General features: G+C 25.1%; 2 protein-coding genes and 2 pseudogenes across 2 annotated transcripts in view; 1 reads left to right on the forward strand and 3 right to left on the reverse strand.

The window, feature by feature from the left end:
• The first annotated feature begins 1,693 nt into the window (after positions 1–1,693).
• LOC112591947 (CD151 antigen) lies at positions 1,694–42,496 on the forward strand. Its single transcript, XM_025335911.1, has 7 exons — positions 1,694–1,903; positions 36,943–37,029; positions 37,906–38,097; positions 40,107–40,277; positions 40,355–40,450; positions 41,286–41,420; positions 41,781–42,496. Exons 2-7 carry the CDS (start codon positions 36,952–36,954, stop codon positions 41,826–41,828), a joined length of 720 nt encoding a protein of 239 aa, XP_025191696.1. The 5' UTR covers positions 1,694–1,903; positions 36,943–36,951; the 3' UTR covers positions 41,829–42,496.
• A 5,485-nt stretch (positions 42,497–47,981) lies between these two features.
• Positions 47,982–50,285, reverse strand: LOC112591961 (annotated as a pseudogene).
• Positions 50,286–63,097: 12,812 nt separating this feature from the next.
• Positions 63,098–64,155, reverse strand: LOC112591962 (annotated as a pseudogene).
• A 3,878-nt stretch (positions 64,156–68,033) lies between these two features.
• The window catches only part of LOC112591945 (RNA polymerase-associated protein CTR9 homolog), a 7,403-nt gene continuing 3,347 nt past the window's right edge, over positions 68,034–72,089 (reverse strand). The window contains exons 5-17 of the mRNA XM_025335910.1: positions 71,972–72,089; positions 71,757–71,888; positions 71,513–71,691; positions 71,244–71,452; positions 70,997–71,178; positions 70,697–70,877; positions 69,648–69,796; positions 69,396–69,512; positions 69,180–69,325; positions 68,714–69,112; positions 68,517–68,631; positions 68,333–68,458; positions 68,034–68,193 (exon numbers count right to left, since the gene is read on the reverse strand). The exon at positions 71,972–72,089 is cut by the window's right edge and continues 2 nt beyond it. Of these exons, the coding sequence (XP_025191695.1) occupies positions 68,188–68,193; positions 68,333–68,458; positions 68,517–68,631; positions 68,714–69,112; positions 69,180–69,325; positions 69,396–69,512; positions 69,648–69,796; positions 70,697–70,877; positions 70,997–71,178; positions 71,244–71,452; positions 71,513–71,691; positions 71,757–71,888; positions 71,972–72,089 (2,059 nt within the window). The 3' untranslated portion in view covers positions 68,034–68,187. The remainder of the gene's footprint in view (positions 68,194–68,332; positions 68,459–68,516; positions 68,632–68,713; positions 69,113–69,179; positions 69,326–69,395; positions 69,513–69,647; positions 69,797–70,696; positions 70,878–70,996; positions 71,179–71,243; positions 71,453–71,512; positions 71,692–71,756; positions 71,889–71,971) is intronic.

The following is a 72,089-nucleotide window of genomic DNA, read 5'->3' on the forward strand; positions in this document are numbered from 1 at the left end:
CTTAGATGGAGATACTGCTTTTTCGCTTAGCACGGCAGTATAGTAAACATCTAAAATCCAGTATAACAGTATATACCACTGTTATCACTCATCATTAATCGGGACATATCATACAAGACAATTAATTTAACAACATTTTGGTCTAGAACGCGGCTTTATCATTTTTAATTAAATGATTCTTAGGTTATAAAAGTTCGATGTTAAAACATCTTAATAAACGCATTAATTTCTTGAATAGGTACTTGTTATTTTACTATATTAAATTAAATAACTTGATAAGTTTTGAATTGCTTTAATAGTTTCAAATTACTGTTAAAAACACAAATTCTTAATCTTACCAATGATACTTTACAACATAAATCACTTAGAGTTTCCATAAACCTTTACAATATACAGGTGGAAGCAAAATGTATTTAAACAGAATACAATTATTAAAAAATACGAACAGTTATTCGTTTGCACTTTTAATCAGCTATTAGAAGTTTCTAGTTCGTAGTCAATAAGCCCGAATGAAATTCTAACATCATATTTTTTTAAATGATATTTACCATAAACGTTGTATTTGAAAATATTGTATCTATAAAATATTATAATTAATAATATAAATAAAAATTTTATGTTTCCACGAAAAATTCATAGTTCAAATGTATAATTTCGTCCAAATTTAAACATAAAATGTCTATAAAAATAATACATATATATTTTTTAAATTTTTAGTTCTAATATGAACTACTCATGACCAAATTTTTATTAAATTTTCAAACCATAAATAAAAAAAAATATAAATTTTCGTGATTTTAAGAATTTTTATCATAATTTAAACTTTAAACGCTTATAAAAATAAATTATTCAAATGTATTTTGAACGAATTTACAATCTGTTTACACAACTTATGAAGGATCTAATATGAAATTTTCCAGCACTTTTATCCAATAAATAATTTTTTATCAAAATTAAAAAAAAAAAAAATTGGAAAATTTTAAATGACTATAAGTGACACAAAAAAAGTCGAAATATCTTGAATATTATATCTTGTATAGAAATTGATCAAATATTTGTTTGGAAAAAATTTCGAATATCTAGGTACTATAGTTACATAAAAAAAAATCGAATTTGTCAAAAATTAGATTTGTGTAAAAATTCCAGTTTTCTCCTTAATTTGTTGTTTATTTTTTTCCCACTATTTTGACTTAATTTTGACTTCTTTGAATTACAAACTAAATCCAATTTACTATTCAAAACCACCCTCTAAGTTGAAAATCTAAGCATTTTTTCGACTAATTATCGTCATATTTAGTATGTTTAGACACAAAAAAAAAAATTGAAATCATTTAAAATCAGTACATTTGTCTTTGCTTCTTAGAATCTAAAGAAGGGTCAACCTCATACGGCCCATACGAGTTGCCTATATGGGCTATGTTTGATTACTTGCAGAGCATGACCAATATATTTTTTATTTTTATTTTTTTTTATCAAAACACGATACACCGGTTATTAATATTATATTGTAATGATTTCATACAAAATTCGACAAAATCTAAAAATCGGATGAATTTTAATTTTTCACATTATGGCGGTCAGCTAGCATTTATCCTTGTCGGCGGCGTGACAGCAGTGCGTAACAGAGTGAAGGGGAGAGCGTGTGCGGTGACGGCGGAGACGGCGAACGCCAAGTGTTCGGCTTAATGGACAACGCGCCAGTCGTCCATCCGACATGACCGCATACGCGTTTTATTGCGCTCGTCAAACCTTCGTCGTCGTCGTCGTTCCGCTCACGTTTAGCCGCCGCTGTCAATAATTCGCCACCGGCACGTTTCATGTTTTTGTTTGGTGCACATAGTAGTCATCAAAACTGTGAAGACTTTGCACGCTGTAACGTCACACTCCGTTTTTTCCACACAAGGTATATACACCATTCATACACACACACACACACACACACGTATTATGCACAATTTATACATATATATTTGCGTTAAAGTTAACTTTTTTACTTAACTAGTAGGCCAAATGGTTTTAATGACATACCTATATCTAGTATAAAACTTAACGCAATAACTTAGCTCTTCCCAGTTATAATACGTCAAATCAAAAATCATGTTCACAATAATGTACCTAATATAATTTAAAGATATCTGTAGAAACGTCGTGGTTAAAATTTACCATAAACTTTTAACTTAACGTCCTCGACGATTTCAATTTATTTTTGTGTAGGATGGTTCGTTCATGGTTAGAGTGGCTGGAATGATAGATTTAGGAGGATGCGTATGAACTTTTAAAAAATGTTCAAATAGATTACTCAGCGGTCTCTTTATGATCACGCATAATGTATTTATATAGGTACTACCGAAATTGCAATCAACGATTTTCATAAAAAACTGGCTTACTAACATATAACAAACCAATATTTAAGTTGAACAGTTCTTGTTTTTTATTGTTACTTTAAATAATAAATGAATGAACATATTATCAAACTTAAAGGTAAGAACATTATCTGTGTTCTCTCGTTAGCTTTTTATAATATTTTAACGTTCAAATGAATAACGAGTACGTAAAATATTAAAATTTAATAGTGCACACAACTTACTTAAGAATTAAAATATTGTAAAAAGCAACGAGAGTATATAGATAATATTCTAACCATTAAGTTTAATAATAATTTAATTCAATCTAATATCTAAGGTAACAAGACAAAACTGGAACTTCTGAAACCAAACATTGGTATTTAATATTTAATACATCAGTAAGATATAGACGAAACATACGAGTATGACGTTATCTTAAAGGCTAACTGTATACACACTCATTCTAACCTAAATTTTTAACTTAATTCAATACAAATAGGTATAATTGTGTCTTAAAAACTTGTATCTATGGTTTACTCGCAATAAAAAAGTTTAAATTTTTCTATGATTTTTAGTATTTATTCAATTTATTTGTTTCTAAAGTTAACTTTAACTTAAACCGTTTATTACATTATATTTAAATAAATTATCAAAATATTTTAATAACAATATAATATTAAAATGCAATAGTCAATCAACTAATTTTTTTGATATTTATATTTAAAATTAGTTTTGCAATTATTTTTATATCTATTCATGATATACTTATTTTGTGCAAACTTTGTACTTATAATATGTACCTATTTCAAATGTTGCCTACTTTTTTTAATATTGTATATTATATTAAATACTTATTAACTTATTGATATAGACACTTATTTCACTATCTTTAAAAAAAATATGTAAGTAATAACTTAAATAGAGAAGAAAAAGGATTTTCTTTAAGAGTTTGTCTAAGCTTTGAAAAATCTAATATAGAAACTAGTTGGAAAAATTAAAATATTTAAACAAACTTGGTTTTAACTAGTTATTTTTAAAATCATTTAGTATCATTATTAAAAAAAAATAAATTCATCGAACCTACACTTCTATCAAATCTTTTTTTTAGTAAAAAATAAGATTTATTTAATTTAACTTATGGCTATATAATAAATATTTTTATTTTAAATAAAACTCTTGTAGTTGACACAAATATTAAATGTTAATGTATTTTTATTCTATAATCTACTTCGTGTAATTCAATAACTTCTATCAAATAACATTAAATATTGTTTAACCTTCGTGGTTATCATACCTTGTCAAAAAACCATTTTTTAATATCATAATAATATTATTTCTATATTTATTTATTCCTACATAATTAGGTATTATGAAATACGGTTAGATAAGTATATGATTTTTTTCTTACTAATTTGAAATCATAATAATAATTTTTATTTAGAACATTTCACTTGTTTTTTATCAAATAAATGTTTATTTTAAAAGTTTAAGACATAATATCATGTGTATAGATTGATAAATAGATTATGTTACTAATTAAGTAACTGCCTATTAAATGATAAATTATTACATTGAACACTAAAATTTGTCCATCTGTATCATAAGTTATGAATCATAACATTTGTAACAAGTATTTACCGTTTATTTTAACGATCACTTTTACTTTTCATTACCATCTGATAACATAACATTATAGGTAGAATATAAACTATAGGTACATTTATTACAATGCATGAGAATATAAGACACACCTGCTGTGTTTAAATGTCATATATTGTTATAAAGTTTACAACATTTGCAGTTATTAATACATGTATAATACTTTTTGTTTACTGCTAAATAATTGTAGGTAGATATAAATAATATTTTCATGATTATATCTTACTAGTATTATTTACTTATATTTTTTTTAATATGAAAATTAAATAACAAACTATAATTTTAATACGTAAGTATCATATAAAAACTTAAAACTTAATAATTTACTTGATTTGCAATTTTACAATAATTTCAGAATATTTAATATGTAGTTAGTTTTATAAAATTGAATGTTTTAAAAATAAAATTGACCATAATTTACCCATATACATAATACATAAAATAACTCAAATGATGTGTTTATATCTAATATAATACGATGAATAGAATAATAAAATAGTTTTCTTGTAGGTCATAAGTCATAATTTATAGATTGTATCAATATATTAGGTTTTTTATTCAAGAATTATACACAATACTTTTAATACAATATTATACCTATTAATGTATTAATACTATAGATACTAATATTATAACTTTTTCGTATTCTAAAATAATTAATACCTACATATATATCTTATACTAATAATAAATCCATCAACGTTGAAAATACTATGTTCTGTAAATATAATAACTTACAACAATGGTACAGACGTTTAATGTATTTTTATTAACGTTTAATATTTCTGTACATTTTCTATAATATATTAATAATAAATAAATAATAATTTAATGTCGGTGATGAAGAATTAGTAAACATTTAATGAATCAATCATGAGCTAATCATCCCTTAAACATGATTTAGTCCATTCAAATTTAGCAATTTAGTAAGTTAATTAATTTTTTAGAAATTTTGAATAACTTGGTCCATAAAGCAGAAGAGTCATCTATTCAATTATTTTTTGGGGTGGATGGGACAAAGTGACACGTCATAACAATCGATTTAAGAAGGCACATCACTGCATCAGTAAAAATGTTTCTACGTCAGTCACGCATAGAATATAGTAAAAATCTTTCTCCATCTTTCACTATTGTGATTACTACATTATTGAAATTAGCTATTATAAAATTTATAAAAAAAATAATATTATATATGTATTGTCAGAAGATTTTTTTTTAAATATTTTTTTATTTTTAAGAAAGTTTCGTAATATTTATTTATAAATAACTTTCTCAAAATTTAAATTATTAAAAATTAAAACTTCCGACAGAATACAAAGTTCTTATACTTTTTAATTTATTCACAATCATTTTCTTAAATACCTATGAATTATAAATTATTTATAATTACAGGTTATGCATTTAAGCTTATAAAATATAGAGGAAATTAAAATTTAATTTATGAATAAATAGCATTTATAAAGTGTAATTATTTAGTTTGGATTGAGAAATATTTAATTAACTATGTTTCTTTTAAAAGTGAAATACTAAGTCATAATATGAAACGAGTGTAGGTACTCGTGTGGTATCTTGTATATACAGTTGTACCTAATTATTCTTACGTTATTATAAAATATTCATTGAATTATATTTTTATTCCTATTCGTATTAAATATTTATATCTACTTAATAGGTGGTATCTATGTATATGATAATATGAGGCTCGCCGAACGTTCGAATAATATTTTATGTTTACCTTGTCCTTTGAACCATGAAATATTTCCACTGTATTATATTATATTAGTCATTAGAGTATAAATCAGAATAGACCGCAGATGCCAAAGACCTTCGTCTTACATCAAATTTATACATTTCAAAATAGTTATAGCAGTGTAGTTAACTATACTAATGCACATGCACATTACATTTATGATATAACGACATGACATATTATAACCACTCCTACGAATGAATGTCATATCTAAACCTATAAAAAAAAAAAGAAAAACATGCAGGGATAAAATAATAATTGTATTTCGTTGCATAATTAAGTGCTATGAGTAATTAAATACTTTACATGTAGTCAATCAAAATCATATATTATAAAATGAAAATTAATTTTCTGTGCTACTTATTAAGGCTGGAAAAGTCAACCGATTATTCTTACGTGTTGAAATAAAATAAAAACATGATAAATCAAAAATTAAAAAAAAAAAAACAATAGAACAATTTAAAATTAACAGGATGAAAAATAAAATAAAATAGATTTTCAATGTCAATTTTAAGTTTAACAAGTATAAAATAAATATTATTACTATTATGGTTTACCGTTTATGAAGAATGACGAAGAGATGTATGCAAATAAATTATAATATTTTACCCATGATATAAAAAAGTAAATAGATATGTGTTCAAATAAAATAACTACTTTCCGTTAATATCGTTAAAAATGACTAGTATTATATCTCCAATAACTTTTTATAAATTCAAATTTATTTTTTAAGCCTTTTAACATCTATTTTTGATATTTATATATTATTATCATACATTTATATTTAATTTCTTATTTTATTAATATTTGAAATGAAACTAAGCACATTTTTATTAATACCTGGTGGCTGGTGACATAAATTACACTAAAATTGTTATTATTATTTAATTACTTTTATATTAAATTATAATAGCTGTACATCATACACTCGTTCACTTGTAAATCTAAAATATATTATTGTGTAATTAATAATTATTATAAAACAATTTTATATGCTTTAAAAATAAAACCGTTATCAATTTATTACTTAATTTTACTTAGATAGTAATTATCTAAGTGAATTGTATTTGAGGATACAGCATCAAAATGATCCAATTATTAATATCTGATATTTAAAATGGCAATAGGGTAGAAACTTTCAAGACTTCTTTTTTTCAAAAGTTGATCTAGGTTAATAGATAATTAGCTAGTTTAGCTATACCACTTCACTGCTTAGAAACTGGTAATCAACTTATGGTGAAAATGTTTATTATATTATTATCGATACCACTCACAGTTATCATTAGATTTCTTATATTATGTTTAAAAACAATGCATCTATTAAAAATAAAATAAATAAGCTCTGTGCAAGTTAGAACCCAAAATTAATTATTATCTAAATTCTAAATTATTAACCTAAATTATAAATGCATTCTTTTGCTATGTGGATTTTTATATTTTTTTAAAAAAATTTTTTTTTTTTATACCATAAGTCTATAAGTAATTATTTAATAGTGATTAATATAAATAAAACGATGAAATTAAAAATATAAATATAAGTAAAGAAGTTTAGATATAGTTTTTAGTTAAAACAAATTTTTACTGATATACATCATGTACATCGTACACAAGATCAAAGCATTTTTCAACATAGTCAATGTAAATAATAAAAATTTTTCATGATTTAGAATTTAAGACAACAGTTTTTTTTTAGATTTTAGTTCACTAAACTTTTGAATTAGATCTGAAAAATCAAGTGTGTTATTTATTTCCCTTTCAGCAAATAGAGATAGACGAACGAGTGAGTTTAAATTTTCTTGGTGAAGGGACGTTCTTCTGGCATTTTCAAATAGTTCTAATTTTGAATTTGATTTATACCCGCATTTAGACAAGAGCTGAAAGCTCGCAAAAACGGAAAATCCTTGATATTTCTATAGTTTTGACCAACTTTATCTAAAACTTAATACCTAATTAATTTTATCGATTAGAGAATAATCATAAATTCCATTACGATACTTGACTAACGAAACTATGTAAGCAATAATATCATAAAATTTCACATTGCCACTTTAATAATTAAATATCGACAGAGGCCTGGGACCCCAAATTATATCGGGGCCCGAGGTTGCAACCCCCTACCCCTCTAAGTTGGACTCTGGTGCAAATGCATATAACCAATAATTAAATGCTTCAATAATACACAATAAATACGCGTAATAATATTTATTAGGTACTTATTACATCATTTTTAATACAAACAATACTCAAATTAAATTTTTATAACTGTAATTATTTACTAACTCTTAGTTATTAATTTTTTCTTCTATTTTTACTCTTATGTACTTTTTATGTAATTTTCTAATTATTTTAATTTTTACACATAATATTTGTTATCGGAGGATATTTATTTATTATAAATATGTATCATTTGCAAATGAGTGTTTATATTTAAACAGCTTACTTGTAAATATTTTATAAAATATTGTGTAATTTCAGTATAAAATACTAATTAACAATTAGGTATTATATGTATATACTAACTATAAGTAATAAAATATATAAGGTTAGATGAGGAATTAATAATTTTTATAATAATATTACCTATCTTATAACTACTTTTACAAAAATGTTATTTTGTAGATGGACATTTAATAAAACATTTTTAGATTCTGAGGAGAACGATGAATATATTGATTTTATAATGTGTGCATTTTTTTTTTTTTTTTGTAAAAACAAATAATTATATATAGCTGATTTAAAATATTTTAACTATTTCTGAGCTATTTATAGGTGTAAGAAGTTTTAAATTTTTTAATTTGTTTTACTATAATTATCGATTAAATATTAGTAAATTTATAATTTTTTTTTTTTTTAATATTATATTAACACATTAATGTATTCGCCATATAATCAAAACAATTTACAAATAATATTCTCTAATATTTAGTGACTAAAAGTTGATGTTAACAATAAATTTTATAATAATGTGAAATGTAAATATTATTTCTAATATCGGTTAAACTGTAATATTATAGCATATAAAGTTCGTGCAAACCGTTTAGGCTTAGTTTTAACTTAGGCCTCAAGAACAAATTATTATTTATTACCCAGTTACTTTTGAATTTTAAGGAAATTGTCAACAACTAAATACGAAATACGAATTCATTATTTGTATAAACGATGTAATTTACACAAATTCCTATGCGTAAAAGAGTAAAAGACAAATAATAATAATTAGCGTCTGCATTGTTGACATGCGATTTCATATTTTGTATATCTATGTGTAATATTTATGTGTCTCGTTATTGTTATAAACCAAACTTCATATTAAATTTAGTGATATTACCAGCATTGTTTGTATAATGTTATTTTTTATTTTTTAACGGGAAGTATAAATTGTACTTAAAAAAATATGTTGATTATATAGGTATCCATCATCTTTGTCACATTTATTTAATATTTTAAGAATTTATTTATCCATTATTTTTTGTACTACCGCTTCTGGCGGAGACACAAACAGTCCGTACATAATTTTAATACGTACAGGTGAATCATTTTGTCAATAATAATTATGACTGTGATCCGTGACGTGTATATAATATAGTCGAGATATTTTTATTTTTCCAAAAAATCCTTTGAAATTTTACCACACATGTGGTAATTCATAATATATAGACATATCATGAGTTAATAATATGTAATATTGAAAATATTGGATTATGTTATGTTATGCACTGTGATAAGTACCTATATAATAGTAAATAAATAAAAAATAAAATTAAGAATTTTTTTTAACCCCTGCATATGGTATCATTTTTATTTTTGAACATAAGATAAACCTAAAAATACTACCTATAACTATTAACTACAATGATTAATCCTTCTTGCTAATAATTAATATTCATTCAATAATAAATAGAGCGCGGATTTAAACGCGTTTAAATATATATTCTATTTGATCGAATACGATAAACACAATATTTATTTTGTAACATAGAGATTAAAAATAATATTATGAAACTATTACAGTTTATATCTATTTCGAACTTCGAAAAAATATTATTGTTAACAAAAAAAATGTATTATTTGAATTTTTATTTTATATTTCTGATAAATATTTAAATAAACTGAAAAAGATACGAATTGTAGGATTCATATTTATATATCACAATTACTACTAATGGTATTTAGCTATCATTTCAAGCATGCTTTAATTCCTGTAAAGAGAAAAATATTTTTTCCGTTAATTCTATGTAAGCTTTGATTTTTATTTCCACAAAATACAAGTAAAAAAATAATAAGTACTTAAAAAATTTAAAATGTTGTAAAAATACAACTAAAATAATATTATTAAAAATCAGTGAGAGCATTTTCGTTGTAACTTAAATGCAAACTAACAATTATTGAAAAAAAGTATTTTCGAGTCCATTATATTATTATTATTATTATTATTATTTTTTAAATATTTTAATTTTTAGTGCATATTTAAGCATTTTTATTTTGAATACATATCAATTGACCAATGAATAATGATTTTCTGAGATTACATTTCAAAAATATTAATTAGAAACAAAGTATTATGGAAATAATGAAAAATATTAAGCGTTTACCTACTATATTGCAAAGTAAGAATTCGAAAACAATAACTGCAGTCGATAAATTCGATTCTAAATAATCCTTATAACTTAATTGTTATATTATTGAGTGTTCACAAAATAAAATTGTTAGTAGGCATCTACGAGCCGTATTTTTTGTAACTTATTTTTAAATTAATTAACATTTATTTAATCGAGTGGTATCAATTTCAGCAGCAATACGATTTAAATCATGTCCAAAAGAGGTGTGTAATTTTCCTCTCGATTTCATCGCATACCTACTCGTATTTTCCGAATAATAGACGCGTATAGGTACTATGTATTATACTCTTTCATGAAATCGTGTGAGTAGGTAAGTACACGGGCGTAGTCAATCTGCACCAAAATTAACCCTAAATATTTACAACATGTGTAATTTGCACCAAAATTTTTTAACTACGTTTGTAATTTACACCAAAATAAAGATATGTAATTTACACCATCTCAGGTAGTAATAAATAGCAAATATAAGTAGCACCAAAATCAAAATCAATTAATATAAAACAGGTACATCGAAAGAATAATCGTACAATTTTTGATATTTGAGTATAATATATTAAAAAAAAATATATATATAAATAATAAAACAAACTGATGTTGCATTGATTTCTAGATTAGTTAGATTGCAATTTATGTTTAAATATTTACAGGTTTTTTTTATTTGTATGCAACTAATTCAATAAATAAAGTTGTTGATATCAATTTATTATTATACTGGTCCAAAGCAACTTAAATTTGATTTGTTTGCTCACTTGTTTGAGAAGTCATTCGATTAGGTTATAAGTAAACTTGATAGTTTTATAAACGTAATACGTATCTGTTTGAAAATTGGTGAGAACTTTAATGAAGTAAATTTTTTTCTTAAATATCGAATCATGTACGATTATTCTTTCGATAGTACCTATCTTATAATAATCGATTTTGATTTTGGTGCTAATTACATTTCTATTTCTTACTATCTACGGTGGTGCAAATTATATGCCCCTATTTTGATGTGAATTACAAACACAATTTTTGGCTACCTGCAGTGGTGTAAATTATGAACTCCCAAGTATACGTGCATAATCGATGCATGGGTGTCCGCTGTAATTCATTACTCAAAATTGCTACAGCAAAAGATTGCCGTTTCGAAACACCAAAATCATCGTTTTTTTTGCAATATGTAAACTTGGCAGTTAAGACGTTTACCGGACAGTTTTCTAATTTTTCAATTTTATCACGTCTTATCGACAGCGACGGATACTATACAATAATATACATAGTATACAGTATATGGAAAGGAAAACAATGAATGTTTAACATTGTCTTTCGGTGATCTGAAGATATTTAAAATGACGTTTATAAGGTATATTTAATATAATATTTTATGTATGTATACTTACATATAACCTGCCTATTAATTTTTTTTTTTATTTTTTTTTTTTTGATGTTGTCCACGAGTAGCTAAGTTTTTTCGATACTTGCACAGATTAGCGCGGCCGATGCCGATATTTGTATCTACCTATGTATAAATAGGTGCATAGGCAGATAAATACGTTTACGTTTTTCATACAATTGAATCTAGTGGGTTATTTTTTCGATATGTCTAACGTTCGAGTACCATAATATCAATAATATCTTTATTATTGTTAACGTGATAAAAAAATATCGTGGATCGTCATTATATTGTGTTATACATAAGTATATAATATTATATCAGTAGGTACTAATGAATGTGATTTGTCATTTAATTAAATATAATGGTTTTATAGAAAGAGGTTCCTCTATTCTTCTATTGAACAACTAAAAAGATTAAGTTCCTAATTCCTATATATTCAATATACAAAGAAGTATTTCGAATTGCAATTGTAACGATTGTTACATCATTACTTATATTTTATAACCATAATATTATGTACATTAGGCATACTATCGGTGTATAGTATTTACATATCCCTGACCAATTACTAATTAGTAACATGTATTTACCTACCACCTATTAATATAATCAATTTAAGTTTAAGTCAAAATAATTAAATTCCGATCACTGACCACACGTCTTTATTTATTTTTTAATTGATTAGAATAACTGAAAAATATGTATTTATAATAATGTAAAAGCATTCAAAATGCTCTACTCTCTATCAAAACAGCGTACAAAACTTTTTTGTGGGTAACTACCAACACATCTCTTAAAGTATATACCTGTACAACACATAATATAAAGACAAGAATTCAAATTAAAATCATAGACGTGTCTAGAACTATTTCCCAGATATAATCAAAAGTAATTTTTTTGGAAATCCTTAATGAAATCAACTATTTTAATAAATTAAAAAAAAATTCTTAAAGTTGATTTTGAGTTCATTTAATTTTCGGTTTGAACTGTCAGCTAGACTATATAAATAAATCTATTTACCCACCTATTTATGAGTATATTATGTTTGAATATATTTCAAGTGATAAGTAGGTATGTTCAATTTAAGATTTTAATGTACAATATTAAATCACTTATAGTAAATTTAGGAATTTATTTACTTTATAATGATTGTGTTTTTATTTAAATCCAGTTCGGAAAAAAACTATTCTTATAAAGTTTGATATTATAAAGAGGCTCATCAAATAGTCAATATTTTTTTAGCCTCTAGTTTTTTTTTTATATAAGTGTAAGAAAAAATAAAGTACAAGAATAGATAGAGTTGAATGTATAGAAAAGTAGTATAAACATTAGGTTTTATCCAAAATCAGCTCAAAAACAATTAAAACATCTAAAAAGTATGTGTTATAAAAATGAATATTTACTAGTTTAACAAATGCAGTTTTAATATTACTATGTGACAACTCGGAAAAGAGCACGACAAACTTTAATACTTTTATAGAATTGAAATCCATCTATTCAAATAGAAGTGATTTTATTGTACCTATAATTAAATCTAAATTATGAAGTACATATTTGGCTTCTAACCACCTTATAAGTTAAAGTTTCGCTCAAATTTTACCTATGACCTAAGTCTTAAACAAAATTTATAGCCAATACTTTTGTCAGAGACTAAGAAGAATATAAAGTACTAACATACTTAATAACTTAATTATGATAATTGTATTTATTTTTATTTACTGAATAATAATGAGGTTAGCAGAATAATATACAAATAGGTTATAAGTTCTAAATCGACCATACTTTAGAAGTGCTTTTATAACAATTGTTAACATAAATATATGACTTTTATTTTTATTATCTCAGTTTATTTTATTTTAATAACGATCAACGAATCTATAATTATTAATCATAATACATAAAGACGCAAAGTACCTATGTATAAAAACACTAAAAAAAATATACTATCGTAAAAATACTATCGTATTAAAATAACTATTAATTTAATAATATTAGTACACCACTATATACTAAACACAGCATTATCAAAAATCAATCAATATAAAATTAATTAATAATATATCAGCGAAATTATAATACGTAAAATAATATATAGGTATCAAGGTATAATATAAGTTTGAATTTTAAATTCGTGCTGTATCTGTCTCCTTTATCTTTATACAGATTAAAGTAATATACTCTTAACGATCGTTAAAAATATTTAAGTACTGAAAACGCTCTCAGCTGGTGATTTTTCGTTTTTGGAATTGCCTGTACAATGAATCTGAAGCTGTCCACCATCACTTACCCTGCGACTGCACAGTCAAAAAGAACCTTGGACCCGCTTCTGCGGTAGATATAGATCATAAATACATACCTACTCACATTGTGCAGTACAGTTGATGACCAGTGAAACCTACTGGTGGGAGCGAGATACGATGAGAGAGTCTCGAGGAGTATTCGCGGGGGCACAGGAGATCGACTTTCTCGCGTCGAATGTGATATAATATTGTAACACGGCACGCCGCGAAATAGAATTGCGGTCAAGGTCGTCACCGTACGCCATTGGATTCGACCGGCGCGCGAGTTTCCCATACATAATTTATAACATAATATATATACGACACACACCGGAGGAACGTAATAATATAAATAATATTTAATATAATAATAATTTATACATGTATACCATTATCAACTACCGATAACTTATGACTACAATATTAACGACCAATCATTATGTCTATGCCCATTGTCCGTTAAATAAAAGATTTAAACATCAAAATACCTATTTTCCAGATCGTATATAAACTCAATGTATGGTAAGGTACTAAGATTTACTAAGCGCGATTGTTGGTTAAGTTTCAAAGTTCATCAAGTTCATCCGTTATTAAAATTTTAATCTATAATTTGGAATATTAGTCAGGTTGGGTAAATAAACAAAATTGTTAAAACCTAAAGAAAATTCCTTTGTATAATCGCTTTTAAAAAAAGTATACTTTTAGAGTAAAGTTGGTATTGTGGAATAAAGTCAGTAAAGTGTAATTATGTAAGTTTATCAATACAATATGGCTTAATATTCAAAAATTTTAGAAAATTTGTATTTCAAGTTTATGTTAAACTTTTAAAGTCCAGCAAAGTTATAAACATTGATTTTTATCATCAATAAAAATAATTAATATTATAATAATACACCTAAGTAGTAAGTACAATATTGTAGCAATCTTATAATGTATAATTATATTCTAAAATTATGTAATTTAATTAAACTTTTGTTGTTATTTGAAACTGTTAAACTCTGTAATTTTACTATGTATGGGTTTTTCATCATTAAATAAATTCATTTTTATATAAGATTATACACAAAACTACATATACATCGTAGCAAATTGTTCATTTTGTGACTCGGTGATAAACCCAAGAACTGAGAAAAAACAGTTGGGTCCAAACACTCAACCACTATTTAAATTTTAGTGCTATAATTTGTTTTCATACATTAACATGTAATCTAATAAAAAAATTATGCATTTATAATATATATAATAAATATGTTAAAAAATATAATAACTGAAATTTAAAATTTTTAAATACTCATAATTTACTTTAAATTAAAACATAAAAATGAACATTGTAGTATGTTATTATGTATACGTAAAATGACAAAAATGTAATATACTAGTTTATCATATAATTATACTTTTTAATTATATTATTTAACATACTAATGAAATTAAAATTTCAATACATATCCAGGTGACAATAGGCATTAAGTAGGTATAAATATTTATAATTTATAATTACTATATTATTTACTAAATATGTTGCCTTTCGTTACATATTCCATATGGCATATACTATGTGCTTTTTACTTACTTTCCTAAAATTTTTTGTAAATAATCTGTTAGTTATGATATAATAGAGCCAAAGTTATAGGAGCTAAAATAAGCAACATATCATGTAAAAATATGTACAAAAAAATTGTAAAAATGCATGAAAAAATGTTAAATATGTAAAAAAAAAATAATATCTAATATTATTAATAAGTAATAATATGCAAAAAAAAAAAAAATGGAAAAATAAATTTATAGTTAATATTTAATAAATATGGCAGAAAATTGGTTGGCATTTTAACATATTTTTAAATTGAAAAAATATTTTAAAAAAAAAAACACTTTAAATGTCAATCGTGTACAAAAAATTTACAAATATATTAACGAATAAATAATTAATAGATTTATAATAGATATTTAGTCGATAACTTGGTCAACGATAAGTTAATATTTTGACATATAAGAACGATATAGATTTAATATAAGTACCTACATCGCACCGCTGTCGTCAAATTAATATTTGACTGCGAAAATGACTATAAATATTACATAAACGTTAAATAATGTTGAGTTTTATATTCAATATTATTTAAAGTACATAAGTTAAGAAAAAACAATTAAAATCATACAATTCCTGTTTCTAATGTGTAACTGTATAAGACTTAATCTAAGTTTATAGGCATAGAAACTATGTGTATCATTTGTTAATATTAATAGGTACAAAGATTAAAAGTATTTATTTATGTAAATTTTTAAGTGGATAGTTATTTTAATTATATAATTAAAGAACCGAGCATACTATTTTCCAGGTTTATCTTTAAAACAAATCACTATAGCAAAATATATTTTTATCTGATTAACTGTAATTAATAATAATGAGACAAATTATCAAATTATCAATCGATTTTTTAATCATTTTGAATAAACAAAAAATATTAGTAGGTTTAGAATGAATATGTGTTGTAAATCATTTACATTATTTATCGCGGATTTACAAATTATAATCTTCATGCTGATTCCACAAGGCACACTATTGTGCGTATACTTATTTTGTATCACAATGATGACAGTCACTCAACAATGTGTTGATAATTTAAAAAATAATTTTCCAAAAATAAAAAATCGAAAAAAAAACACATTCGTAGACTTCGACATCAGTACTCTCAAGTAGAAATTTATTTCTATAGATATTTATTTTTTTTTCATTTAACCATCGCCGTAACTGCAGGTATTCGCGTGACCATCGCCGATATCGCGCAGTTACCGAAATCCACACGGGCAATAACACACATATTTATATTATATTCATGTCGGAATACGTCACGAGTCACGACCGACTATATATTTATATTATATATGTTCATATACGCCGACATCGTATAATAATGTACTTATCGGTTTCGTCATCATATATCGTGTGTAATATGATGATTACTTCGCCGCCGCACTAATACAACAATATTATGTGTTGTATTATATAGGTAGGCTGCGACTGTCGTTGCACGTGTGTATATCTCGAAACGCGTCCTTGCAATCGAGACGAAAGTCCCGAAAAAAGTAATCGTATATATATATACGTATATTTGAACATAGGTATGATACAATTACGCCCGAGGAAACGAAACTCGTCTCCAATTTTCACGAAAATAATATTTTCATATCAAAAAGTTCAGAATCATGGTTAATAATAAATATCATTATATCATTATAATTAAATCAATTGCGTTTATTTTTTTTCAATCCGAATATTATTTATTTATAAAAAAAACAACCATATGTTAAGTCAAAATTAAATGAATTTTTTACTCTTCTAAAAAATGTAAATCACATAGATACGTGTATAATGTGTTATATACACGAGCGTAATAATATAATATCATAAAACAAACATATCCCGGCTAAACGGTTAGACCACTGTAGTAGGTATTATTATGCGTTAGTGTGCGATTGGTGGAATAATATCGGCGCAAATAGGAGAAAACAAATGTATGAATTTTGCGAGGCTTTGATTTTTTTTTTTTTTTTTGTCTATATTATACTATTATTATGTTAAAAACCGAATCAATACAAAGACCACGTTCATTTCGCACAAAAAAAAATTAATTAGGTAGGTATATTATTATATTAACCGTGTATACGTATTGAGAAAAACCGCGTGTTAAAAGAAACAACCTTTTACAAGCCGAGCTTTACATGTCGTGTTTTTCTTGCGTATACCTTAGTCTTAATGCATAATATATTATAATATTATTCATTATTGATCGTCCGCAACCAACGTACAATGAACCCGACCCGAGGCTTTTGCCGAAATCCAAAAGTTTTTAAATTAGATACTTACGTATAGAATCGGTCAAATTACAGTTTTATTTATTTATAAATGTTATTCTAAAATTTCTATAATTTGTCTGGTATAATTTATATTACAAAATATATAATAATAATAATAATAATATGTATTATTAAAATTCATATCATATACCTCGTGTACCTATATATGCAGTTCATAAATCGAAGGTGTACTTTTTTAAACGTAAACAAATTCTTATTGTGCAGCAAGTGTGTGAATTACAAACAATATGACATCACTTATATATAAATCTTTACATAATACACTATGTATAATGTATAACACACACACACTCACATATATATATCGTATTTATCATATAAAAGAAAGTCAACGGTAACATTCCTCCATCATTATAAACAAATGTTTTTTAACGAACACTTCAACGTGTTTCTTCTTCCCAGCGAAAATTTCGACATCATCATAATAATTATTATTCGTGTTTCGTATGCAGTTTGTTTTGCTCAAGTATTCGGACACATATGAAACTAAACGTAATTATACGCACTTACGTATTATATCACGGTGAACGGTGTACACAGGTACCTACCATAGACTTATAAGTAAATTAACTTCTATCATTCAACTTTTTTGTTAATAATTCTGTGATACCGCTATACAAAACACAATCCCTGCGTTAAATCAGCGGATATCAATATTCCTCCTATATATTATGACAATATAATATTGTGCAGGACGGTAAACCATTAACAATAATTGCTGTGAATCTCAGCGAGTGTATAATAATACATTAAGTCATCAAATGGCTGTGCGTCAAATGTGTCATCGCCGAAGATGGTAAAAGAACGCGGTAATAGCATTATTATTATGACGATCATAATAATATATTATGTTATTATACAACGAAAACAAATAACAATCAATAATTAAAAAGAAAAGAAAAAAAATCATAAGCGAAGGGCAAAGAAGTTACGCGTATGATAACAACAACGATTTGTATAATAATAATTGTATACACAGCTGTATAATAATAAATATATAATGATAATAGCGCCGATATAATATTGGTGCCCGTGTAGGTACTTTCATTATGTAACAAAATATAAAATGATAATGTTGGAAATAAAAATCTCAATTATAATTTTCGACGCTGTGAAATTGCCAACACGCTCATTGTTAACAACCGATTGGATATACCTAATTCAACAACCACATCGCAATAATAATCGTGTAAAATCGCCGCCCTCTGACCCAAAGACTGCGTGAACTGTAAGGGAATGCAGATATCTGCGTGACTGCATGTTATAGCGTTAAGTATTATTAATTGTTAATATTAAAATAACGTGGACGAAAAGAAGTTATGACGACCGATCGTCATTTTTGTGCGTTTAAAAATGCGAAAAATCGATACAAGAGTATAAGATTATTATAATGAATAATAACATTACGAGTAAGTTTAACACTTACAGTCTATAGCATACTATAAGCTTGATGGTTTTCAAATGGTTAGCAAATGATAAAATGTCGTTTATTGTTTCGATTTCAAAGTATTAACAGGATAGGTAAATATATCATTTAACATATAAAAGCTTCTATAATTTGTGTTATAACCATTGTAATATATATATATATATATATATATATAGATGACTAGGTGTGCAGAGAATATTATATCGAAACGAAAGAACACATTCTACGTAATAATAATTAATATGACTAGATCACACATTTATAACCATTATTTTTTTCTGTTTGATTTGTAATGAGTGTCAAGTGATACTTTAATGAGTTTATCAACACATTATTATTCGTACCAATTTAAGATGTTATCATAATTAAAAATTAGATAGTTGAATGCTCTTTTCACATATTTTGAAATTATTATTGAACTTATAGGATTTTTTACGAATTGAATGCCATATTTAATTTGTTAGATGTTAAAAAATAAATGTTTTATATTATAAAATCTTATTAATTTTTAGTTATATCTATTGACAAATGTTTAATAAGTATATCTAAATTTAATATAAATGCTTAGTGATTCTCTTTATCATAAAATCTTGAAAAACTGTGAACTATGATAAGTAATTATAATTTACAATGTATACTTTGGGAGTTGAACACCTCTTCTGAATTTTCAATCTAGCTTACGTGTCCGACAATTACTATTTTAATTTATAATATAAATTTTTTCGAAGAAAAAATAATTAATAAAGGTAGAATAATATAGTTTATCATCTATGTTAAATGTATTTTCAGTTGACTCATACACTGTAAATAATATTGTTAAATATATATGAGTATATGACCTTCCTTAATCGTACGAAGCATAGTGAATTTACCAATATACAATATAATAATATTATGTGTAAGAAATTTAGATCTATGTACACTGTATAGATTCAGTGCACAAAAATATTTAAACTTTCTAAGAATTTAAAAATATCTTTTTCTAGTATGGCTTCAAATTTAGTAAGTTCTACTAATTATGAATCCATGAAATTTCGATCTTAGATCCTAGAGTCCTACAGTCTAAATTCGAATACCAGTGAATGACGGGATAATTATTTTTTAGCGCCTATCAAAGTTGTGCGAATTATTCGATACGAATATTTACCATCAGAAAAATAAATAATTATATAGCACATTATCAGAATATTTATATATTATTTTATACGTATGTACTTACTTGTAATATTTGTAACGAATTAAAATTAAAGTATGACTCGTTGTGGTTGTAGTCGTATTCTATGTCACCGTCACGACAATAATACGTATCATAATATATCGTACTGTGTATCGTAATATACGTATACCGTGTACATAGGTATATAATATAATATATATACTATGTTGCACACCATCGCGTGGGTCTATCACACACTGCGAGACCTTCGAATTCCTTAATTGCAGGACTGTTGGTGCAGCTGCAATGGAATTTATGGTCTTGCATTGAGGCTAATGTCCATCATACATTTATATTAAACACATTATGGACTCGGAATTCCTATGTTCACTGAACATACATTTTCGGGCAGTATAACAAAGAAAGAAATGATAGTTTTCACTTGCACGGAATCTAACGTTTTAAACAAGAAACAAAAGAGGTGTATTAAAATAAAATAATGCAATACTCAAAGCGGACTGAATGAAACACAAATCGGTTGTAAATAACCTTTGCGCTATCGATCATGCTAAAATAATCATTCATAAATTATCTTACAATATCAAGTATCTTATTTAATAAAATTTGGATGTATAAAATTGTAATACACATGAAAAATTAAAATTTAATACCATGTAATTTTATGAAAACAATTTATAAAATATAATTTTTAATGTTTTTAATTTTTCTATAATATAATCTCACACACGTAACCTTAATATTATAATCCAATTTATTTTAATTTAATTAATCGAATAATGTAAAAAAACTAATTTTTACTACAGTAATTATCGACTGACAATATCATAAAATAATCTTTCACGGGCCCGTTGTCTATTATTATTATTATACTATAATATAATATTGTTAAATTATGCTTAATAAAAATGCATATAAAGTACTCATAAAATAAATGTGAACGTAAAAAATGTGAGTCTCTACTCTCTTTATAATGCACTCGTTTTTAATTGATTCGATGATTATTTACTGACTGATTATCACTTATTAGATTACCACACTTATGCATCATGCCGATCGCCGTTCGATGTCTACAAACTGGTTTGATTTTATATTTCCATTGTGAACTTTTTTCAATTACTACCTATTCTCGATACTTATATTATAAATTATATGAACTACTTTAATACGCAAAATATAGTTCATACCATAAAACTAGTTCGCTAAAACGTCCACGTGAAACCAGTAATTGAACTATATAGGTACATAATTTTTTTAAACAAGAATTTGGACAGCTATAGCTTCTGATGTAATACATTTGTTACTTGATTCGTATTTAGGTAACATTCATCACACTAGCTACACATATTGAATCATGTGAATTAATAATAAATATTTGAATGTTACATATTTATCAAGAAATAGTTAAGGATAATGCTCACCTTCGCGTACAGAAACTTTAGTTGTTCATACGTATTAGGCAAATATCAACGATAAAATTATTTTCAATTATAGGTTTTATTTAAAGATATAGTGTGCTTATATATGTATAAGTATTATATCTTAAGGTACTTACGCACAATTACATAATTACGAAAATATTAATTAATATAAACCTATAATATGCGCTGCATAGAAAAAAATAATTTTAGCTAAAAACTTTCACTATAATATATTCATGTAATAATTGATTTATTTATTTCCATAGCTATATTTAATAAAAAAAAAAAACTATAGCAATAATATGATAGAAAGATGCGTAAATATTTTCGTTTATTATATATTTTAATACTCGTTAATTCATAAACATAATTTAATACAAAATGTTAATTTATAATTTTTATCAACAATATCTGCATCAATATTGTATAAAAGTGGAGCAAGTGCAGTATTTAATCGCATAATTTAAATTGACTAACTGCCATAAGTTATTTTTTTTTTTTTATTAATTTAATATTAATTACCTGTAGTCATTTTCTGCAGATAAACTGATTGCTAAAACCAATAATTATAACTCGTAATAATTGATAACATTTTATTTTAAAACATTAAAACATCTCTACAGGTAAAATTATTCAAAACTTTAAGTATTCCTGATTAGTAATTACTAAAATAAAATTCAAGTAGTTTTTGAAAACTCTAAAAGTATAAGACATGAACTGTTACAATGTGAAGTCTTTAAAAATTAGTTTTTCAAAAAAAGAACTAATGCCGGTGAAAGTTATGCGTCAGTGCCTTTCGACAAGTGTACACAGCTCCTTCAAGGAGTTATAAAATGTTGATATCGACAATATTATTTTTGGTCGCGTGATTGTCAAACATGCAACGCACTAATGAATAAATTATTTATTTGGATTAGTGTGTATGATTTATAGATATGCATGATAAAATAAATTATACTAAATAAACTATATAAAACCATTAATATCCAATGTGTGAAAATGTAAATTTAACAATACGTAACACAAGCTGCGAGACAAATTAAAAATTAAAATGTAAACCATAATACAAACATAGTTTACCTATTTATTATATAGCGTGTGATAAACTAACAACAATACGTATTATTCAAAATTCAGATTAAAAGACAATTATTGTGTAAATAAGAGGGACGGTGTAACATTAAATTGCCAATCGTGGGTAATAATATAACCTACGAACAATAATTATTGTATGCTATGATTCCGTTTTCGTGAGAACGTGTTATACTCATCGGATCACTTGAGCTTAAAGCACTTAACTATTCTTATAAATAGCATTAAAAATGTTATTTTATTCTCATATATTTGTTTATACAACACGAAAATTGAAATCTCAGACGCGTGCCTATTTTACATAAATTATAATCATTAATCAGTACCTATTGTACTCATACTGTTATAATATTATATACCTAAAATTAGATATACGTTATATGAGAAGATTCTTTTAATAGTGAATATTTATCAGCTTGAAAAGTACTAAAACTTATATAACTTAAAATCTCTACAAAATAATAGATTTTTATGCTGAAGACAATTTTTTAATAGGAAAAAAGGAAAACTAAGAATTTTTACGCAAATTCAATTTTTGACAAAATTGATTTTTTTATTTGTTGTATTTCAAAAAAAAGTAATAATAATAATAACAGTAGACACTTTTAAAATACTCGTACTCGCTAAATGTTCTATAATTTTCATTATATGATAAAGTTTTCAAAAATGTTTTGACTATTTTTAAACTATTTATAGGCACAACAAATGTTTTTAAATGTTTACTGTAAATGTAAAAAATAGCTTCTTTAACACAAAATATGAATTAGGTACTAATGAATTCAACTTTGAAACTTTTATCTTGTAGTTTTTTTGCATTTTTTATTCATTAGGTTTTTTTAGAATAATTTTCGCTAAGCCTCGATTAAAAATTTTTGTACACTTAATTTTAGGAAATATTTTTAATTTAAAATATTTTATCTCGGTAGATTTTTATATTTAAAAATTAATTTAAAAAAAAATTATTAAATTATGATTTTTAATTATGCTTATAGTGTAATTCTAAATATTTATAAAAAGATTTTCTGTATTTTTTTTAAATTTTAAGGTTTTCTATTTTTAATTCATTAAATTAATTTCCCTAATATTATTACTAACAATTTTTCATAAAAAATGTGTACTCCTATGTTACAATGGTGATTTTTATAGAATATAAATTATCACTGAAATTCTGAATATTTAAATAATAATAATAATAAGGTATTTCGAAAAACCACCAATTGAACGGAGATAGTATTAAATATTATAATATTAGTGTTGTTATGATTACACTTTATAACTATTTTATTATTTCTATCAATCGTTTTAATAAATTATATTTTTAACACTTGTTTGGTTTTATTTTAAATAATTTAAACAAGGGAGTATTAGGCCATAAAAGCATAATATCTTCCCACGGTTTTGCTTAAAAAAATGTGTAACCTTCGTTTTTTAAAAATAAATTTACGCCTAATTAACACAACCAGTAGCGCCAAGCCATATAAATGTAAGTGTAGTAAAATCAAAATATTTACACACCCACCAACCACTGAGGATTTTAACGTATTATTTTCCAGTTGATTTTTTAGTTACTTATTTAATTATTTAATATACCTAGGTAATATGAAATCTAAAAACAAAAATACATTTTCAAATAAAACCACCCACCCTCTTTATTTTATGAAGCGATCGCTTCAGTTCATGTATAGGTTCGGCACCACTGAACTCAACGATATTTTCAAAATAATTAAATTAAAAAATATGGGATAGACATGTACACATTTATACCGCACAAATTGTACCACTCTAACTATTTAGTAGTACTCTAGGTACTTTTATAATAATACATTAATACTTATATATTATTATGTTTTCTTATAAATACATTGTCATTGTCGAACAAGCAATTATAACTACATGGACACGGGTCGGGTAACGATTATCATTTCATTAATGCGTGTAGTATAGACGTATATTTACTGTAGGTACTTACTTTAAAATGTTTAGACCCTCCTCCGGAAACAACACGTAAAATACTTTAACTTGTATTCACTTGCGTTAAAAATACAATACGCATGACCCTGATGGTGGCTTGCTGACTCGGTGAACCGAGATTTGATTGTTACTGCCCGGCAGCAATAAGAGATTTTATGACTTTTTTTTAATATATTTTTTTTCGTTTGATTCGGTTTTTCGAGCCGCAGCGACGGCAATAGTTATTACGTCTTATATAGAGACGGGCACCATTCCAAGGACTTTCTTGCCTCGTGTGGTCGTTCGGCTTTTATATTACACATATAATACACTACACTCATTATAGGTCACGATATTAAACTTGAAGTGTAGGTGAGTTAGAGCGAATGATTACGCATACAAATAATATACCTATTGTCAACATACTTACATACCTACAGATTGTGACCGATATTTGGCCGATCGCAAGACCCTATATTGACTATGGGTGTAATATTCATAAACGTACTTTCGGATTGCAATTGCTAGGGACACTATGAAATGATGCTTATAAACTTGTTCTAATCGAACGTCATCCAAGCATAAAATTAAAATTCAGAGGTATTAATAATTGCTTTACGTTTACTACGAAACGATTTAAAATTCTTTCCTTACCTACTACTTATCAATTACAGTGTTTAGGAATTGTCTTGTATTATACCATAACAAAAGTACGGATCTTAGTCAGTTATTTTGATCAAGTTCAATAATAAATTATAAATAAATCAAAAAATTAATTTATGACAAAACAATTAACATCGTTATTTATCATATTCATTTCATTCAAATTTTTACATTTCAATAAAAATTATAATTATCTTTGAATATATTTTTTTATTTAGTATGAATTAATTACGAGGAGTCTTATGTTGAAATTTAAAAACTTGGATACAAATAGAAAAGTTTTCATGTACATTTTTGTATTTTTAATACTTTTATACACTTATAAAAATATCTTTAATGGGATCTTGTTTTACATTTTCAAGCATTTCTACCCAGCAAATAAAATTTATCGATATTTATGAAAATTAAAAATTACAATTTCTTATAACATAAGTAACTCAAAAAGAGTAAAAAATTTTAAAAATTTTATCGTGTAATGTAAATAAATATATTAACATTTGGCAAAAATTTCAAATATATATTATCATTATATTTTTTTTTTTTTGAAATGCAATAAAATATCATAAACTATTTGAAGAAAAATAATTATTTTATGGACAAATAAGTATAGAGTGTCGTAAATATTTAAACTTGAAATGCTCATAAAAAATTAATTTGGATTTTTGATAGAATTTTTTTTCACATATAAGTTGAACAACTAATAAAGTACCTTATATTAAACTTTCAAATCTTAGGTATAAAGACGAACATTTTTATGAATTTGTAACTACAAATAATTTACTAATATCCTCAATTTTTATAAATATTGTCCAAAATCTAACTTTAAGCGATTGTAAAAAAATATTTTTATTTCATTTTTGAAAATTAGAACATTTTATTGACAGCTTATCGTGTATTTATACACAAAAGAAAAATCAACACTTTCATCGCTCCGCCCAGAATTTAAAATAATAATAGCATTGTAAATTACTTTTTTTGTTATTTTTGGGATATTAAATTGTAAAAATTTGTCCAAATCAAAGGTATATCGAAACACGTAGATGGATATGTACGCCATGCTGCGTTATTGGTGATATATAATAATATATAATAATACATACGCGAGTTATATGAGTACAGTTAAGTGTGCTAATCAAAACATAAGCCTACATTATTGTACACATCACAAACCAGACGCCCAAACAGACAATTTAAAACTTATGTGACCAAACATATTATATACCAAATACTGTAGCAATATTATAATCTGTATGCAGGGATGGGCAAGATACTTAAAAATCAGTATCTCGATACTAGATATTTGATACTTACATTTTAAATATTTAGATGCCCGATACATTTGAAAAAATTACTCATAGGATTTTTTTTTTTTTTTATATATATACACAAAAAATTGCGAAAATTTGATGTGGATCTTAAAATGCCGCTTTATTTGTTTTTGTTTTTTTTGTCAATGCAGCGAACACATTCTGCTTTAATATTTTCAGTTTCTGTCTTAGGTAGTTTTTTATTTTAAAATATTTTCCATCTAAAATGAATGGACTAAAAAAACTATTTTGTACTTTAGACATATTAATATATTATAAGGATACTGCAAACGTTCGTCAAAGGTACACAATGTTGACTTTTAGTGTGTATACTGATTACTGTGTAGCCTACAATGTTTGTGTAAAAAATACTTGTCGTACACTCGTAATTATCTAGATCTACTAATTTTATCGTATTCATTACTTACTTTATCGCCGTCATCGGTCACGCGAAAGGTAGACTATACTGCAGACATACAGTGTACAAGTATGAATAGTTCAATGAACTATGTACTGTGTACAGTCGTATAGATTACGGATATGGATATAGGCACGTGGATATATCCAATATAGGCACGGACAAAATAATTTCGTATGGACAAGATACTAAAAAATCAGTATTACGATACTAGATACTAGATATTTGGATTTGGAGTATCGAGATACTAGATATTCGACACTTCATATAAATGTATCCGAGATACTAAATACTTGACACAATTTCATTGTAACGAAGATACGTATCTTAGATACTGCCCAACCCTGTCTGTGTGTAAATATTAAAAATAGTCTGCCGCAGTGAACTGATTAACTCGATGTTTAACAATATTTATACAATAATTATATTAGTCGACGTTGGATAGAAAGAACAAAAATATACATTTTATGTAAGTGCATCATACATATAGTAACTTGAAATGTCTAAAGTCGTGCTTAAATTATTCTCATACACGACAGCTATAAAATATCTGCATAGTTTAAATGTATCTAGTATCTACTATTTAAATATAATTTTTCTCCTGAGCTTTTAAATGATTAAGTATGTACTTATGAATATTGAATATATTTATGGAGACCAATAATTCAACTATTGAATTATACACATAAAACAGCTAATTTTTATAAGAATTGGCTAATTTAGATAGTTTGTATAACATAATAAACACGTAAACGATAATAATTGTAAAGTTTATATTTCGATTTTAGGTAAATCGGAAAAAAAATATAATAACCATGACACTGCAGTAATCAATAATAACTTTCTAACATTATTTACCCCGTTTAATAATTTATGTAGGCATTATAAATATTTTACTATAAACATTGCACACGCGATGAACTATAAAGCACCTACGCATTAAAAAATGAAACCACTGCAAATTTTCTTGGTGATGTTGTTGAGGTGACGACATTTTTTAAGTACACGTAATTAACACCCAGATCATCATCTGTAAAAACGTATTAAAAGTCGAAGTGTACTCGTAATTCATACAAATTGCATACTAAAATTTAGTATTTATTATTCCTGTAAACCAACTTTCAAAATCTTAATGAAGCCATAGTGATGTACACATACGTAAAAGACCGTCAATCAAGCAAACAGACTCATGTAATAATTACAGACTATAAAATTAACCAATTACCCTAAATTTAAGTTTTTAGAGATTTTAACATTTTGTTGTTAGTTTTAAAACTACAGTGAATCGACCTATTATCAAACATAATGACGCAAGAACATTATCTGTTTTTATGTCAATTATATTTTTATACGTAAATATATATATATATATACATATTTTTTTTAAACACAATATGAGCATTTTTATATAATACTCATATCTCGTTTTTAAATTGAAACATCGAAAAAACAGACAATGCACTTGCCTTAAAGCTTGATAATAGGTCATTACTCAAAACTCTCTCATATTAAAAACTAACAGCAGTAACAACTAGATACAACTTGTATATCTATTACGCACTATACAAATGGAATTTTTAGTTTTTTAATAAGTAAATTCTGAATGTATTTTAAACAAAATTAGAGATTATAATCTAATTAATTTCGTTGGAGTAATTGGATACCTATATTTTAAACTCTATTAAACTAAATTTTATATTTTTTAATATAGTAAGAAATATAAAATAAACATTTTAATCGATAATAGTTTAAATATTTTAAAAACATAAAATGTTGATGTTTTTTTTTCATAATATACACAACCAAGTACAAATAATTAGGATTTGGATAACTATTTTCTGTTCGACTCTAGTTGTTAATTTTAATGAGACTCACATAGTTCACATATTTTAAAATATTTTACTGTGTAAACGGGACTTTATAGTACGCTTATCAATCTATTTAAGTTGGTATTGTGCAGATTATTTCGAACTGTTTTATAGTAAAAACAAATAACAAATAATTTATATTATGCTGTAAAAATGTTTGTATCTAACCACGATTGTTTTGTTTTGTGGCATAAAAAATATCGTTGTATTAAAATACGTGATGTAATTAATTTTAAAATGTATATTTAATTTTAATTTTTAAATTATATATCGATTAAAATATAAAAAAAGTTTAAATCACGAGAACTCTATTTATTATTGGGCAATAAAACCTTATTTCATAAGAATCGTTTATAAGTAAGTACCAAATATAATTACTGTTGCAATTTTCATGCATCGTCACATACAAGTGTGAAAATGTGAAAAAGCCTATAACAGAAAATTCAAGTTTATTGCTGTAATTCTCACTAACTAATATTTACATCTAACCTAATCCATGAACTACCATATAATTATTTTATGAACTTTATATTTTCTAATATAGTAATTTATTATTTAAATATTTGTAATAGATATATCATTTATAAATTATTATATTTAGCTATTAATATTAGTAGGCGAACAACACAATAAAATTTTATATATTTTATAAAGGTTCGTCAATCATCATTATTTAAGTATAAACAATGTACCCCCTACCCACAATGCAATAAAAGTGAACGTGGCAATGAAAACTCTGTACGACATAAACGAACGAGGATTTTTGCTAATTTCAAGGATTCGAGTGGCGATTGCAAACGCGCATGACTTTTATAAGCGTATTTTAAACAAGCGTAAATGCATTTCATTCTACATCAAATAATATTATACGAGTACCTATTTAATTCTCCTTCTGAATATACATCATTATTTTAAAATATGTGCTTATTATTTTTGTATTGCTATTATGCCATGGAAAACAAAATTTAGTTCAATTAACAGAATTTATTTTTATTCCAGCAATAAAACATAGTTTACCGGGGGACAGCTATAAAATTGACCAAAGTTGCTTATACGATTTGGTTGAACACTTACTAGTTGAAATAGCAATACGTATTATAAGTGTATTACAAAACTACAAAATAATGACTATTTTAACTAAAATAAATAATAAAGCCTGCTATCATAATTAATAACAACAACTATAATTAAAGTAGCTTTATTTAAATAGTTGTTTATTTTGATTATAATTTATATAAACTATATGAATATCCAACTACAATTATAGTTACTTTCTTGGAAATAATTACTTGTTATAGTTATAGTTATAATATTTAGATACAAAAACTATTTTTTGTTGATAAATACTTCTATAGTATAATAACTACAATAGTTATTAAACTATTAGTCATTGGTTCATAAGTCATAGCTATATGAAGTAGAATAAGGATATATTAAAGAATAAATAATAAAATATAGATACTTATGAATAAAATAAATATAAATGTATTATAAATAAAGATCTTTTAATTGAAATTATTTCTATAAATAAAAATAAGACATAGGCTTACTTTATTGCCATAATGCAAAGTATAAAAACAAAACATATATATATATATATATATATATAAAATAAGTTGATTATAAAGGAATGAAAATTGAATTTGAGCCAGATACATGAACTTCGTATAACCTCTGGTTAAAATGGTTCCAAATACATACAAATATATTTATCTTTAGAAGTAAAATTAACGGCTTGATAATGTTCATCAAAGTAATTGGTTTGAAATAATTAAAATATTGCAAAGGTTGATTAACATCTGTAATAAATATATGTTTTATCAGTCCAAATTATGGTAACATATTTTCATTTTCATTAGCATTTATAACTATACTCATATTGTTACCCAAGAGATAAATGGTATTTCATCATTAGAAAAATTAAAATTAGTAGTTAAAAAACTAATATCACAATTTTTTATAATTTACAAAACGTATTGGCCGACGCACGATATACGTATTACGTAATGCCATTATTTTGCGGGAAAAGAAGAGAACCAACGATGACAAAAACATTGGTAATTCCTGGAGTTTTGAAAATAAATAATTGTTTCACTATAAGTTATTATTAAAAAGACTAATATTTATAGAAAATACACCAAGGTTTTTTTTCTAAATCTCAACTAAGACAAAATAGTAATTGTAACTAAATAATAGTACTAATATCTAAAATATTTCAATTACGTTACGTTAGTAATATCTACTAAATTAAATTAGGAACAGTAACTAAAAAATAGCAATACCACTTATAATTTTATAGTAATTTTTTTTCCGTGTGGTTTAATTATCGTAATAGTGTTGAATTCGAATAAGGTACGTTACATAATATAATATTAAATTGCATTTATTTTAATACATAACAAACACGATATTTTTGTCTTTGTTACGACATGCGTCTTGCTAAAAAAAATTTCAAAATTTATCGAGTTTGGTGTTATGTATTTATTTTATACAGTTGATATAATTATATATGTGTGAAAAATTTTCCTTTCAATATTTGAAGTCTGAAGGATGCATATTCTCTAAAGCGCGTGATTTATGTCTTAGTGGTGCATACATTGATGATTTTGTTCATGAAGTTTAGTCAAGCTAGTGATTTTTAACCTACGGTAAAGTAAAATGTAGTAATAAATGTCATAAGCTATAACTAATAACTATATTATGTTTAAGTTGTGACTTTGCAAAAAATGTTAAATTATAAATCGTTCCAGTGGTAATAATGTATAGCGGACGACAGTATTTATACAATTATTAATATATTAGTGAAATATGCCATGCAAATAAGCATTAAATAATAATAATTGAAGTTGGTTTCAACACTTTAAACATAGGTACTTATTACTATGTACATTGTACATACGTAGGGCTAAGTCATATACATTTAAGTAAAGCAAAATTAAAATATTTATACACCCACCAACCACTGAGGATTTTAACATATTATTTTCCTGTTAATCATTTAGTTATTTATTTAATTACTTAGTATAGGTATATTATGTAATATAAAAACAAAAACACATATACAACCTACTCCCGAAATTGTTAATTGTTACTAATAACTGTTTTACATATAATGTATGCTTTATAAAATATATATATGAAAATCATTTTGGTAATTTTTTTGATATCAAAAATCTCACGCTCTTTAATTAAATTGTTTTTATTTTTACATACCTACTTGAATATTATACAGTCGATTCTGTCATGGACTCACCATATACCAATATTTAAATTCATTAATTATAGGACGTGTCTGGGGTATCTATACCAAGAAAAAATAAGATTCTTAAAAACTCACAGTAGATATGTTTATTTAATTAGACAGATTGTAGACTTTCATATAGGTAGATGTGATAGGTTATTGTAAAACATTACTTACTATTTTTTTCTGAATCATTATTTAAAGGATAAGCTTTTTTTCTGTTAAATATCAATTAATTACATTTTGGACGCCCAAATTTCCCGATTTTAATGTTCTCAAAATTGTGCTTGCTAAAATTTGTCATTTTTCATTATTTAAACTTTTTTTTTATATTTATCATAATAATAAATTAAGAATAAGGTAAGATATGTATTCAAAGATAAATTAATTACAGGTACAGACGTACAGTACGTCATATACTCAAATGTATACACATACTGGGTGATTCTTTTATCAAAAAATACTCATTATTTCAAAATTTATTAGAATATTATTTTTAGGTAATTTCCAGTTAAAATAAAACATTATTTTTATTAAAAATATATGTTAATTAATATTTTTTATCGCTATAAGTTTTTAAGTTATTTACATTTTTGAATGATAACACATTTTTAATTTCATATTCTGAAGTAAATATTTTTCAGAGTATTTAAAGCTTTGATAAGTGGAGTAATAGCAACATGCTAACATGCTGCAAGGTATCATTGCATACCACTCTACTTGCTACCTAAACTTTGAATACTTTTAAGTTAACTCATTCACTACTTGTTTGAATTTAGATTATTCATGTATCGAAATACTCCGAAAAATATTAAACAATATGGTTTTTTTAATATTGTTTTATTTTGACTGGAAATTAAATAAAAAAATATTTTCAAAAACATTAATAGATTTTGAAATAGTGAATACTGTTTGATTAAAATAATTAACTTACATAATATACGTATACCTACATATTACATATTATACCTATAGTTAATTTATCTTTGTATACAGGTACAAAGTATATATATTATATATCCTAATTTTGACTTTTTATTTATTAGACAATCTTACATAGTTTAGGTAGACAATAATCCTAAAAACGTTCCATAATATATTATACCTATATGTGATTAAATTATAAGCCCTACAGTAATTTATGTATAAATATATAAATGTATATATTTCATAATTCATTGTAACATATTAATTCAAATTGCAGAATATAGTGTTCTATTTACAATAATATAAATTTATTTATAATACGAGTATTATATTCGCTGGCAATTAATATATTATAGATTGTGGTACATTTAACTTATAATTAATTACAATTTTTTTTAATCGTTGGGAAAGCATAATAAATGTATACATAAAATTAAATTAATTTGTTTTTTTTTTAATTTTACAAGACGAACTATAGAAAAAACACGTAACTAGATAGTGCCTTTTAATAATTGTGAATACATACGACATGCGGATTTTTCCACTATTGTTACATACTTATCATATGATACTAATGATCCTATAATGTCTTTAACACTTATATTATCTACTCGATTCTCGGCTTCTGATGTTGCATTTATTATATTAAATTCATAAATTCTACATAAATTGTTACAAATATGTCTAATAAATAATATTATTTAATGTAGGACATTAAATGAGTAAACTATAATTACAGTGTAAATCTATTATAACTATATTGACTATTATATCGGCACTGATAAAGTAACTAAACTATGACAGTCCTGAGTACTGTTCTACTCAGTGGCGCAATTATCGGGAGTGTTGTGTGTGCAATTCACAAGGGCCCCAGGTCTTGAGGGGCCCCCAGATTAAAAATCTCATATACCATATGCCTACTATATTCTTATATATATATATATATATATATATATATATATATAAAATAATAACTAATAATATTAAATACATTAATTATAATAAATTATATTAACTATTGTATACAAGAAAACGATATTTAAAAAAAATATATTAAAAGGTAACAAGGTATGACTGTTTTTCATTTTTATTATTAGGTAAGGGCCCCGGTCCAGAAATTTTCACATGGGCCCCTTATTATCAAGTTGCGCCACTGGTTCTACTATTTTTGAATTAAAATACCTTTATGATCATAAAAGCAATTACGTTTTACGTTTTAACGTCGAAACTAATTAAACAACTTGATTGTATCATATATAATAATATTATTATTATTTAGTGATCACATTGATATAATTTTTTCATATAGCTAATAATAATTGAGATAATCCAGTAAAGCTGATAAATCATATCGTCTTTTATTTAAGTCTTGGTTAGTCAGATTTTTTTAGTAAAGTTTTAAGTATTCAAAATGTCTGTTTATACGTTTTAAAAATTATAATTACTTTTCTTTAATCCTACAGTCTATAACGACGAATTTTATAGGTCTCTTAAAAGTTTTTATAATCAATTTCCACTACATTATACTTTATATGCGGTGCAGATTTTTAATTGCTAGAAGCGCGTATATAATTTCTAAAAGAAAGAAGGTAAGAGTATACACTTTCAAGTCATATTATTACATAAATACATAAATTAAGTACTGGTAATTTAAAAGTGATAAACTATATAATTTATACTACGTTAGAATATTTTAAGTACAATTAAAGATTATAATAAATATTTTAAACTTCATTTTAATAACTTTTAATTTAGCTGACTAATAAACAAGAAACACAATATCTAAGGGGGTACTTCAGTCACTTAACCCCCTTTTCTGTCCTCTACTATTCTCGTTTCTATATAAATAAGCTTAAAATTTTGTGCTGTACTTCTATGTTGGCTTATAAAAATGTACAACAGATAGTAGAAAGTTGACATAAATATCATTGTAAATCTATATTTTACAGGCTAACTCCTTCAAAATATCAAAGCACGACTATCGACCAATTAAGAATGGTGGTAATATTAATTATTTTGATAAATTCAAAGACCTCGAGGAGGCCATGAAAACAATCTAGTTATTTTTTTCTCGTTAAAACGCGGAAGATTGTTTTCGTCAATTCGTCATTGCAGTCGTCGATTCGCGGCGCAGGCACGAACTGTATAATATTATTATAAATAATAGCTGACGCCGCTTTCTTGAAGAATGTCCCTGAACGTTATTTTGTCGTTGAAGATCGTTTTTTTATTTTTTTTTCAAATTTGTTTTCTGGAAATAAAATAATTAACCGATTCGCCAAACCTTGAAATTTCACAAATTATGTATTTACTTGACTGTATAGTTAGATAAATGTGTAATTTATTAAATACATTTTTTTGTTTTACTTAAAACAATGAATTATCAAAAAAGATTATTTTTATTGTTTCATAAATAGAGGATTTACACAAATTTATTCACAATTTGTTTTTCCTTTAAACGTTACTCAAATTACTTTCCGATTTTTAAACTATCACTTAAATGTCCTCTCATAGCAGATATTTAACGGTTTAATACACGAAATGTCTCCAATAAATTTAATAAATCGATAGTTTGAATATTATTTAATTTTAAATATTTAATTTATACAAAAATATTATCAACCAAACTTTTTAACTACTTTAAACATTAACTCTACCTCTTCTTTAAGAAAATCATCAATCAAATAATTATTAAGCATCGATATTTTTAAATATAATTTAAAAAGTAAATGTTTCAAAAGTATGAGAAATTAATTAATTTTAATAAATTAAATTAAAAAGTATAATTTAGTCTTAGTTTATAAATTATGGATATGAACCTAATAATATTAACTAAAGATTTTTAATTTAGGTTGTCAAGAAAATTTACCTGATAATGGAAAATCGTAATTCGGAAACAGTTATATAATTTTTGTCAAATTATTCAAAATATTAGTGATTTGTATTTAAAATGACAGCTTAGATTTAGTAGTAGGTATATAAAATAAATTTATCATTGAATATAAACTTATCATAGACTAGAATAATTAAGTTCTTCGATTTTTTTTTTCCGGTGGAGGGCTATTTCGCCTCCATGGTTGACTATGATTGACTACTAATCCCAAATACTTCAGTTTACAAGTAAATGTTGTAAATGCGGATATACATCTTATCAATATACAGCAGACATTCGATTCAAAATATTGTTATAAATATACCAAATGAGTTCGATAATTAGTGAAAAACTAACAATAACCATCTGTTCTTAAACATTCTATTATTCATTCGAAATTTATTTACTTAACAATTTTTAAAATTTATTTTTAGAAGCTAATGAAAATTATAGATAACTAATTATAAACTATGAGTAAAAAATAAAACATTTTTATATATGAAAAATTAAAATTAAAATAAAAAAATTTTTAAGCTATGTATAAGTATATCCGTTAACTTATTATACCTACTTATTTACTTATCTTTACCTAAATGATATGTCATATAAATATATATAAAATGATTGATTACATCAATAACGGATATTAATAATTTTATGTTTTTTAAATTCAACAGGAATCCAAAATGGGGTTCGGTTCTAAAGATGAATGGTGTGGATCCATCGTCAAGTACAGCATGTTTTTGTCAAATTTTGTCATATTCGTAAGTTATACAATATTCATTTTGGTTACAAATTAGAATGATCATTTAAACAAAAACCTAAATTTCTTATTTTCCAACATTTATTAATATTAAAGGTATACTTTACAATAAAATATGCATGTCAAAAATTAAAGATAACATATTTTATATTTTTTTGATAAAAATTCGAAAATTCAAAAAAAAAAAGACAATGTTTTTAATAATTACACACTAAAAAAATATTTTAATTGTTCCAATTTCTAATCACTATTTTATTATGTAATTTAAATAGTAATTTAACGAGAATAAGTTGAAGTTTTAAGTTTAAGACCCACGAAATTTGATAGTACCTACTGTATTACCGTGTAAACATATAATATACACTATAGATATCTACTCATCTTTTAAGCAGAATTATTATTTAACCTTTGTAAAGTAGTTAATTCTATTTAACAAATAGAAATATTTTCACATTATAGTTTAAAAAATAAACATAAATTTGATTGTTTTTATATGTTAACTAAACTAACTGTGTTTAAAAAAAAAAAATTATTTAATTAAATTGCTTTGAAAATTTGAGTTATACTAAAATTGTTAGAAAATATTTAATTATATTCAAATCTGAAGTTAAATATTACCATAAAAACAATAATAATAATTTTTATACTTATCAAATGAATTTTTAACGTATTTTTATCTAAATATCTAATACAATACGTTTCCAATTTCATTCAATTAGAAAATTCATATAATAATAATATACACTTTAATAATTTGTATATACACCATGCTATGTATTGTTACCTTAGACTTTGGACATAGTGAGTATTCAACTATTTAATGTGCATAACTATAGTCAATATTATACATTCAAATTAAAATTAAATTTGTTTGCAGATTGGAGGAATTGTATTGGTGGCCATATCAGTGTATACACTATACGATAAGTCGTTCATCAAAGAGCTTTTGGGCACCAACTTGTTCACAGGAGCAGTGTACATATTAATCGTAGCGGGTATTCTATTGTCACTTCTGTCATTCTTGGGATGTGCCGGCGCTGTAAAAGAAGTCAAGTGCATGCTACTAACGGTATTTAAAGCATTCACATATAATTAAGACGCACACAACTTTTTATTTTCAAATTTATGTGATAATAAGCTATCATAAAGTTTTATTAATTGTATTAGGTGGTTAGTTATAAACGAATATCATCAACCCGTAACCCCATTACTTCTAAAATCACAAATAAGTTTAAAAAAATTAAAAACCATAATTTAAATAATAAATTCTCGTTTGATTAGTTCATTAGTGAATTTTTAGTATATCACATATTTATACATATTACATATACAATTTACATAAATATTTAATACAAGATCTTGTTTCCTACTTAATTTTTAAGAATGTTTAATTTACTGATTACGGTGTATTTAAAGATTGTAATTTATAAATACTTATTAGTAAGTGACAATTTTTGGACGGAATTTAAAGTGTCTGAAAGTTATATAATTTATTAGTTTAACGAATTTATGAATTTTGACCTTCAAAAATAAAAAAAACAACATACCTATTTATGTTAAGATGCATAAAAATTAAAATTAAAATAACCAAAAATATGAGTTACGATCTATTGAGTCTTTAATAAGTCATTAGTACCCAATAATTATTAATGATACATTCATTTTAAAATTATAATCTTAATAATATTTTGTTTTAATTTTTTTTAATAATTTACAATTTATATTTAATGTTAGCATAGGCGTTTAAATAATATACATTTTTGTAGTAAACAAATAATGTTATAGTGTTATATAGTGCACTAACTTTAAACTATATTTCATTTACTCTACAGTATGACTATTAAAAATGTTAAGTATACCAAAGAATAAATAAAACCATTATAAACACTCAAATATCAGAAAACCTAGAAAATAGAACTATAAACAAAAAGTATAGTCATCATGTTTTTGAAGTTTAATTTGTTTCAGTAATTTATCAGTTTAAAATAAGAAAATATTGAGTTTTAGCTACATAGCGATTGTATACATTATAAGTTTATAGATAGCGATAAAAAGTTTCAAGTCACGATCAATAATATTTTTTAAATTACTTACAAAATGACAAAATTGTAATTTTTTGCTTAAATATCCTATATTATTAAAATTTTACCTTGGAATAATCATAAAAAAATTATTAATTTTCTTTTTATTAGATTTCTGTAATAATAAGTATGAAAAACCTAGAAATACATTTTCATGCCTAAGTAATTTAAATTTAAAATTTAATAGTTTTTTAACTATTAAATAATTTACAAAAGTATGTGATTTATAAATTTTGACTTTCAGCTTTATAAACTTATATTATAAATAAAAAATTGTGCTTATTTATTTTCGATGTTTTTAATTTCTATAAAAAGAACTTTTGAATAATTTTGATTTAAATCTTCACACCTTTTGATCAAGATAAAATATAATATATTAAAAACCTATTTAAAACAAAATTAAAACAACTCTAAAATTGCATAATAACTCAAAATTATATTTTAAAAACTTCATTGTATAAATACAATGAAATTATATTTTAAAAATTTCATTGTATAAATACAATGATAAATTAAATAAAAGTAGAATGTTCCCAATTAAAAATGAGTTGTTATAATGCACATTGTCATCAAAGTTTTAACTTAAATCACTCATATAAAATTAATGTTAAATAGCTATTTAATTTCCAGAAAAATAAATAATACAGGAATTTTGTATTATTTTAGAAAAAAATTAAACTTAAGGTATAAAAACAAACAATGTTATGAATATTTATATACAAAACAATTTATATATTTTTGTTACTTTGAGGTAGGTACGTATTTTGTAAAAATTCGAACTTATAAACTTTTCGAGAACTTAGTATAAATTGTTGGAAATAGAAACATTATCAGTAAGTTAAGCTTCCCACTGTTTAAAAATACTCCTATGTTCCCCTGGTATGTGAACATCGTTAAACTAAATGTCAGCACAAATAAATAAAAGTTATATATTATATTATTTTCAACTGTCAACATATTTGTAATTATTAATCGATTTTATTGTATTTTCCTATAGTATTTCATAATTCTGTTCATTATATTCATTGTGATGCTCGTTGGAGGAATATTATGTTACATGTTCCGGCAAAGAGTGCAGACGACTATGCAACAAGAGATGCTCAGGACCATAAGGTTTTACGGCGATGACCGGGCCATAACTAGAGCATGGGACGACCTCCAGGAAGGAGTAAGTCGAGACTGGAAAAACATTGGCAACGTTTTCATGAAAACCGTTTTTGTAAATATATCCTTTTCTCGTTTTAGCTCCACTGTTGTGGCGTTACGGGCTACGATGACTGGAGACAACACAGGATCGGCGGAATCATTCCAAGCAGCTGTTGTCAAGAGATCAACGGAAAGGTAATCCTTAGATGTTATACAGTTTATAACACTGTGTACCGTGTAAATTTGTATAAAATTAACCTTTCAATTATTTAAAAAAAAAAGTAATGTAAAAATGTTGGAGATAATGGACAGTAGTGAGTTGAAGGTTTGCAGAGCTTTCAAAATTATAGATAAATTTTAAAGTGTTTTCAATTTACTTTGAACGTGTATATAAAACGTAACCATCTATTAAAATAATTGTCATTCGTATTTAAGATTGCTACCTACTTAAGTTCAAAATTTTTTTTACCTAAGTAATAATACTTTTAAATTCAAAAAATAATATAATATTGCTGCATTCAACGTGTGATTTGCATTGTGCTTGAAGAAATATTTATTTTTTCTATTTTTTATGCCCTATGATGCATACCTAAGTGTAATGTATAATCATTAGTCTATTACTAATGACTTATTCAACTTTATATGAAATACACTTGTAAAATAATATACCTACCTATGTATCATGATATCGTATAAGTTAGGTTTGGTTGTTTATAATTTAGGTATATAAAAGTTGTATTAACAACTTTTATTATATTTACTAGAAAAAGTTTAAATATTAATTATCTCAGTGTTGCTTTTCATTCGTGATAATACCATTACGAACTTATCAGTCATTAGACTTCTTACTGATTTCATAATAATTACCTATTATTTTATTCAATTATTACTGTCGGTCAATAAACGGAGGTTTATTTAAAAATTAAGTTTGCTTTTCGAGCGGTTTAGGGACATGCACCCATTGGGTCTTAGCCTTCAGTTGTCATAATTATACATCACTAATAACATAATCATCATCAATTTTTATTAGAAACAACCATGCAATCTGAGTTTCCAAGCGAGTCTACAGATATACAATACTGGCTGCCTAAATGTGACCACTGCATTTATGAAAGACCATGCAACTACTGTTGGAACCGTTGGTATAGCTGTGTCACTATTTCTAGTACGTATTAAATATTTTAAAATTTAAACATATAAAACATAAATAATATATATAGGCACAAAGTAACTATGCAATATACATAATTTTTATTATTTCAATTAATACACCACATAGGGGAATGTGTAGCAAACTGGAAATAATCACTTAAAAGTTTCAACAGATAAATTTATTGACAATTTATAACAAACTAGTTTTAAAATTAAGTATTTTTAATCAGTATTAAACTATAATTTTATTTTTTTCTTAGACGCAAATAAATGTATATACTTAGAAATAAAGATAATACTACTACTACTACTACCACTCCTTTATAAGACACAAAAATTATTACTGTTACATTTTTCTTTTTTTCTTTTTCAGTTATTTGGATTGGCATTTTCGTGTGCACTGTTCATGATGATTGTTTAGAATTATAGCTGACATTTAAAGATAAATAAAGAGATCATCGTCTTGGAAAACCATTTTAAAATAGTAATTTAAATAGGAAAAAAAATCATGTAAATTATTTTCAACACGTTTGCCATAAGAATCAAATCACCATCATCGACTATCAGTCAGCAGTAAATATATACACCATATATATTTGTAGTACCGTCGCATATGTGTCGGTGACAAATTTAAAATATTTCAACATTTTGATTTGTATAAAATGTAGATAATTAAGTACATAATATTATATACTATTTAGTTAATTAATTTACTTTAACAACTCAAAAAAAAAAACACAATGGGTATATGACGTAAACATGTATATGTACTACACTATACGTCTTCACCTATACGAGTATAATATGTCATAAACGTGCGCCAAACTCTTTTTTAGGGTATCTGAACAGCACCACGTCCTGTACGTTTTTTAAGCGTTAAATTAAAAATGAATACTAATTACCTAGTTTTTTTAAGTTAATAAAGAAAAAACCTTTTTACTTTACTCGATAAAAGTTAAAACCTTAAACCACACACTATAAATAATAATTAATGCAATGTAATATTATGGTTTAGTATCTTTAGTTATGAGTAACTGTGTGTTGTGTCAAAAGAAAATAATCATTGGATAATGATAATATTATAATATTATAATGTTATTATTATCTATATGTGTTTGTAACAGTAGTAAGACAAATTACCAATTATAAAATTTAATTACTTTTCTAGTTTCACGAAAGACATATAATTACGATATCAGTCATATATAAAATGATCATATATTTTTTTAGTCAAAACGGAACAAAAAAAAAAAATTATCGTTTTTTATTATAAACAAAATATTTTTTAATTTAATAATTATTAGCAAAACTTATGTAGTATTTTATTTTTAAAGGACAAACAAATTTAATTTATTTATTACATTTATTAATAAGTAACTTATTTTTATTATAAACGCCATTTTTTCATTTAAGAATAATTATAAACGCAATTAATTACTTGTATATTTTTCATTCGAACAAATTTGTTTTAATAAGTCTGGCTATGACTTTAGGAAATATATTAGATTAATCTAAGTCCGTCACAATGGTTATTTTTTATATTTTATATTGTCTTATTATCTATCCCGGCACATCGAACAATCTCGATGCCGTTTACTATCATTACCGCCAATCGACCAAACAAAAACACATACAAAAAACGAGACTGTCCCGTTCAAAAACCTTAGCCATACATTCCACTTACAATATCTGAACCACACAGTAGGAATATGCGTTTTTGCAAATCTTTTTTCTTATAAAATTTTACTTATCTACTTATTGACAATAATCACTAAATTTCACTTCTTTTATGTATTTTAAAATTTATGATTGATTCCTTTAGTCGCATGAACTTAGACATTTCAAGTTCTAACCCTATCAGTCACTGATCATAATTATTTTTTTTCTAAATTAACAATTGATATTATAAATTTTCCAGTAGCCGCGTCTTGCCCGTTAATATTAAGTACGTGAGTATCTACCAATTATAATCACAAAATAATAATAATTATTGCGAAATTGTAGGTTTATTTTTTACTTCAAGTAATATATTTCTGGTAACATTTTTATTATTTTTTTATGGTTTTTTGTAGACTATGTACTATAATATTCTATTTTAATTATATAACTTGACGTATTTACTCACAGTATTTTTGGATATAATTTTATTAATTATACATAAAACTATAATTTCGTACCTATTGATTTTAATTTTAGTTATAATTAATAAAGCTATTATGAATTATATAAATTATTATATTATACACCGGCGTTGAAAGATTTATAGCCTTAAACTTTATGCGTGTTTATAATTATAAATATCCATTTGATGGAGTTTTATTCGGTAAATATTTTTGTGTAATACAAATATCTTTAACATCCTCCAAAAATAAAACTGTATTATGTATTTCATCAGTAGGTAAAAATTTAACATAACATACAACAGATTGTAATCAATATTATAATATATCCATTATTGGTATAATATATTTACGTAGTATTAACCATATCTTAGTACGAATGTACCTATCTAAAACAATGTTGTTATTCATTCTTGTAATTTGTAAATTATTTATTAGTTATAACTTATTACGTTAATTTAAAATAAATTATATATATATTATGTATGTGTATACAACATACAAAACACGTTTATTTGTTTTAATTTGTATTCATATCGACAGCAATGTCAAACCTCAAAGCAAAACCAAGTAATTAGGTAATATTAATATTACCATAGGTATCTGATAATCGTATACTTTATAAATGTACTTTTTTTTGTTTTTAGATGTGATAGTGTTTTTTTTTTTTTTTTTTTATCGTTAAATTGAAATAACAATACAAGTTAATACTCGTATCAAGCATCAACGCCTGTACACAGCACACACTGGCGAGGGGTTATTGAGTCGTTTTTTCGAATATTATGAGCGCGAATGAAAAGTATTCGAATGTTATCTGTTAGAAAGTTAAAATAATCAAATATTATATTCGATTATTCGAACATTTTTATTGCAAAATCAACAAAATTTAATTTTTCTAAACTTTTTGTTGAAGCGATCGGTTTATCTCATAGATAAGTATACTAGATGTCAAATTCGGATTATATGTATATTATATGCTATTATATTAGTATTAGATTATACTATTTTATTATGATATATCGACGGCTACAAGTCTAATTGGCGTAAACGACAATTTTAAAAATGTTCAGGAGAGCAAAAACAAAATTCGTAAAAATAAAAAATGAATTCATTAATTTTTACTATCAAATTTTAATTGTGTAAATAAAATATAGAATATAACATAGTTTTTAATATTTACATACCCAAATACCATAAATTTAAAAGATTAAAAAAAAAAAAAAAATGGTCTGCATAACGTAACTTACCAGTGTTTTTTTTTTTTTATCATCATCGAAAATATATATTGTAAGCATCATTAAATTACGAAATAATTGTTTTAAAATAAATTTTATCAACTCCAAATTCCAATTTTTTTTTTTTTTATAGTCATTAGATAAATATTAAACACTTACTATGAAATAACTTATACAATTATTTCAATTTACTCTTATTTTTTTTCCTTTTGAGAATAAAAACAAATTAATACTTGAAAAATATCATCCTACTTCGATAAAAATTATAAAAAAATGTAACAATAGAAAAACATAATCAATCAACCTTACTTTATTCATGGGATATACAGTCAACTCGCGATATAACGAATAAAACTACCGGTCCCTTGAAAATATCGCGGTATAACGAACAAATGTAATGTATTTTGGTCCCCTCGATGTAGCGAAGCGTTTTTGATCAAAACTCTCGCGATGTAACAAATTTTTATAAATTTGGAGCTTTCTATTACGAATTTTTAATTTTAATTAAGATAAGATACATGTCTTTAGTGTATAACTCTATTAAAAATAAATACAAATAAGTATGTTGCTATTACCACATAATAGATTACGAAGTTTTTCTAATGATTATCATGCGATAGTACACTCAATTACAGTAAAGAAGGTTATGACGAAGAAAATGACGAAGAAGAATCTTCTGAAGACCCCATCGTAACCTCGAAGGAAGCCAAATTAGGTCTTCGCGCCGTCTTAAATTATTTACAGAGACATGATATTGACGACAGTGTGTTTTTTAGCATTTTAAATCTGGACAATACTATTGATAAGGTAAACTCAAGCAGTTGTAAACAATCAAAAATATCTGATTTTTTTAAAAAATAAATGCACACATGTATAGCGTTTATTATAATATGTACATATTAAAAGCAATAATATTATTATAGCATATTTTTATTAGAAATACTATTACATACATTTATATTGAAATTAAACAATAAATACATACTTATATGACTCATATATTTTATACATATATATACGAATAATAACATTTTGAATTTTTGTTTTAAATCTCGTTATAATGAATTCAATTGGTATATTTTCTTGATATAACGAATTTCGATGAAATGAACTTTCAATATAACGAATTTTTTTCTCGGTCCCTTGAAATTCGTTATATCGCGAGTTGACTGTATATGTATATAAAAAAAAAACAATATTTAACATAAATTTATCAGTTTCACTTTGCATTGGTAAGATTAAAAGATTAAATAATATATAACAAAATAATACCAAAAGTTTTCACTAAGATTTAAAAATAATTAAAATTCTAACAATTAAAATAATTATTCACTCTTAATTAGACCTGAAAAAATTAAACAGAAAAAAATAGTAAGTCTTCTTTACTATAAAAACCTAAAAGTGTATAATATTTTAAGTATTATTACATAATAATTCATAACAATGTCTTATTGAATAAAAAAAACATAATAATAATACACAATTTTTAATTATAGTTAATAATAAATTATGTGAATGTTTTAAGTTTGATGATGAGCCTCAGACACACACAATAATGAAATGAAAAATAATATAGTTATAAAATATTATATAACTTGATAAAATTTACAATACAACATCCCATATTTATTAGCCATAGAGAAAGAACAATAACAGTGCATTAGGAATATCATGCAAAAAAATAGCATTTGATGATGATATTTGAGGTTTTTAGATAAATAAGTGTTTCTTTCACCTGATAATTTCTGTTTGATATTTATAAGTCAATTTTTGCAATAATAAAAAAAAAATTAAATACATATTAAAAACAACAGCTTAGACAAGTTAGATTAAAGTATAAATACAAGATTTAAAGATTTTAAAATTGAAAAACATTTTATAAATATTTTGTTTTCTGCCAAAATATTATTGTTATGAAATGTCTTTTTTAGTATTATATAAAAAAAATATATATATATATATATAATAGCTAAAATTACATAAGTTAACTTTAATACCATTATTAGGTCTAAAAATCAATATATAAATAAAACCATAAAATATAAAAAATAATAAAAAAAAAAAAATGGTACCTTTTATTAGAATTATTTAATTATTTATAAATTATGCTCTCAAAATATCTGATTAGTAGGTATGTAATTTAATGTGTACACAATATTAATAATATTTCATACTATGTTTTTTAAATGTACAATAATCTTAATATTTCAGCATAAGATCAGTCAAATGCTTTCAATAACCCAACACTTAGTGTCAGATTAACAAATTTCTTCTAGATGAGTACCACATTCATTAAATAAAAAAATACAGATAATCAGATTTATTTAAAATTAAATACTATCTAACATCTGTAGTTAAGTATTAAAATATGCTTTGTACCTTTGCAGAACTTAAACTTGTATTGTCTGTTTGTAAAACAGAAGATATAACAAATTTATGTTCAATAGTTTTAAATTGATGTAATAACATTCTCAGTGCTCTCTTGTGGTTTTTTTTATTTTTACTATAATAAAATTATCAAGCTAGTTATGAATAAGTAAATATCACAAATTAAAAATTAAAATACCAAAGAGAAACCATAAATTACTTTACAGATAACTTACCTTTAATTTTTATAGTAAGTAAATTTATACTATTATTAAATCTTACAATACAAAATTCAAACTGTTGAACATAAATTTGTTATATCATACATAATATAAAGACAACAAATGTAGATGTAGCATCCTCTTAAAACAAAATATCACACATAAAATAAATAATTGACAAAAATGATGAAATACAAGTCAAGCAATTTTAGAATAAAAAGTAGCAATTAATACATAATAATTTGCAATTTTTTTTTTTAAGCAATATGAATTAGAAATTAAAACTAATATAAATTGCTAAATGCAGAAAGGGCACATGTCCAATTTTTAAAATTTTTCAGGAAATGCATAAAACATAATATACCTGAAAAAAATTGTATGTTATAGAATAATATAGTTTAAGACATAGTTAACATGTTTCTACAATCACTTTAAGAAATATTATTAAACTCTATGTATCTGAAGGACTATAAGATTGTGGACATGTGCCGTTTATGCTTCAAATTACCATTTATTATATTATATTTCGAAAATTAAATTAATAAATAATAAACAGTAGACTATATACTAATAATGAGTCACAAATATTTGAAATATTTTAAAAAATAAGAAATTTAACAATAGAAATATATTATGTTTTATTTTACTTTGCTTGAGGTGTTTCAGTTTATAGCGAAAATATAAAATTCCAAAATGATTACAATGCTGGCTCTGGAATACATTTCGCTAGTTGCTTCAAATCTTTCATTTTGCTTTCAAGAATTGGTAAGTTTGAAGTATATACTAGTGTTTTTGGGTACTGCATGGGCATTGCATTGTTTTTTTTTTCTTAATTTGAAATGGTATGATACTATTCCATCAATAAATTCATTTGCCTCAGTTATCCCACATTTTTCCAATATACATTCAAAATAATATTACTTAAAAATCAAACCTTTTTCAATTGTACGACGTTGTTTAAATGTTTTATTACAGCTAGAAAATCCTAATGCGTTAGTATTTTAATATAGAATTGTGGAAACCACGTTTGATAGTCACAAATCATACTTTTATCAACTAGGAACAATGAAAATTTTTGGGGTTTCTTGATGATTTTAAAATAAGTTCTACATATTCTTCTAAAAGTGAATAGTCAATCCACTCTGTTAAGTTTTTTTTTTTATTAATGCAAAGTCATTAATAAAAATTATTTGTGTTTCAATTATGAATACCAAAAGTATTGACAGATAATTTATGATAATAATATACTTTCTGCACCGGTATTTTAAGTAAGTCAACTACAGCCATAAAGTCAAAACAAAAACCAGTAGTGGTGTCATATGCTATCTACGTATAAAATAATGTCCACACGTTATTTTATGTTGTAATCTTAATTCTTTTTAAACCATAATACTTCATGGATAAATAAAGATTATTAATGAATGTTCTCAATTAAATCTGAAAAGTATTTATTTATATTGTCAAAATTTTTTATTATATTTATGGAACACCACCATTCTTCTTTAAGCTGCCTTTTCAACAATTTAGTGGCACCGTGCAATTTTATATCATGTTTCACTTTTATATGTCGCCAAATATATTTACATATTCCATCATTTGAGTTTCAACACCTGTTTCGGGATCAATAAAATTATTTTTATAATTTACAGTATTTTATATACAACTATGATTATTTAAACTGCTGTAAGTTTAAGAACTTTCCATTCATCTGAGAAAATGGTCGTCCCTGGCTCAATTTCTCTTTGAATAATTGGAAGCAAAGTGATGCAGTCTCTTTTGAATATAAAATAATTAACCTTATAATATAAATAATATTATAATTGTATAGATAACATGCAATAATAAATAGTATTTGTACATAATAAATGATACAAGCATTTATTTTGTAGATAGCATATGACACCACTACCCAAAAACCTTACACTTTTTTATTCAGTTGAGAAATCTCTATTGTTTTTTTAATATTATTACAAAATGTTTTGCTTCTATTTTTATGAACTAGTAATTCCGCAGCAGTTACTCTTTTTATAACATCATTTAAATCTCTACTCAATATTTTTATATTTAATTCTTCACATTTTGAACAAGCATCTTTGACCAAAGCACCAAAGCTTAATGACAAATTATTCTTAAAATACTCCCAATAATATTGATATTTTATTTTCCCTTCTAATTCTGGATACTTGTTTATAAACATTTTATTTATAGTTTTAACATTTAATTTAGGGTCTAAACATTTTTTCAATTGTGTTGTGTAATGAGTATTTTTAGTTGGAAAACTCAGTAATATGTTCATTTATTTTTTGACAATAATCATGTGGCATAATACCAACACTAATATTTTAGCCTCTCATATAAGCTGGGGTGATATTATTTTCTAACAAATCAACCAGTCATCTTGTCCTTTTTTTAGAAATATTATAAAAGTCAATGAAACCGTTCTTAAATATTTGAATATGCTATCCATCTACTATTAAAAAATACTGAACACTTTTGAATTTCAGTTTTTCTTTTCCTTCTTCTGTTTCTATTCGTTTTCTTGTAATTTCTTTTATTTCAATTATTCGTTAAAGATGAAGGTCATATTCATTTTTAGAATGCAGCTCATAAAACATTTTCATTATATCTTCAAGTTTTTCTTGTTAAATGTCTTTGATATATATTTTTGAACGACTTTAAATAGAAAAAAATTAATTTATAAATATAAAAAGTTCTAGTTATTAATAATGAACAAAACTAACTAAATATGACATAATTGCCATTCTTTAAGGATTACTGAAGGATCATTCTTTGCAGCTACTATTTTTCCAATCCCGTTTGTATGTTTTTTTCCTTACATTTTTACTTGCTTAATAATATTTCTTTTATATTTATCATTGTTAGAAACACCTTTTTTTCTTTTGAGAGAATTAATACACTTGTTGCTTAAACTCATATTTTAAAGTTATACACATTATGAATGTTTATGCATGACTATAGCGTTTCAACCAGTACAATCTTTATTCACTAATCATCAATCATCATTTTATTTTATAAGTATAGTTATTGCAACTTTTTCACTAACATAATCTTTATCTATTGATAAACAATTTTACAAAATTAAATTTATAAATAGAACAATATTTTGTGTCATACAATTGAATGTTTTCACGAAATTTAGTTCCGATAGTATTACTAAAGTATAATTTTTATGCAAAAAAGGTCACATGTCCAGGATAAATACGTTTTCTGCAATTAACAACATTTTAAATTATTTTTAATGGGTATCTATTTAGTAGAACATGTGCCTTGTCTGCACAAAACCATGTATTTATCAATATTCAATTTGATTATGTAATAAAATGATTTTTCTAAAATATTAAACATGTGTTCTCTTACTGCATTTAGCCATTCATATATTATAATTTATAATACTAAATTATTAACACTGAAGATCTATAAAATTAGGAATTTAAAAATATATTACAACTGAATATTTAAGTTTAAAATAAGCAGAAAAAAAAACAATATATTATAATATTATTCTACACATTTTGGAAATAATAGTCGGGGATTTGGTATCATTTGATAAATTTAAAGTTATATAATATCTTTATGGATTGAAAATTAAAATATTTAGCTATTTAAAAAAAAATTAATTTTTTACAAGTTAAAAATTTGACTTTTTTCCAAAGTGTGAATTATAATGTCTCCAATTAGGCCAAAGATTTCTTTGAAAAACAAGTTTAACATTTTAGGACATGAATCATATGCTACTTCAGATTTATAAATTTATAATGGTTCAACATATAACATAACAGACTTCACACTTCACGCGTTTATTCCAATCCTTTTCTAAATCAATAATAATATCAGGGTCTCGTTTTAATGATATATTACATACTTTACATCTAAACAAACTATCCTCCATACTCAGTTTCAGATGATCATATAATTTCTTCTTTTCGGAATATTTCATAACACAGTAAGAACATTGTTTCCCATCTTTTTTGACAGAGAATGGCCTTTAAAAAAATATAATTTTAATTTTAATAAAATAAACATAAATATTTATTATAAAAAAAATTTTGAATTATTTCATTGATGCTGTCATAAACAAAATAATGACTATACTTTATATTAAACTTATAAAATGGGTATAAGTGTCTAACTTAAAATTTGATAATTGCATTACAATGTTGATACAAATATTATTTTAACTAACTATATAATTTAAAGAAAAACAAAAAAAATGTACAATTTTTATTTTTAATGATGAATTATTATCTTTTACTTTAACTGAATAAAGAATCCATCTTAATTAAATGTTATAACTGTTTTTAGTAATACCAATTAACTTAAAAATATAAACAGACATTTCACCTAAGATCAGGATGATCGTCCACGCCTGAAATAGGTATCGTAAATTAATGATAGAATACTTTGAGGAGCTATTGCAGCACCTTTACTATTTAATCTTTTCATTTCTGATCAGTCCACTACACTCAAAACTACCACCGGTGATTGCTGATGGTAAAGCTTTTTTAGCTATTCAATCTAACCCTGAGACAGCCTCAATCCTTACCCAAAATCACTTTAAGCTTCTATCTATCTGGTATAAAGAATGGGGTATCAAAGTCAACAAAACAAAATCCATTCAGTGTACATTCACACTAAAAATAACAGACTGCCCCATGCATATATAAATGGTGTCCCCTTAACAACTGCTCAAAATGTTTGATACCTGAGTATGCACCTAGACCGCCATCTAACCTGGACAACTCATATTCATCTCAAGAACCTCATCATAAACAAACTCTCCCACTTATTACATCAAAACATTTTAACTTTAAAATAAACTTCTTGTCTACAAAATGCTCCTTAAACCCATATAGACCTATGGCCTTCAACTCTGGGAGCCGCCAAGTCCTCTAATATCAACTAAATACAAATGTCTGACATGGTGTCAAGACCTAATGGCTGACCAACTTTCACCAACACACACCCCAAAGTCCTAATATTAATTGGCTTCTACTCTCAATCTGCCTGTCTTGATCTTTCTATAAATATAAACTTTTCCCTTATTCTTATTGTAAAAACTATTCTTTACAGATTGTACAAAAAAAAAAAAAAAGTAAAAACAACACAAAAAAAATTTCAAATAGCTGTATTAATAAGTTTATGAAGATTATAGTTAAATTACAATTTTTTACATTAATTATTTGGATTGTATTCTCACATAAAACAAAACCTTTGTATAGCTATCAAATACTAACATTCTTGTAAGGAAAAATGATAACTCCAAAAAACTAATTAGTCTCAAGATAAACATTAATCAATGAATATGTTAATGGAACTTTATCTTTTCTTTTCTTCTTAAATATTATTAAATCAATAATAAATAAAAATTTTAACAAACAAAAATATATTAATCATAGATAATCTAATAATCTACTAAAAATGTAAGTAACGTTAAATTCATGTAGATAGAATATAGATTCTAAACACACACACAAACCTTAATGAAGTGATAAATTTTTATTTTTTAAATAAATATAAATAGTATCAGCAGCATAGTATATAAATTCTCAGTTTTTTATTTTTGTAAAAATACTTTAAAATTTATAAAAATGGTCTTAAAAAAATTGACAATTTAAATAATAATAATAACCCTCATCCCTCTAGAATCAAATAATCTGAATACAATTTAATGTAAAATATATGATTGAATGTTATTAGTAAATTATGCAAAGTTGGATTTGAATTTCATCACATCAATTCTTAAAGGTGAATTCAAATGATTAAAATATATTTATTTTGAACTACAGTTTTTCTAATGCTTTCTTAAGCAAAAGTAAATTAATAGTTAATTTATTATAATCATTTTAATATAAATTAAATTACTAAGATTTAATATTGCTCATAATTAAAAAATGTTACTTAAAATTAATATTAATAAAATCATTAAAAGCAAAATTATTTAACTTACGTAAATGAATGGTCATAATCTTCAACAGTATCTTCTACAACTGATTTTTTAATCTGGTCTTTAATTTCTTTATCAGTAATATTTTTTGCTTTATTATTTGATACTAGTATATCATCACATCTAACAAGTACAACTCTTAACTCTTTTATCTGGTACCTAAATACAACAAATAATATTATTAATAATAAAATTTAATTTTTATTATTTTGTAAATTCTATGTTTTTCAGTCAAAATATTAAAACTTTTATAATCATGGTTATATAGTACAACACTCAATTAATTTAAAAATCAGAAAACTTAAAATAGATATCTTTAAGATTTAATGAAGAATAATAAGTTTAAAAAACATAAAAACTAACAAGTAGTACTGTAGAAAGTAAAGAAATTTCAATATATTAAAAGGAGAAAAAATTAATAGCTTCGACAAATGAATTGATGGGTTTATTTAAAAAAAGAGAGTATAAAGAAATAATAATAGAGATCCAATATAGAATATACAAAGCAAATATTCATAAAAAACTATATTTTTACAAAGAAATATAAATAAAAGCTAACAACTAGGAAAAAATAGATAATTGCTACTAATCAATTAAAACAAAAATAGTCAAGTATTAAAAAAAATGAAATAAAAACGCTAGGAAATTTTTAAATATTTAATGCATGATATTTGCATCAAACAATTTTTGTATATCACATATACTAAATAGTATTTATTTTTTTTGTCATTACTTTTAAAATGAATATTGAAACGTAATATAAATAAACCATTGATAAATTTTGCATCTTATTTGATAAATTAAATATAAAGACTGTTTAAAACAAACAAATCCTTTAAATAAATTATGAATACATTATTAAATAGTATTATTCTGTATTTATTCAAAAATTTTAAAACACTACTAAGAATAAATGAATACTATGATTAAAGTTATACTATCATTAAAAAATATATACAGTGAAACTTCCATATAACAAAATTCCATTTAACAAAATTTTCTATTTAACGAATTATTTTTGAAAACCATAACCTTCATTGTTTATTACACATAAATTTATTTCCAAATAAAAAATCTGATGTTTCTATATAACGAAATAATTATTCGATAAAAACTGATTTTTGTAAATGTTATCACATCAAATTTTAAACATAGTCCTAAAATTGTACATGAACAATATATTCGATAAAGATAAAACCGAAGGTAGGCAAACTGATTAATATTACTGCAGTGTTTCAGTTCTGATATTGATGCAAAAGGTATACATTCGAATTTTTTCTCGTTTTCTCTTCGTCCATACAAAAAAAATGTCAAAACGTAAATGTTTATCTATCACCAATAAATTTGAAATTTTAAGCAAAGTCGATAAAGATGTTAAAAAAAAAAATATTGCCAAAAAATATAGTATTCCAACAAGTTCTCTTTCAACCATTTTAAAAAACCGTGAAAACATAACCAAGTAAATGCAAAATTCTTCTCTCCTTAGCAATATAAAACGAATGAAAACACGTGTGTATGAAGAAGTTGACAACGCTGTTTTTAAAAGAATTATTTATATACGAAACAACAATCTGCCTATATCAGATTCGTTTATCAAAGAAAAAGCAATTTATTTTGCTCAGCAATTTGGTTTTATAGATTTTCGTGCAAGCTCTGGATGGTTAGATAAATTTAAACCAAGACACAATATTACATTTAAAGTTATTTGTGGTGAGAGTGCTGATGTTCAAGAACATGACTGTGATACACGGAAATTAAATGTTTTACCAAAAGTAAATGAAAAATTCGATCCAAAAGATATTTTTAACGCTGATGAAACAGGTTTATTTTTTAAATGTTTACCAAACAAACGTTAACTTTTAAAAATGACAAATGTTTTAACGGTAAGCATAGTAAAGAGCAAGTTACTTTGATTGTGTGTTCTAATATGACTACCACACAAAAACAAAACCTTCTAATCATTAGAAAAGCAAAAATCCAAGGTGTTTCAAAGGCATAAAATAACTTGAGACAAAATACAATTTTAATAAAAAAGCATGAATGACATCAGAAATTTTTGAAAAGTGGTTACTTGATATTAATAAAAAAATGACTCAAGAAAAATGAAAAATAATTTTATTTGTGGATAATTGTACTGCTCATCCTTGTACTTTATTTTTAAAGTTAAAATCTGTAACACTTGAATTTTTCCGCCGAATACAACAAGTAAGCTTCAACCAATGGACCAAGGAATAATAAATAATCTTAAAGTTTATTATCAAAAACGTATTTTGAACAAAGTAATTTCAAATCTTGAACAGAAAACAACAATTATTACTCTACGAGATTGTATATCTGAAGTATCGAAAGCTTGGAGTAATGATGTAACATCCAAAACTATGAAAAAATGTTTCTCAAAAGCTGGATTTAGAAATGAAATTATTGAAACCAATATAGAAATACCAGATGTACAATGAGAATAGGAATTAGTTCACTACAATGACATTACTTTGAAAATTGATGAAGATATTGCTGTATATGAATCGCCTACTGAAGAAAGTATTCTAGAAGAGGTTAGAAAAAAATAAAATCCTGGTGAATTTGAAGACGAAGACAAAGAGGAATATGCAGAAGAACAATCCAAACTCACAGAAAAAGACATATTAAAAGCTTTATCTGTGGTAAGAATTGATTTTAAGCAACAAGCAAATGTTCCTGATGAAATTTTTTTTTAAACTTAATGATATAAAAACTTTTTATGAAAAAAGTACAATTTATAACAATAATAAACAAACAAAACTCACTGATTATTTCTTTTAAATTACATTTACGGTTAAAAATTAGATTCAACTGTATTATGATTTTTATTATTTTTTTTTACATAATTCACTAATTATTTTTTTTTAATTATAAAATTAAAAACTAAATTAAACTGTATTACGATATTTGATGTTTTTTACATAACATATTCAACATAGAAGTATATACATACAACATACCTACATAATTAAATTTTAAAAAATAAGTTGAAAAAAAATAAGTAATTCTATTTAACAAATTCCTCCATATTACAAATTTTTTTTATTGCTTATTCGAATTCATTATATGGAAATTTCACTGTAATATATACTCACTTTGCAATCAATTCATCTTCCATATCGATGAAGTTATCTGTTGTTATAAGTTATTGAATATAAAGTGAAATATTTAACTAACAAACTTGAGATAATCCTAGAAAAAACATTATTTAATTAAAAATATTATAGTAGTAATGATTATTCACTTAAAAAACTAATATTAATATAAAAATATGAATAACAACATATTATCGTTAATATGTTCATAAACAATAATATTATATAATAATATATAATAGTATGTTAGTGCGCATATATTTGTGTGCATTAGTGGTATTATACTAACTTATCGTTAGAACACAGATTTCTATGCCTTTATATATTTTTTTTCCTTTTCACTTTTTTGGATCTTTGTCAGTTATCTTCATGAATCATAATAATTTGAATCTAATGGTGAAATTGTATTTGTATATTCTGCATACTTTTACAAAACTCAAAATGTATTGCATATTAAAGTGGACATCTTTTATATACTTAGTATATTTAAGTAATTAATTATTATAAGTTGCCTAATTTGTGAATTTTATATAAATAAAAAAAAAATTTCTTACATATTTTGATTATTTTTACTGCATATTAAATGGCATATTTCGATACCTTTTAGCGCATAAAAATCCATGCTCTACTCATCATTAATGTTGAATTGATTAATAAATTTTATTATAATAATGCATTTGTTTTATAGCAATGATACAAAATTTCTAAAACATAAATAAACATAAATTCTAACACTAAAAAAGTAAATTTTTGACTAAATTAATATTTTAGTATTAACAATAATATACTTCATCAACATTATTATATTATAATAACAATGATTATTTATCACATATAATTATTTTATTTAAGGTTTTATGTAGGTACATGGTTATTTTTTTTCATTAAAAATAAAATTATAAATTTAAGATTACATCGTTAAACACCTATATCAGTTATACCAAACAGTTTAATTTTATTACCATTCATTATAATAGATAAGAAAAAATAAAAATAAAAATTGAACAAAAATAAATAGTAACATTGCCATAGCTAATCGAAAAGTATCAAATAAATTGTATATCTACAATAGGTTATGTATATTATTATTGCAGATTGAAGATATAACAATTAGGAAAGGTGAGATGTAAATTTTCATTTTTAAGAGTTAATTAATAAAAGGTGTCTAAGGGATATTTTATTGATACATACCATAAAATGATGAGGATAAGCTGTTAAATTTGAACTGTATGGCAGACACAGACAAAACTTCGACTTACCATTAAGCTGCAGAGGCGTGTTGATTGCCACAAATATCCTCACAGAATTCCTTATTTATTTGAAGAACGCGAATCACGAGCTTCTGATAGCAACTGTTTGTTCGAATAATTTTTGATCCAAATTATGATAACTTAATTAAACCGTGACAATTAAAACAAAATAGACGTATTTAAGTATATTTATTCAGACATAACGCCATTAATATAAATTAAGGTATGAATCAAACACGAAGTATTCATAATTAAAATAGACTGTCGAAGTGTCGACCTATTTATCGGTATTCGGTATCAGGGTTTAAGGTGATAAACGGGTTAGTTATCGCCAGTCCTCGAGCGGTAAGAACGTGTACTACTGTAGTTCATATTTTTACCACATGGATAAAGCACTAGTAGTTACATTTTTGAAAATGCGCGGCAAAATAAAATAATACTATAAATATAAAATATATTACGATATCTTTTTACTCTCGAACTTTAAGGGCAGATGTAGACTATTCTGCATTATTTTAATTATAATTATGGCCAACTAAAATGTATTTCTCTAATAAATAACAAATACATTAATTCAATTAATTTTACAACTGTAACAGTTTGGAGAGTTAAATTAACTTTTCTACCTGATTTAGGAACATTTCTTTAAAAAAACGCATAAATTATTAGGAAAACAATATCATACTTCTTACATTTGGGAGTATATCACACATTTTATTTCCATCCTATTCATATACATTCTCATTCTATTCCTTCTCCTTGTTGGAGTATAACATATATGATGACATCATTTCTATCATTGATAGACACAATAAAAAATCTGAATACCATGACTGATTTTTGTTCTTTTGAAATTTTAAATGAGACATGGGCGTCCCCAGGGGGGGCAGGCATGACGGGGCACTTGCCCCCCCCCTGGAATAACGTTCTTTCCACAGAAATTGGTAAAATTCCAAATGATAAATTAGTTTCTAAAAATAGGTCTACTAAGTTTCCATAACATATTATGTCAACGCACGGCTGACGGCTATCTATGAAAACTATCATTAATATTTAATAATAATCGGACTATTTTATCTTAATGTATTTTTTGAGTGCTCACATGGCAATAAATTATTAGCTGTTTGCTGTTACATTGTGTATATTATCGTGTCACTTACATGATAATATACCTATCATTATTATACGCGACGCGCGAGTACTCCCATAGTCACATTAGTTCCAACGCAGCTTTCGATCAAAACGAGTGTCATCACGTTCTCGCAAAAATAAAATATACAAATTTCGACAAGCGGACAAGGTAAAATATTTTTATAATATTAATTATGGACATACGGAACTTTTTTAAGAAACCTAAATTAGACGATAGTCTTAATGGACCGTTAGATAAATCAAAAAGTATGACTATAGAGACTAATTCCACAAGTACAGTTGCTATTACTAACTTGAGTAAAGGTGGTAGTTTTACTGACCAAGTTGAAAATGTCGAAGACAAGGAAGTGGCTTTTTATAAAAATGATATAGGACACTACTTGGCAAATGTAAAAATTGACGATGCTTTAAAGTTCGATATTTTGTGTAATCCGTGGGTACCAACTACTTCATATAATTTTAAAAATGATCTTAAATTGGAAAATGGTCGTCCATTTAGGCACATATGGCTGGAAGAGAATAATACATGGCTATCATATTCGGCTATTGGAGGCGTAAAAGGAGCTTTTTGTCGAGTATGTGTATTATTTAAGCCAAATGTTCACAGAGGTATACAAGGAGGGTTTATAATAAAACCATTTACAAAATATAAAGATTTCCATGCTTGTAGTCGAACACATCTATCTTCACAATGGCATCTTGAGTCAACAGCACGAGCAAATGATTTTTTAAATATTATGAAGGGTAACAAATTAAATATTCTTGAACAGACAAATTCAGGGTTACGAAAACAAATATAATAGACAAAAATTAAAACCAATAATTTCAAGCATTTTGTTTTGTGCAATTCATGATCTTTCTCTATAGGGAAAAACATCAAATTCAGGCATATTTAATGATCTTTTACTTTTCCGGATTGAATCAGGTGATGAATTATTACAAAAACATACATCGGAGAATGCGGGAAATGCCAAATATACATCACCTCGAATTCAAAATGAAATCATTTCTATATGTGGAAATTTAATTAAAAATTATATAGTTAATTTAGCTAACGCTGCAAATGCTTTTTCTGTTATTGCTGACGAAACTGCAGATATTTCTGGAACAGAACAATTGTCAATAGGAATTCGATTTTTAGACAAACACTCAAATCCGCCAAAAATTCGGGAAGAGTTTTTAGGTTTTACTCCGTTAGACAAATTAAATGCTCAATCCGTAGCTACAAACATTATATCATTTATGACTGACTGTGGTTTAAATTTAAACAAACTTTATGGGCAAGGATATGATGGTTGTGCTACAATGGCTGGTCAAGAAGGCGGTGTTAGTAAATTAATTCGTGATAAATATAACAAAGCGTTATTTTTTCATTGTTCTAATCACAGGTTAAATTTAGTTATAAATGATTTAAATAAAATAATGATTATTCGTAATACTACTGGAACTATAAAAGATATAAGATTTTTCCGTGAAAGTACGCTTAGAAGAAAACTTATCCCTAACATACCACTATTTTGTGAAACACGCTGGTCGTCTAAAATATAAAAGTATAAGAGTATTTTCAGAACATTTTATTTCAATAATGACAAGTTTGAAATCATTATCAAATAATGAAGTAGAAGTACATTCAAATTCCAATACAAGGCAACGAGCTCATTACTTATATTCTGCGGCCTCAAATTCATCATTCTTAATTTCTATGATTATAATGGCAAAATACAGTGCTATTTTAGAACCTGTGACAAATATGTTACAAGGCGTCTCAGTAGATCTATATAAAGTCAGTGAGCATATTAATTCATTACTAATATTGTTCGATAATCATCGAAATAACGCTGATAACATTTTCCAAACATTATTTAACGAAGCGAAATCAATCGCCATTGATTTAGATATTGTCATTACACGTCCAAGAACGGTAAAGAAACAGTCACTAAGAGCGAACTATGAAACTGAGAGTTGTGAAGATTATTACCGAGTTTCAATTTTTATACCATATATTGATTCAATTTTATAATCTATAAAAGAACGTTTTGATAAAAAAAATGATAATGCATTTTTACTACAATATCTTCACCCCAACATTTTTAAAAAATTGGAGAAAAAAATGTATTTTGAAAGTATTGAAAAAATTGCTGATTTCTATAAAATTGATAATCTCCAAGCTGAAGCGGAAAGTTGGTACAGTTTTTGGCAAAATAAGGACTGCCAAGATATTGATTTTATCGATTTGTTAAATTGTAACTGTACGTTTTTTCCAAATATAGCTGTTGCTTTGGAAATATTTTTGTCTCTTCCGGCTACAAGCTGTACAGCAGAACGTTCTTTCAGTACATTAAGGCGTGTTAAAACATGGTTACGATCAACGATGGGTGATGATAGACTAAATGGAATATGCATGTTGAGTGTTCATAGAGAAAAAGTAAATTCAAATAAAGAAAAATGTATTGAAAATGCACTGACACAATTTGGTAGAGAATGTCCACGGAGATTGAAATTTATATTTAATGAAAAAGAATGATGTATAATAATATTTTTTAATGTTTTAATTGTAATAATAATACCTACCTAATTGTAATGTTTTAATTCATAATTTTAATAATGACTAAATATAATAATTTACTATAAATAAAATGTATAAAAAAATTTTCATTTATTTTTTAAATTAATTTTGCCCCCCCCCCCTAGAAAAATGTCTAGGGACGCCCATGAAATGAGATAATAGGCTTATATAAGATATCTTTAATCTATTGGCCTTATAGGCAAGACATTTTAAGTAATACTCCCCATTGTTTTGAACAGTTTAATGATGTGCAAGTTATATTAGACTGTACAGAAATATCATTACAAAGACCTAAGTGTTTGATTCGCCGTATAAAGTGCTATAGTTACCAGTGTTTATTTCAGACCTTCTACCCCGGGTGAGTATCATAAATTTTCAAGGGGGTATGCCTTAGAAGTAAATAATTAAGGGAAGTAAAATTATCATTTTAAGCTCAATTTATTGGTTTTAGATAGATACTTACGAATACATAAATTCTTAAAAAAAAATAAATAATTTTGGTTAATTATATAAAAACAAATTTAACAGACATTTACTACTTATACATACATTACTTATACATTTTATATTAAATAATACTCCATTATGATCTATAAAGTCATATATATTTTAATATTTATTATGTATATTAAATTTAATTAAACGAATCCGGCGCTGTTTTTAACGTGCGTACAAATCAATTACCTCATTCACAATATCTTCATCGAGTTCTGAGGGTCCTTCTGTGCTAATTTTCATGCAAAATTGCAAAGTTTCTTGTCCCATTCGATTTCTTATTTTGTTCAAAATCCTATTCATTGTACTGAAAGAGCGCTTCGCAGTGGCCGTTAAAACTGGTACACACATTAAACATTCTGCCAGTTTTTTCAAATTTGCATACTCAATATTTGCTTTACAAATATATGACAGTGGATTTTTTAAATTTTCTTCTATCAAACTATTTGCAGCATACTTAAATGAATTCAAGTCTATCCAAACATTGGTTGGAAAAAAAAAAAAAGAAAAAACTAACCAGAAAAATATGAACAAATTTTCAATACATCTTCTTCGGTGATTGTAATTAAAGTTTCAAATGATTGAAATAAAACACTTAATTTGATTATTTCCAGAAATTTTTTCATTAAAACGTAATTGCATTTGTTTTATCATTGTATCAATAAATTGTTTAGGTTCTTTAAGACTTTTTATTTTATTTTAATTTTCAACTATTTGTCGTAAACTACTTACAAATTTTTTTAATGTATTTATACATGTATGAATTGAATTATTCTCATCATTTGATGAACATTGATTCGAGATATTTTTAAGATGACCAATCGAAGAAGAAATTAAAACTGTTACTGATGATAGCTGTAAATTTTCTTTTTGTAAGACTTTGCTTAAGTTATTGACTGAGCCTCATCAAGGACAACTAATGTAATTAAAAAACTTGACTGGGTGATTTCTAGCAGAATACCTCCTGCTAGTGATGCAAGATCTGCTCCATCAGTGTGTATATGCTTACATGTCAAAATAATTGATCTATAACACTCTTTGATTGCATGAATTGATCGATGATTACTTAACCAACGTGTATCAATAGTTTCCAGTATTTTAAATTTTTTTTCATTTATAGCTTCTTGAATATTATGAAATATTTTTTCACGCTTAGCGAATTTATGAAAGAATTTATAAAAATCTTTAACTACTTGGAGGGTTCGTTTAATTGAAAGCAGCTAAGGCTAATGATAATAAATGAGCTCTACAGTGAATATATGGTATTTCTCTATGTGCTATTTCAGATAGTCTTTTTCGTACTCCAGTTATACTACCAGAAAAATTTGCAGCACCATCAAAACCAAGACTTATAAGTTTCGAATAGTCGAGTCCTCTTTTATTTAACTCTCGATTAATAGTTTCTGTCATGGTTTGCGCATTTGTGCTAGATAATTCAACGATGCATAAAAATAATTCTTTAATTTTACCACAATCTGTTACAAAACGAATAATTATTGTCATTTCACAAATATTTTTAATATTTTTCGACTCGTCAGCCATTAATGAAAAATATTTATTTCTCAATTAATTTGAGTCATGAGTTTCAAGAACAGTGGAAATACAATTTAATATTTCAATAGCTGTGTTTTTACTCATGTAAGTCGATCTATCGTTTTGTTTTTCCACCCACTCAAGTAAAGTTTGATTTTGTTTTAGCACTACTTTATTTAATAATGATTCATATTTAGTAGTATGAGGAATTTCTTCTTTTGCCAAAAAATAAACACTATGCACAAAAGTGGAGAAATTAATTCTATTTTGTATTTTTTCTGAGTTACTTTGTTGAATCATTTGTGTATGTATAGGTTCATTTTTTCCTTGTAAAAAAAAATTTGTTTAAAGCTAAAACCTTAGAATGATTTTCTGAACAGGCGTGTTTTAAGAGCTTACCAGTTTTACTAGTAGCTTTTCGATAATTCGTAAATGGGGTACATATAAAAATATATTGTGATTTCTGCAAAGCGCTTTGATTATTACTAAGAAATTTTTCACACACCTCACAAAAAGCCCCACCCTTTTCAGCATTAAAATACAACCAGTTGAACGATTTTTCCCAACTTTTTGATAAGAATAAGTTTTTAATACTTTATGAACACTAATTTCGTGGGTGAAACCGGTGAAAGTATAACTGATGGGTCATCAACGTCTTCTTGTTCTCGCATTGGCCACATTTGTTTTTTTCGAAACATATCTAATATAGGATTACTTTTGCGTTTTGACATAATTACTGGCCAAAAAGCACTAAAACACGACCAAATTGAAACAAATCAACCAAACTGAAGTTTGACGTAGGTAGTCTTAAACACGTTAACCACTACACTGACAGTCGACAGACGACGGCACGTTTTAAAAATTACCCACATGCGATAAAGGATAAGGTATCTAAAATCGATTATGCTGATGTGTGATGACTAACAACTATTAATATACGAAAAGGTAATAACCAACAAATTATTATGTTAAATATTTATTTTATTTTATTATCAACCGTGGTCCGTGATGCACAAAATAACTTACATTCGGCCGATAACTCGTTTCACATATTATCGCATTACAATATGTAGTTAAGGTAATAATGTCATAGATTTTTTTTTTTTATGAAATAAACACTGATAGTTACCTACTATAAGTTTACTTTTACATTAAGACTTTTGACAGAAATTTCTCTAGGTGGTCTTATAATATATATATAAGTAGTAAGCCATATGGTGGTAGGGATTCTGATAAAACCATATTTGAGTAAAGCAATCTCACTGAATTCATGCAAAATCCTAATGCTGTTATAGTTGATGAAGGTTTTTTAATTGATAATACTTGTAAAAAAAAATAATAAAACTACAATAAGACCACTTTTCCTTAATAATCAAAAGCAATTTTCTATGAAAGATACTTAGTTATTCAAAAATATCGTTTAAGCTAGACTTCACATTGAAAGAATTAATTAGCGATTAAAACTTAATATTTTTTGTTACACATAAATGTTATATATGAACAGCTTAATATAATATGTACCATGTGTTTTGTTGTTGAACGTGCCACAGCTGTGGCTGCGGGCTGACCGAATTACCACCAATTCTACTTTTAGTACACAGAGGCGGTGAAAAATAAAGCTTCACGATGACCATTGTGCGTGCAAAATTCTACTTATTTAACTGTCGCACACATACGCGCAGGTTTATTTATGTACACAAATACAAACTTAGAGGTGACGTTAAACGGTGCCTGCCTGACGTCATAGGAACATTACCACCGGCTGAAATACTGGCATTTGTCTACGTAATAATTATTTTGTGCATTTCTTGTCGGTTTAACGCTAAACCGTTTTGTGTTCATTCAACACAAAACGGTTAAAATATATATATTATTATATTGTATAATTTATATTATATTGTATAATATAAAATATTATACAATATAATAATTCATAATTCATACTATTAAACTTCATAAAGATTTTTTCTCAAATAAAATTATAAAATCGTTAAAAATTACTAGCGAAATATATACTATCGGTGATCCAAGAAGTATTCTTTTTGAATACTATTTACTACATCATTTCAGGTGAGGCGCCGCTACACTTGCCTTGCCTTCAAAACCACTACTGCATTGAAAAACTCGTACATCAAACTTCCTACAGTTGCAGTTTACCATCATGCCAAGCTGTTTTCTACAAATTTCAGCAGTATAACCTAAAAATATTTATTTTTAGTTTAAAGTTTGATCTTATTAGACTAAGATTTATAAACTTTTCTTGCTTAAAAAAAAAAAAAATACAAAATTAGTTTATTTAATTCTTAATTTTAGTTTTTATATTTAATATTCATTATTTTGGGTATTGACTCATAATGTTCCTTAAAGGCGGATGAAGGCATAGGTGTTATCCATAAGCTTTGTCTTCTAAATATCGGTGATTCCACCAATATAACTTTACCGCATACACGTTTTTTTTGAGATTTCAGGGAATTCAATAGATTTCTTTGTTGAAATTTCATCTTCAATATTTTGAACTATTGGTATTTCAGTTACTGGAGGCGGCCTGTTTTCTGAAATTTCTCGTTCAGGAGATTTTTGAGTCTCCTGAAGCGGTTCGATCTTAGTAATTTCTAAATCTGGTGTCTGTATTTTAGGTAACTGACAGTTTTTGGTTTTAATATCTTGATACATAGGTCTTGTATTTAATGCAAAAAGTTCGTTTTCTTCGGAATCTTGATGTTTTGGTTCTTTGAGCAATACCGTATTTGTAAAGTTTTGACAAATTTTTGTAAAATTTATTATCATTTTTGAAAGTGTTATAGCTTTAATACCTTTTTCTATATTAATATTATCATTGTTAGGATACATAGTTTAAAAATTATTTTTCCTTTGATAAAATAAACCACAAAAATAAGATATAAACCTATTTGATTTAATTGATTTTGTTCCTATGTAAATGTTTTTTAAATATAATATTAATAGCCAACATTAAATAAATAATCTTATACTCTTTAACATTTCAATATCTACCATATTGAGTCAACACGTCAATTTGACGGTACATTGTATAATTTCGGTTGTAAATGCCACCTTATGTACTCTAAATCCGGTTAACACATTAACAATGTCCTACTGGAGCTTTGGGCCAACCAAAAAGGACTGGTTTAGTGAGAGTCCAGAATGGCACTTTTATACTACTTTTAACTTCACATTGTCCCATTTAAACTTTTAGAACGCATGATGCAGTGTAAAATATTGATCGACATCTTCTGCACGACTCATATGGCTCAGTTCTTCATATTCGAACATAAACTTGCAATACACCTAGTACAAAATCTTATTATCCTAGGACAATTTTAGCTCCAAGAAGAAACGATTTAAGGCAACTTATTGTGATCCCAGAAACTCTTCTGAAATCCACTATGGCCTGAAGGGAAAGGGAACAAAAACCGACTTTAGCTGCGCGAGTTACCTCAGACCTGGACAGTTTCTCACACAAGCCATCTTCAGTGAACCGAGGTAGAGTGACTTCAAGTTCCTCAACATTCCAAAACTTCTCTATCATGGTCTCCATTGACGATTTTAACGACATAAGCATGGATGGAGCATCCACATCAGGATGAGTTTAGACAGTACCGATTAACACCCAACTAAAAATAGAGCTATACACAGATGGGTAACCTAGGCCCAGCGAATCACTTTTATCATTTCAAACTTGAAGGAAAATATCCGCCCCAATGAGCGCCATCTATTGTCAGCAATAGGTGCTAATGGCGACAGACGACTTGAAAAATAGCGCTTTAGATCATAGATGATTATCGCTAAATATCGAGTAACGATATCTCGTTACAAAGTGAATGAGAACTTGGCAAAAGATTTTCTGATTTCTTAGCCTACGATTTTATTCTAGATTAATATTTAGAAATATTTACAATTTTATTCAAAATAACTTTTCAAATGTTATTAGAATTCAGCCAAAATTTAGCTGTTTTTTTTGATAAAGAAACTGATACGTATACCAATATCCTCATAAGCTTTCTAATACAAAATTTTGTTTGAAAGACATAATTGTTTAGTTGATGCTAAGTTTATTTTTATTTATTATTATTATTTTATTATTATTTAATATTTGTATATATAATAGTATTAAGTAGTTGTACATTTTATTTTTAACATATGAAATTAAACTTGGGTATTCATACTTTCAACTAAAGTAATTAAATTAATTATATTTATTATTATTCAAAATTCTATTATTTTTTTGTGTTTTGTATCATATAATATCATTTAGTACCTCAATTCTCAACTACGGTCTATGATTATAAAGTGGTTCTCTTTCATACATGAAAATATTTTCATAAACTGCTTATAAGAGTGTAATATAAACTCAATTAACTAATTCTAGTTCTATTGTTAAGATTATGTTATCAATATTTTAATTCTATATCATAATCAAACAATTATACTTTAATATTATCATATTATCACTGTACTTAATAATTAAAAAATTCACACAAAATACATAGTCATAGCTAATTAATATAATTTAAATGTATTTACATAATAAAATAAAAAATATTTCACTTATGCTTTAAAAATACAAATTTTAAACACTGTATTTTCTAATTATATTTTAAATTCTGAGATGAATGTATTAATTTTACAATGTGTTTCTTTAGTTTTTACATGGTCATAATGCTATATTTATCAATCATAAAATATTGAAAAATACATAGTCACCAATATTGATCTAGACCTGCATGATGAAGATGGACTCACATTTAAAGCTGAAAATTTAAATGATATGAATAATTATTGAATGTTGTCGATTAATATGTTAAGCAAAAATATTTCTTTAGATTATGTATACAAGAAATATAAAGTAATAATTTTAAAATAACAACAAAATATTTATTTTGTACTCACTGTCTTGATAATTATTTTTTTTACTTCATCATCACTGCTGTTATCCTCACTAGTTGATATGATTTCTTTAGAAACAATTCTAAGTTTCTGTTTAGATGTCATGGAGACTTTTTTATAACTGTTCGACTAAACATGAGATTTTTATGAAATATAGCAATTAATATTGTTTACAAATTTAAATTACCGAATTTTTTCTCTTGGATGATTGTGCATTATTAGAAGTAGATTTGGCTGAAGTACTAATATTCTTTCTACATTTTGAATCCGTTTTCTTCTTCTTTGCACTATTATCAGCTTGACTATTACATTAAAGCAGGAATTAAAAATTTGATAAATTATCTTACATAAATAATAGGTAAAAACCTAAATACACATAATTACCTTTTTTTTGATTTTTTAGGACATTTATTTTCCTCCTGCTCATGATTTGAACCTTTTTTCGCACGGGGTTTTCTTTTAATTTTATGATTTTTCGAAGCTCTAATAAACGTATATTTTGTTTTTTCTATATATTCTTGGCGTTTTTTCAATTTTTCTTTCTTTAATTCTTCTTTGAGTAACAACTCATTTGCCTTATCTTCATTTTGTTTGATTCTAAGTAGTTCTCGCTCTTTTTCTTGTTTTTGACGGATTTCACGTTCTTCCATATCCTTCTGATATGCTCGTTTCACTTGGTAATCAGCTTGATTCATTAAATCTTGACAACAATTAGCTTCAATGCGGGCCATTTTGATGTCATATTGCACATGATTGCCATGAATAGACAAGTATTCAAAGTACCTAAAAATAATTTAATAATAAAGACAATTCATACTTTTAAAATCAGTCATTTTTTTAATAATCATACGTTTGTGATAATCCAAGTTCACGTTTAGCTTGAAGTATAATTTTCAAGTTAGATTTTTCATCCTTCAGTATTTGATCTGCTAGTTTTTGTAGAGTCAAAGCAACATTGTAAACTATGACAATATCTTGAGGAGCAACTCTACGAGCCTGAAATTAGTTTTAATGAAGTTAAATATACATCTCATAAGTTAACTATGAATTAAATATGCTAACTAACTTTTAAAAATACAGCTTTTGCTTCTTTAAATTTTCCAGCACTGTAATATGCATGTCCAAGGTATTGCAGAACATCAACATTATCATATTTATAAAATTTTTTTATACAATGTTTATACTGAAAAGATTTAAAATAATCATAATTTATATATATATAAATATTAATAAAATATTATTTTAAATACTTATTTATTAACAATTTATAAATGTATACATAATACATATCATACTATATGGATTAATTTCAACATACCATTTGAATACCACTCATATATTGTTTTTGTTCAATAAATATATGTGCAATATTCAACCAGACATCAGGAAAGTTGGCGGTAGCTTCTCTTACTTGAGAAAATATTTCTCTAGCCTCATTAATACAATTTTGATAAGCTAAAACACAACCTTACCAAACAAAAAAAAAAAAAACACTTAATTTATATAATATTTAATAAATATAAATTATATTAATTAAAAAGAAAATCACTATGAGAAGCATCTTTTTCAAAATTTACAAGAATAAAAATGATTAATATTATAGACTAAGAATTAATAGATTTTAATCACCTGACATTTTTGACAAAGAATGATGTGAGACTTAATACTCATTAGGTACAAAAAAAAATATACTCTATGCATGTTAGTGAAAGTCTATACAAATACAAATGCAATGGTATTGTCAAAATACCTTAAACACAAATGCATAGATAATATCACGGTATAAAATTAAATTTTAAAACACATTTCTTAATATTTGTGATAATAACAAAAACAATAATCATAAATAATCGTTAATTTAAGAGAATGAAAATTTTTATGAAAATCTTTTGAATTTTTAAATTAAGTGCATATTTCACTTATTTATTATTGTGACAGGGAACATATTATACTTAAAATATGTATTAAAAATATTAATAAAATACCAACATGTTGTGCATTTATCAAACACTATTGTAATTTATCATGCAATCATAGTAATAGTTTATAATTTTTAAAAATTCTTTGTTCAAGTTTTTATATTCTTAACATTAATTGGAAAATGGAAGTACAGCTAAGATATAAGAATCACTTATTATAAAGAAATTATTAGAAATAAATTATCTTGGTAAGCTCCAGACATGTACTAAAGGTACGAAACAAATTTAATAATAAATTTCATTATATTATAATAACCTACTAACTTTAAGATATCTATATCAATAATAAAAACTTATATTCGTTAAATTAAAAGATACATTTATTAAATTTTAAAAACTAACAAAATAAAATAAAAGTTTAATACTAAAAAATGTTATCATCACTGACCTATTCCATTTGCAGCCCAAATATTTTTTGAATCGTATCTCAATACTTTGGTATAATAATGCATAGCCAAATCCTGATGTTTCTTTTGTAAGTTCTTATTTGCATTTGGGTTTTGAAGCATTTTCAACCAAATATTTCCCAAAGCAATCAATGCATATGAATCATTTAATGTTGACGAGTTCTACAAAAAAAAAAAAAAGTTATACTACCTTTGGATAGATATCATATCAATATGCAAGCAGTTTATGCGGCGTCAACGGTCCAAAAATGAAAAAAAAAAAGATAATATAATTTACAAACATTTAAAATACGTTCAAATTTTTTTTGACCAGGACCCCATTCGTTTTTATAAAAATGTAAATTTCCAAGTAATGACCAGGCATTGGAATTATCATTATCAATATGCAATGCTTCTTTAAACCAATCAGAAGCTTCATAAATTTGGTTACGATCTCGAGCCATACATCCCAAACGTAAATAACCTATAATATATAATTCAACATAACAACAGTTCTTAAAATTAGATAGAAATAAATATTCAGTATACAATCAATGTAATTAGGATGCTCTTTCAATATGTTTTTATAATGTATTTCAGCTTTCTGAAATTGAAATTGTGCTTCCAAAACCCTTGCCAAATTATAACTAGTTGTAACAGCTATAGAATTATAACGCTCCTGGTCAGTTATGGTCATTTTTTTTAACAGACTTAAAGATTCTTCTAGTTGAGAAAGAGATTCATCCAAATTTCCTAATCTGTAATATTAGAAAATTGTATGATTGTAAAATAAAAATATTTTTTTACTTTTTCCATACCTATAATTTAAAGCTGCAACATTATTAAGTATTTCAGGTGGAATTGTATTATTCGGATTTCTACGCAGTAAATTTATAGCTGTATTATACGCAGTCAAAGATTCTTTTAGATCAGATTGTTCTAATATCTTAGCAAGTTCAACACAAGCCTCCAAGTCATCTGGATTGTATTCAGTAACCTAGGATATTAAAAAACAAAAAAAAAACTATTTAAAACAAATAACTTAAAAGTTTTATTAAATACCTTTTTTAAATATTTTTTTGCAATATCTCTTTCCTGTTGATATTTTGAATCAGCATATATTGACCCAAGGATTTTCATAGTTTCATAATTTTCCGGTTCAGTTTTAAGAACTCTTTCAAAACACTTAGTAGCCTGAACAAATTACAATTTAAATCCATCAAAAATTGTATTTAATTTTAAATTAGAGAAAATAAAATTTTATAAATAAATATTACATTTTTTATATCGCCTCCATGAATATACATTTGACCAAGACCATAATATGGAAGTACAAATTTTATAGGTGCAAGCTTTGTGGCTTGATAATAGTATTGAAATGCTCGTTCAAAATCA

This window comes from Melanaphis sacchari, unplaced genomic scaffold (genome assembly GCF_002803265.2).
Source record: "Melanaphis sacchari strain LSU unplaced genomic scaffold, SCAv2.0 Contig14_pilon_pilon, whole genome shotgun sequence".
Taxonomy (NCBI): Eukaryota; Metazoa; Arthropoda; class Insecta; order Hemiptera; family Aphididae; genus Melanaphis; species Melanaphis sacchari.

Bases quoted from the DNA above. Each gene is read 5' to 3' on its own strand.
- LOC112591947 (XM_025335911.1), top strand. From the start codon at position 36,952: ATGGGGTTCGGTTCTAAAGATGAATGGTGTGGATCCATCGTCAAGTAC. The intron at 40,278-40,354 runs GTAAGTCGAGAC...TTCTCGTTTTAG, and splicing joins GGGACGACCTCCAGGAAGGA to CTCCACTGTTGTGGCGTTAC. The intron at 40,451-41,285 runs GTAATCCTTAGA...AATTTTTATTAG, and splicing joins GTCAAGAGATCAACGGAAAG to AAACAACCATGCAATCTGAG.